This window comes from Ambystoma mexicanum, chromosome 10 (genome assembly GCF_040938575.1).
Source record: "Ambystoma mexicanum isolate Mex_15411 chromosome 10, UKY_AmexF1_1, whole genome shotgun sequence".
NCBI lineage: Eukaryota > Metazoa > Chordata > Amphibia > Caudata > Ambystomatidae > Ambystoma > Ambystoma mexicanum.
In genome coordinates this window covers 354,463,072-354,535,160 of record NC_090932.1, presented here as the reverse complement: position 1 = coordinate 354,535,160, position 72,089 = coordinate 354,463,072, and positions in this window count along the sequence as shown.

Below are 72,089 nucleotides of genomic sequence, written 5' to 3'. Positions count from 1 at the left end.
ATTCAAAAGAGAAGTAGGCCTGCGTAGGGATGACAGAGGCAGGAATCCACTCGGGGAAGATCAGGGTTACACCCCCTCTGGAGCGGTTGGACCTGGGTGAAGAGAGGATCTTGTAGCCGTCATGGAGGAGTGTGTCAAAGCTTGTGACAGAGCCGGCCGTGAACCATGTCTCGAAGAGACCGAGGACATCGAGGTCAAGTTCTTCCAGACGGCGGCAGATGTTGGAGGAGTGTTTGACAGCTGAGCGAGAGTTAAGAGTGGCTATGCCAGTGCAGCCAGTCTAGTAATTTCTTAGTTTGGCATGATTTCTTTTTTAACTGGGCATCTCTGATAAAACAGTCCTGCTGAGTGTAATTGCCTGGCTAGACTGACATTTGGAAGCTGCCAGTCTAGCTGTTTCTTACTGCAGTATTGCATATTTTTCTGGGCATCTGTGATAAAATAACAATGATATGTGTTATTTCTTTGACTGGCATTTTGGTGCAACCAGTCTTGGTATGTCTAAATGTTGCCCGGCATACTTTATTGTAATATGTGTTTACGTGTCTAGACTGGTCTACATTGTGCAGCCAGTTGCACATGTTTTCATTGTGGCATGGCATTCATTTTAATAGCAAAGCATTATATTATTAAAGCATTGATGCTCCTGTACACTGTTGGTGACTTGCATGTATTGGATTCTTGGATTGGTGTTACCCTACAAAACAATTGCAAATGCTCTGGTCTTTTAGCCAATTTTTCTCAGAAAGTGTGCTTCATAATGCATTCACATATTTATATCTTTCTCCAAGTGCAGTGTGCTGCGTACACCTGTAGCAGCACATTTGTGTGTATTGCGAAAGATTACTGATCAAGGCCGGCCCAGAGTTTGGTGCGACCTGTGATTTGTTGCTGAGTTGGAGGGGTCGGGGGGGGGGCTTAGCATGGCTCGCAGGGGGCCCCCCAAATTTTGTGTTACACCACTAAATCTGAAGCAATCCATTTGTACAAACTGATTTGATTTAATTTGCGATTTATAATGCGCATATCCTTCCGGAACCAAGCAGAGAACCTGCATCTAGGCACAGATGTACAATTTATATGACCACTTACAGCATTACCAAAAAAGGAGATTATTGGTACAAATGAGTTTTCAGATTTTTTTCAAAAAAGATTAATAGAAGATATTTCTGTAGTTCAGCTGGCACTGTATTCCAGAGACGAGCAGCACAGATAGAAAAGCATTGGTCAGTGCGAAAAACAAGGACTGATTTTAGCCATTTGAGGATGATCTTGCTCATCCCCATGTGGCAATGCTGATGTTGGTGAGGGTCTGGATGTCTTCTGTGCTGAATGCTCCTGAGGTCAAGGAGAACAAGGAGGCAAGGGTGTTCATTACAGAGGATTTTAGGAACATTTTCAATGACATTGATGGTAGCTAATTCTGTGCTGCAACTGGGTTTGAAGCCAGGTTGGTACGACTAAAGGAAGTTGTTGGCTCTGATGTGTTTGAGGGATTGCGTAGCTACTGCTTCCTCAAGGATTTTCCCTAGGATGAATGATCGTGCCGTAGTTGATGTTGTTATTGCGATACATTATTGGTTACTTGAGAAGCAGGAACATTTGTCTGGTCTTGAGGGTCAAGGGGAAGGTGCCCTGAGTTAGGGAGCTGTTGATCATTTTCAGTTGGGGAGGAGTTCTTCTGTCCAAAGGGTCTTGGCTACAGAGGCATGGGAGGAGGTTATCTGTGTACAATGTGGCCTTGAGGGATGTTAGGGAGGTAGTGTAGCCTTCCATGCTGTGTGTCTTGAAAGATGTATAATAATAATGTTAACTATAAAAACATAATAATAAATAATAACTGTATACAATAATACAATTTTAATATTTAAAACCTGAAATACTTATAGCTACTCATATAGAAGAATGCATGGATGTTCTTTTTCTCTATCCCATATTAATGATATGTCTCTTCTGTTGGATACCTTATCATGGCGGCTGTTATATGTACATCTGGCTGTGAGCTCGTTCAACCACTCTAGGCCAGATGCACTATTATGCGTCTCTAGCTCCCATTCCAAAGCTCCATTCACACAACATCGTCGGGTGGGAATCTCCTCCAAAATGGTGTTCGTCTCATCCTTTCTAGCAGGAGCAAATAGGCAGTTTATTCAATGCTTATTCCATGCCCAATGCGGAAATAAAACCCCAAATCATCCAGAACCAATGAAGCCAATCTCTGTCACTAACGCAAGGCATGCCTGCACACATGAAACCCATACTCGTGAAAGCTTGCTTGACATGACTTTCATCTCCAAACGGTATGTATTCCTGCTGTCTTCTGAATCATTCATTATACATGGCAAATCATCACTTCATTATACCGATCTCAAATGACTAGTTCACCGGCCAGAACTGTACAGACCTCCACGCACGCAACCCAGTAAAGCTGTTAATAGGACAACATGACAACACGTCATGATTGAAAGACAGACAACCGAAGAAAGTTAAGAGGGGGCGGTGGGAGTGACGGGGGGGGGTGGTAAAAACACAACATTTCTGTGATGAGCCAACAGAGGCGGTTCAGAGCAAATATACAAGTGGTTACTGATACCTAACAAAAAGTATTACTAGTGTGATGAAACATTTTGAGGATGCCTTTATATACTTACGTTTCCTTACCTTCAGGTGTGAGGTGAAAATACGTGTACACCGAATTCCAATTCTTTATACAGCAATTCGCAGGATTTACAGTTTTAAATGCATGCTTGTGGAATTATTCACCTTTGCACTGTGAACAGTTCACTCTTGTGCAATGTCTTGCACATTTTCTGGTTCCCTTGCTATGGGCATTTTGTAGAATGGAAATGATGTGATTGCAGAGCTGCAATTGGCTTTGCAACTCATTGCAGATTTGCAGCCACACCCAACTTCCCAGTGTGACTCTGCCTCCTGGACAATTGGTAAAATATACGTGTCAAATAGTCCTGTATTAAAGTTAGTACATCATATTCTCAGGACGTGTGTGCATTGGCATCTGGCTGTGCACACAACCAATGCCACCGTGGGACTAGGCTTCCCCTCTCAGCCCCTCCGCTTCTAAAATTCTGCACTGTGACCGCTTTTTGGGAAATGAAATATTGTTTGAATGTGAAATAGGATAGTCCATAAACCACAACAGAGGATAGATGTCATAGATAGTTTATCCTCACATCCACATTTTGGGGCTATCCAAATAAGTACATATAGTTCATGGTTAAGTAAGGTTTGAAGATCAGCTAGTCCAGTTTTACAATACAGAAAATCAAAGTGTGTATATCTGTTATTCGGCTTACTGTAGAAGTAGAATATGTTATCTAAGCTATGTCACACATGCCACAAAGCTAAATAGAAACCATCACTGGGTGGTCAGCTCCAGTTCAGAGTCACGTGAGCAGTATCCTTTGTGCATGCATATTAGCCTACATTCAAGCCTTGAGTGTTAACCCAAAACTGACATATCTGGGCAGCGCTGCCCGATACCAAGCAGGGCCTGATAACTACTGCCCCATGGCAGCATGGCATAGGAGAGGGGCGGCAGCCAACAACCAAGGGCCACCCTCCCCTCTCCTCCCAAACAGGAGGGCTGTCACGTTGTCGCATCACTGTAGGGCAAGAACGAAGGGTGAGGTGTGAACGAACACCTCGCCCTTCCCCTCCAACTAGGCATGAAGCACCCAGGAGGCCCCAGGTGCAGGCAGCAGCGAAACAACAAAGTGGCTGCACCACAGGCGCTAGACAGTCAGCGGCAAGCCGGCCTTGGGGGCTGGACTTCACAGCCCCCACACAGATACACCAAGAGAAGGGTTCAGGGCTACCCCTGGGCCCTATATAAGAGGCTGTTCACAGCCAGTACAACCACAGAAAGTTTCAGCGTCTTGTTTTTTCTTTTCCACGAACCTTCCCACAATAGAAAAAGGGAGAGAAAGAACGGAAGAGAAGACAAAACTCTGTATGGCGGCCACAAACAAGTCGTGTGACACGTAAGGCAGCACTGGCCAAAGGGGGTAACCTCAGGACCCGGTGCCAAAAAGTATAATACATCATGATATGCGATTATTGTTTATATGTATGATCATATCTCCAACAAAACAAATCACTGCCTTTTTATTCCCAAAATTGAGCAAACGTGTGTAGTGATGATTGGGGTGAGGGAAGATGGATTGCACCACAACCACCCACACCTTACACAGCAAAATATATTTCCTGCCTGCAAATGGGTCCAGCAGTTATCAAGTATACATGCACTTGTATGCTTGTTTCACTCTTATAAAGGCTCATCAGTGCAGTATAGTTTGACATACTTTCACTGGGCTACCTGAAAGATGACGCTAAGATTGTACCACACATACACTTTCCCTGTACCTAAGAGCGCTTCATCAGAGGTTGTTCACGGAATAAAAAGAACAACAAAATAACACAGTGCTAGACAGTCCATTCACAGAAAAAAAGACAAAATCGTAATTCTAAACTACATTAGCTGCACGGAGATTATGCGTGAAAGGTACTCCTCGGACATCCAATTTATCCACAGAACAATAGGTTAGGGATCCACTTGAATCCAATGTAACTGTACTTCCAATTGTGCTTAACAGATTTCAGTCAAATAAATAGCCACCTTTAGGAGCAAGGAGGCCTAATTAGAAACAAAAGGTGCTAAAATGAAAGAGTATACTAACAAGACATGGCATGCTATTTTACACTTACCAGAAGTCCCATCAACCCCCTTCTTACACTTTGCTTAACAGAGCTAACTGGTAGAGCCTCTGGCTGCATTTGCCAGGGGATTGAGAGCATCACCTGCCAGAGTCCTAGGTTGGGCCCTCCTTTTATTGTTCCTTACCACTTTTGCCAGTGCACAATTAAGTGACAGAACTTTTACACATTCGTACTTTTGAGTGCATTTCGGATTGAAATGTGTGTGCAGCTGGATCGTGCATCAATAGTGCATTATTAGGAAAAGCCAAAATGAGTATTTCCTTATTGTATTTAGTATGTTTTTAAATTTTATTTTTGATTTTCTTATAAACATCCCCTAAATATTTTACAATAGTAGCATTATGCAGAGCCCAACATGTTTAAGGCACTGGGTACAAATTATTTTATAGTACTGCATAATCTGATGCAACAATATAATTGAACACTACACAATCAAACAACAACTTTTAATAGTGGACAAACAAAAACACAATATTTTCTTAAAGTTTGAGTTCTAGTATTATTGGGCATAGTCAACAAAAATGTCTTGTTACAATGTCAAAATTGCTCTGGCACAATCCACATATGGTGGAATCCTCATCTGCTGGACTTTTCACTAACAGAGAAACGTAGCTCTAATGTCCAAGACTGGCATTGTAACAAGGCGCAGGCTCTATACACATTGTATATGGTAGCACTACAGAGGTGAAGCAATAGAGCCTCACAGTCTGAAGAAACTACTTTATTGAAGCACTGCTAGCTTCAAAGGGACTGGAGGAACCTCCCTGAAGAACCGCCTGGAAGGATTTCCCTCTGTACACCAAGATCCTGGGTACATTCTGTATACACAGAGCATGCACAGGATGCAAAGAACAATTTTCCTGGACACAAGGTCTGAAAGGAATCCTTCAAGCAGCTTGAAATACCTAGTCTGGAAAAGTAGAGTGTGAAGAAGTGTCTACATAAGAGTAAAGCGTGGAGCGAATGCCATACAGAAGCACAGCACGGCGACATTGTTTTGTGAAATTTGAAAAGAATAGTTCCTTAAAATAGGTCCGAAGAGACTGTGCTCTCGAAAAAATCTGTAGAGTCTCCTTCATACAGCTGGAAGATACTGATCGTTTTGAACATAATGAAAGTGACTTTTCTATGGAAGCACAGGCTAAAAAGACTGTTTTGTGCCACTCAGAGGGGCAGATCTATAGTAGCCCAGCCACTGAAAACGACTCACTACATTTATAGTCTTTAGAGATTGATATACACAAGCACACACTGAATAACTTTTGCTGGAGAAGGTGATCATGAAGCTTCAACTTACAACATCACCATCCAAAAAGACGGGCTTATGTAAATACATCATGTCGAAAATGGCCGTGCTGGCATGATTGGGAAAAGCCAACACCAGTGTGATATTACCGTGGCAGGACTGTAATTCTTCAGCAAAGCCATCATGATTGTGTCCTTAAAATGTAGTACAAACAGTATCGGGCTAAGCCAAAATGAGTGTGTTCTTACAGGGACAGTACTGCCATTAATGGGCAAAGCAACTCGGGTGTGCTTTTTTAATGGCAGTAATGTGACCATATATTGTATGTATCAGCATCATTGGCAACGCCATTATGACTGGATCCATACAGTGGCAATACGGGCATTATTTGGCAAAGCCTACATTACTGTTTTTTTCACAGTGACATAATTGGCCTTAATGGGCACCAACATCATGAGTTTTTTCTTACAAATTCAAAGTTAGCAATATTGGGCACAGCTAATACAAGTGTATTTACAATGAGAGAACTGTCATTCTTGGACAAATCTGACATCAGCATATTCTTACAGTGATAGCACAGGTAATCTTACAGTGATTACCGGTGATTATGAAAAGGATTGGGCCTTGGTAAATAAGGTTTACCTCATCATCCAGGCATGGATGGCCTCCCATGGACTATGCCTGAATGATGACAAGACAGAGATCATCATCCTGGGTACACAACTATCATTAAAGAAACTAAGCCCAAATGATTCTGCCTTTAGCGTTGACAACAACATTATTACAACTGCCAAGGAAGTAAAAACATTAGGATTTTACTTGGATTCTGCCTTAACGTTTAACAAACAGGTAAACTCGCTGTCCTCGGCCACAGCCTATACCTGTAAATTAATCAGAGCTGGCAGAACCTTCCTCTCCAATACCAGCTGTATCACCCTTGCTAGAGCTCTCATATTATCAAGACTCGATTACTGTAATGCCATGTACATTGGGGCGAGCAAACAAACTACTAAGAAAATCCAACTCCTGCAAAATAACGCCCTCAGAGCTGCGCTCGGAATTGCTAGGAGGGACCACATCTCTGACACTAGAAGAGCTCACAACTGGCTGTCTGCGATCGACAAAATAAAACCCAAAGTCGCCTCCCTCACTCATAAATGTGTAAACAAAGTAGCCCCTCGCTATCTCATGGACAGAATCACTACTAAACGCGAGACAAGACTAACCAGACATTCAAAGACTAATTGTCTCCCTACCCCCAGATTCAAACTGGCCAGAGCGGGAGGTAACAGCTTCCAGGTCAAGGCTACCCAACTATGGAACTCACTCCCTACCTCACTCAGACTAGAACCATCTTACACAAAATTTCGCCACATCCTTATAAAAATGTTCAAAGATTCTGATGGCTAAGCGCGACTCTGGGCTTGCCCTCTTCACCCAGATCTCACCCTCCTCTACCTCGGACCTCACCAGTATGCCATTTACAAAGACTTCGCGTTAATTCATTTTGTATATAATGTATATATATTCTCTACGCTATTATTATGAAAATTGTAAAAAAATTGTAAAAATGTCAACTATTATTATGCTCTTTGACTGCAAACAACAACTTTGTTACTGCAATATCTTTTTATGTACAACTAAGCTGTGAGTAATCTTATGCGATGCGCCCGACTACCTGTGGGTTTGGTGCGCAATACAAGTAATAAACTAAACTAAACTAAACTAAACTAACATTATTTGGCAAATCAATCATCAGTATCATATTGTAGTTTTTACTACAGCAATTCTGGAATTATTGTACACATAATATCTATCATGGGGCTATTACCTTACAGTGGCAATACTGGCACACATTGGCATAGTCGGCATGAGACAGAGGCAATAGTGGCATTATTGGGGAAAGCCAAAAGAAGTATGTTTTTACAGTAGCAATTCTGGCAGATATTTGCACAGACAACCAGAACATGCCTTCTTACTCTAGCGATACTAGCAATACGTGAGTTCTTATAGCTGCAATGGTGGTATGTATTGTTGCCACAGGCATCCTGCAAACGTATTTGAAAATGCTTCTGCATTGTAATTGTGAACAAATGTCTATTGGTGTTGTCATGTTTCAACACAGAACCAATTGTAAATTGCATGGCATTTAACATCCTTTTCAAAGAAAGTGTACTGTCAAATGCTCTGTTTTGAAAATAATCAGGGGGTGAATCCCCCAAACTGAACCCACGTTGCTAGGTTTGCGCTACCTTACTATGCACAGTCACTTAGCTTCATCATCTAAAATAATTCTTATTATGTTTAAGTTAAGTTTAAATGATTAATTCCTCTAACAGTATAAAATTAATTATAGAACCTTCAAAGGAATGTTTGTGGGCAAGTTGAAGGACCCCCAGTGCTTTTGGTACAGTGAAATACGAAAAGAGAATTCATACAGTGTGCTATATTATATCATTGTGCAATTTCATTTGTTTAGTCTGTGTGGTTTTGGTTACGATAGTGTTTGCCTCATAGCAGCATACACATGTTACTCAGAAGGCAGCCCAATTATTAATAATTTGTGATGCCTCAATCGAATATACTGTTGATATGTTGGTTCCATGTCATTTCCTCACAGGATGTTTTTTCGTGGGGTTATTTACTGCAGATTATTTTTTACGAAAAAACTGATCACATTTCCCCCCCCCAAGGCCCCATCCCCTTACTTTTTTTTATATTCTCTCTACAACCACACCCAATTTATATATTTTTCTAACACCCCCAAAAAGATGAGTTTTTTCAACAAAAATATTGCGGTAAAAAAACCCGGGAAAAAACATCCCGCAATGAAAGGACGTCATAGCGATATGTTGCATGTCAAAATGTCAAGAATGTGTTCAGATGAGAAACCTGCAGCAAATACGCGCTATACATCATATGGTGGCATATGGTGGCATTGAGTTATTTCAAGTTCCATAGTGAAAGTGCATTGAATGATGTGGAACAAAATCCTTCCAGGGTTGTTCTCACCCAACTGCACATTGGTAGAGATTACAGTACTTGAATTTATAATTCCACATGGGAGCTCAAGGGTTCCGGTGGGATTTTAAAACTTTGTGTTTTAAGCATTAGACATTAGGAAAAAGGGCAAAGGGTGATATATCCAAGATAATATGATTCTATTGCAATACAACTTGAATCAATTTACGAATTGACGGATAACCGACCTTTTATAACAAATTGTCCTATTTAGCGAAACTGTTCACACGGAAGAAACCTACAATTGATGCTATCTTACAGTTACGATCCAGGTTCTTAAAACAAACTAGGTGGTCCTGACTGTTTTAAATAACAACCTTCAATTTATTTCTGCAAGCATCCTGAACTGACAAGCGGCCCGGTAGGCTTCTGCCCGTTAAGGTATGTGCCCACCATTGCCTGTAATTTTACCTTACAATCTAGAGGTCTCAAACTACCACTGAAACTTCCCTGCTGCTGTGCATGTGCTTATCTGACATCTGCAGTGGTCAACCAGGGGTGCTCCAGGTATCACATATCCTTGACGATGCACAAACGTGCCCTATGGACGGACCTTGTAACCACCATCGCCAAAGTATCATTGCTATCATTACATTTTACAGACTCAAATTGCCAACGCCTGCACTGTCGATGTGGCCCCCTGTCAAACAGGGTGAGGCTTTCCCGCGTGCGATGGCGAGCTACTACATTACTGCTCCCCACTTTGCTTGATATGTTCCCGCACGGCCACCGTGCTTATCTTTGAACCCAACAAGCAGGGTACGTCTTTGAAGCCTCTTACCTCAGACTTATATTGAAGTCATGTTCATCACCGTAATTAAGTAAATAAGCTACATTTGTAACTGCATCTGAAGCATGTAATTTATAATATGTAACCGCTTAGTAACTGAAACTAGCGCTTAGATGCCTCAGGGCGTTTTGTGCTCCTATACATGAAAAAATAAAAAATAAATAAATAAAATACATTTTAAACTGGCAACTAAAGGACCTAAAGGGCATAGTAGACAGGTTGACATATTAGATGAATAATGTTGTAAATAAATAAATGACGGTATAGAATGATGTGTCACATTTCCTGTGACGCATGCACACTGAAGTGCCCCAAGGTATTTCCTGGTACGAGGCGTGGTGTAATTGATGGATCAAAAAGATGAGTTTTGAGATTTTCTTAAAGCAGCATGGGTGAGTTAGTTGTGATAGTTATGGGACACAGATATGGTGGTTGACATACTTGCACTGCACAGCATCGGCCTGCTTTGAGCTGCAGCAAGTGTGCAGGATCTGGAGAAGGTTTTCATTGGATATGCATTGGGCATGTCGAGACATGTAGCACTTTAGTTTCTTATTGAGATTTTTGGGAGCCATTATATGAATACTTTAAAAAAGAGCCTTGGAAGCATGGCTAATGTCATTTTGAGAGTTTAGAGTTCGTGCTATTGAATCCCAGCAGTTCTATTAGACAAGACAGGAGGTTTTGTTCGTGATCTCTTGGGAAAATTGGCATTGCTACAAAACATCGAACACAAACACTGCGAATCCCATAACATGGGATTTTTTTCAACAAATTGTAACACTTAATAATGAAAGTATAGGTGGGGGTTCGGTTAGAATATTAATGTTTTGTTATGTGTTCAAATTCGGAAAGGTTTTTTGATGTTTTGGGACTCAAAGTATTGTTGTCATTGTTTTCAAGTAGATCCACAAATTGATATCTGGCAGTCTGAGAGAGAATTTGTGCGGTCTAGATAAGAATTAATGGTTGTCCGCTCGATTACCTGGAGAGTTTTCAAGGGAGGAAAACAATGATAAATACATTGTAGAAGGTAGAAGTAACTGTAGGATGTGCTCACTGGGTGAACAATGGTTAATCACCCTCACTAACGTGAGAGGGGTTTAGATTCTATTAATGACAAGGAGGCGAGTATTACGCATTAATTCTTTACTTCTGACAACCACAGCAACAAAGTTTAAACCACATACTTAAAACAGAGTTTAAAGTCAGTGTATGGGGAGTTCCCTAATCCAACATGGAAGGCAAGTCATGCCCTGTAGATGACCAATGAGCTGAGACCCAAACCCATAAAAGTCCTTTACTCTAATGCCAACTCCTCTTTCTGCAGCTATCTTGCATCAGAATCACACTGCAAAAATCCAACGGTGTAGCGCTGGGAAAAGGATCCAAACGAACCTGGAGGGATCTCATCCTCACTGCAACCTGAAACTGCGATTAAATCCTTCTGAACAGACTGTTTCACCCCGAAGCTGTAAGAACAAGAAACAAAGGTTGGGTGGGTGGGATAATACTCGTCTCCTTCTCTTTAATAAAATCTAAACCCCCTCTCACGTTAGTGAGGGGGCTTAACCATTCTATCACAAGACAGGAGGCTTCATATTATGCAAGTTCAAAACCCTTGCATCACATTAATCGCAACATGATCAATACGCTTATGATAAAATGATTTGAATGTTGATTCTCTAGACCAATCAGCTGTTTTCAAGATTTGTTCCAGACTACCCACAAGAAAAGCGGTTTTAAATGCCACAGCACCCCTAACTGAATGAGGACCAAAGGAGGACGTGTCAACACCGACCCCCAGCATAACCCACTTAATCCATCTGGCCAAAGTGGAAGGGCACACCGGTTTATGGGGCTTCCAATAGGAAATAAGCAGCTGAGAGCTATTAAGAGGTCCAAGCCCATCTGTCTTCTACTCAAAACATTTTAAACATTGAATGACACATATCTTAGAATCTTCTGGAAATGCTGGATAAGAAATTGTGGAAATTAAACATTTAGTTCTTCTGGAAATGAAGAAAGTGACCCCCTGAGGGGTGAACATTTAATTGTTCAAATCTAGAGCTCTGATATCAGAAACCCTTTTCATAGAAACAAGGCATAACACCAAGGCTAATTTGGAAAACAGTTGCTGCAAAGACACATTTTCATTAAGAGGCCTAGCGCGAAAGAGATCCAACACCATGTTAACATCCCAAAGAACAGAATACCTCGCTTTAGGGGGGACCTTAATGTAAATGGATTTTAGGGCCCTACTCACCAGAAAATGCCTACCAACTGGTTCCCCCTTAACCAAAACATGAGCTGCTCAAATAGCGGAACTGAAGCCATTTATAGTCCTGTAAGCCTTGCCCTCTCTAAACAACTCCACCAGAAAGTTAACTACCTCTATTGGAGGAGCAGAAACGGGATCAAAGTGTTGAGCCACACACCAGCCAACCCAGTGGTTCCATGTTGAAGAGTACCCTGACTTGGTAGAGGCAGCCCAGGAGTCTTTCATGACAGAGATAGAGTCCTGCGAAAGTCCCTGGAAGCACCAGCAAGAGCTGAAATCTTCCAAGCCATGAGGGGGAGGTGACCCTGAAGGACCAGCTCGTGAGGGATACCCGCTGGATCGGTCAGCAAACGCGGGTGGAGAGGAAGAAGACGAGGAATATCCACCACCAATTCTAGCAGGGCTGGGAACTACACCTGGGAAGGCCAAAAGGGGGCAACCAACACCAGAGGTGCCTCCTGCCTGCGCACTTGAACTAGGACTCTGGGTATCATGGCAAAAGGGGAAAAGGCATATGAAAGGGGGCCCAACCAATTCTGAAGGAAAGCGTCATTAGCTAGTGCAAAGGGATCCGTTCTCCAACTGTAGAACTGGGGAACTTGGCAGTTGAGTCTCGAGGCAAAGAGATCCACTTGAATCGGACCCCAAAGAGACAATATCTTGGCAAAGAGCACCTTGTCTAACATCCAGTCGCTTCTGTCCTGAAAATGCCTGGAGTTCCAGTCCACAACCATGTTGCTGACCCCGGGAATATATACCGCTATGAACACAACATCCCGTTTCAGGCAGAAATGCCAACATTCCCTTGCTAGATCTGCTAGGGCCTAGGACCTGGTACCCCCAGGTGATTGATGTATCGTACTGCTGAAACATTGTCCATCCGCAGGAGGTAAAACAATTCCCCTGATATTTGAGAAGGCTCTTAACTACAAAAGTGCCAGCTAACAGCTCCAGACAGTTGATATGCAGCTGCTTCTCTGAATTGGACCACTTTCCCCATGTGGAGACCTGTCCTAACCTGGCTCCCCAGACTGCTCTGCTAGCATCTGACTCCAGGAATACATCCGGAGAGGGACCAAAAATTGCTCTGCCATTCCAGGCATCCATGTGCCTGAGCCACCAATGGAGCTCTAACCTGGCCTCGGGGCACAGCACCAGTAAATGCGAGTAAGACAGACTCTTGCACAGATGTTTGGCCTTGAGACGTTGTGACTCCCTGTAATGGAGGGGGGCTGGAACAATAGCTTGGATGGAAGCTGACAACATTCTTACCACCCTGGCCAGCTGCCTGAGGGAGACCTCCCCCTTCCTGAGGAGAAGACAGATTTCCTTCGTTATCTTGGAGAGTTTGCAGTCCGGAAGGAGAAGGATGCAGAGCTTGGAATCTATATTGAAGCCCAGAAATGGGATACATTGCGTAGGCTACAATATGGACTTCTTTACATTTATGACAAACCATAATGTTTGTAGAAGTGATAATGTTAAATGCAGACGCGTCCGAAGAGTCTGAGAGCTCTGAGCTAAAATAAGCATATCGTCTAGGTAAATTATTAATTAAATCCCTTTGGATATGAGGTGAGCCATCCTTGGTTTCATTAACTTGGTGAAACACCAGGGAGCTGACGACAGGCCATATGGAAGGAAGGCAAACTGCCAAGTGCAAGCACCCCACTGGAACTGATGAAATTCTTGGTGGGGAGGGAAGACGGGGACCACAAGGTATGCGTCCTTGCGGTCTAGCTTGACCATCCAGTCCACTCGGAGAAGGGTGTCCCTGAGCAGATGAATCCCCTCCATTTTGTAGTGATGATAGACTACACAAGAGTTTAGAGCTCTTAGGTTGATGACTGGGCGGAAACCTTCCTCAGGCTTTGGGACCAGAAAAATCATGCTCAGAAATTGAGAGGCTGTGAAGGATGCAGGGATGACCGCTCCTTTGAAAATGAGATCCCTGACCTCCACATCTATCAAATCCTGTTTGACCTTGTCGAACACTAGGGGAAGAGGCAAGGAGAGCTGGCAAGGGGAAGAGGGGGAATAAAACTCTATTTGAAACCCCTTCACTGTCTACAACACCCAAGGGTCCGAGGTGAGAGCCTCCCACTGGGAAAGAAACCTGGCCATCCTGCCCCCTAAATTGTTGTGGGAAGAAACCTTTAACACATGAGGCATTACCTGGCGCTGTTCTCGATCTACCAGCACGCCTGCTGGCACATCCTCTCCAACGGAAACTCCTCTGAGGGTAAAACTGGGCTTCAGCTCCCCGAGCAGAGGAGGAATTGTGCGCACCTCTTGATGCGTATTGGCAGGGGTGGGTAGAGCCCTGGGAGAAATGGCCAGAGGAACGGAGGTATATATCGTCTATAGGTACATCCGCTTAGACAGACTAATATGGGCTGTCAATGTTGTCTGTCACTGACATTGAAGACTCTGATGTTATTCCCTGTTTTGGCCTTAGATTTCTCTTTTGGGAGGGCTAGACCCAAACCAGAGGCTACTGGAATACAAGCCACTAGGCGAACCAAATGGGGTTTGCAGGTATGATTCCATTTTAAACTGTTTTCTGAAGCATGTCCTAGCATGTCCTAGTGCTGATGATTAGGAACATGGGAGTCATTTTACTCCTTTTGAACCCTGAAGCCCCTAACTAAATTAGTGCTTAGATGGGTATACGAAACTAGACCGATTTGGCTGGTTGTGGTCTTTTCTAAGTTGTCAACATTAGACTTGAGTTTTAAACATTTAAATATGTTTATAAGACCGTGGACAAAGGGATTTCCATGTGGACTTAGAGACAGATTTGTTCTGTCCGCTAATGTCTGGTTTATATTGTTAGAGAGGTAAACTGATAGAAGGTTGACAGCAGTATGTATTTTAAACAATGTTTTAATTGTTTGTTTGTTTGTTTTTAGAATGTTGTTAATGTTCATCCTATCCTGATGAAGACACACATAATTTGTCAAGTCGAAACTATTTTTACCAACTGGGAAGCCCTTTTTCGTAAAGAAGATCGATACTTTTGGGCACCAATAGTCGATATTTTGTCTGGAATGAACTGTTATCAACAATGATAGTTTTTTTAGATCCATTAATAGTATAATGGTAAAGAATTGTATTAATGAAATGAATTGTATTTCTTGTAATATCTGTGAGTGAGTGAGTGAATGGATCCCTATGGAGCACACCTTCTTTATGCTGGTGCATGCAGCCGGTAGGCTCATTAGGGATCCCCAGCATTTGCACTATGCTGGTGCATTTGTATGGCAGAGAGGCAGGGAAGCAGTGGAACCGTGGGTTGCATTCCACCCCTCCACTATGACATATTAATGGAGGAAAATGGAATGAATAAAAGCCTAACACACGGTTTTTACACCTGTTGCTAACGTTACACCCCTGACAGAAATGAGGTCCCTTGTGTCATTTGTGACAATGATGACCCACATTTGTTTCTCGTTCTGTTTGTTTAACAATATGCAGATTAGGATGCAGAGTGCACTTTTTGACTGGCATACATCTGTGCACTTTCACATTACAATATACAGTGGCAGAACAATGTGTGATTGAAATCTACTAAATCATTGTGTGTGCTTTTTGAAGCCTTTATAGCTTGTGAAAAATGGCTATACAATGCATGACAACCTCTGGGGTCCATGCTTGCCAGCCACAACATCCACACCCACCAATATGCAGATAAAACTCAACTGTACTTTAAAATATCTTCCATCAGACATCCACCAAGTCAAGACCTGCCTCACCCGGATACTTAGCTGAGTGTCCAGTGCAGACCTGAAACTGAATCTCACCAAAACAGAACATTCCCTCCTCCCAAACCACACAGTCCCACTCAGATCCAAACCTGGATCTCCACCATGAATATCGAGGGTTTCACCCCACAGTTGACACCATGTGCAGAGTCCCTGTCATATACACATGGACATTCATCCCGCCTTCACAACAAACATGACAAAGAACACATAGACAGCTTGATACCAACTATCTCACTAGTAATAAATCCAGGACAACACTCAAGAAAACAACTTCCACGCCACCATAGGGAGCATTAGCCTTTCTCATGTGGGCGATGGAAATGCCCTACTCAACAGCCTAACCCCCTTCACACTGGCACAATTGAGAAGTAACCACTCCACATCTGCTTCATTAAAGGCCTCCAAAAATGTGACCACATTACGTCCACACTCATAGAACTATATTGGTTGTACATATGCCCATACAACTGTCCATCGCTTACAGAACCAGCTGCATCATTTACAAAGCTGTAGCCCCACGAACCATCTCCAGTGATCAATGTTCCACAAGAAGCTAGGACCTGGTCAGTTTAAAGCTCCAAAAATGTGAAAAAGAAAAATCCAGGAAAACATCTGCTCAATCTCTGCCCCAAGGCTGTGGTACGTCATACAGTTCAAAGTTAGAGTCACCCCCCACCCTCATGCAAGTAAGAAAGTAACACAAGACCCTCCTCTTTAAGTATCACTGTCTTCATACTCCATAACCCTCTGATCCTACCCCAAACAGATCTACCTCAGTCTTAATTACTGCTCTTGTTGCTTAAATATAGCGTAACACAGTCCTTTCGTATCTTATCCAGCTTACGTGTACTGCTGTTAAACTCTAATGCACGACACTACCCTGCTTCCTGAACCTAGGACTGGCTTAATGAAATAATCTAAATCAACACATAAACCGCAATAGAATGTAAAAGGATTGCCGTATGGAAAACAAAGGGCACTGGTGTCATGTATTATTGTTCCATGTACATTACAATAGAAGATAACCAGTTCTAGTACATTTATTTTTTAAGCAGAGAAAATGTGTGTGAATGTAAAAAGTTAACCATAATATAAATGGCTACCTGTGAAAAAATGGTGTGGCGAGAAACATGGAGAACAAACATGCTTTGGAGAAATTGTATATTTTCGAATACAACATAAAAGGTAACACTGTGTGAGAATGCTCCATGAGTGCCAAATAAAAAATGGCTGAATGTGTGTTTTTTTCCACTTGTTTATAGGATCCAGGGAAATTCATAAACACGGACATACACATCTATGGTTACCTAGATAGATAGGTACCATGACAATATTCTCACATTGAAATTCATCCAGTGGAGAAGACAGGGACATGAACACATCTTTTCACAATCTTACCCCGCGTTATGAACCATATGACTTTGGTAATTTGCCATGCTAGATTATTTTCACTGTGTCATAAAATGACATGTTCCACCACTGGTGCCTCAAGGGTTTTGAATAAAATTGTATGTTCTCATATTTTTGGTTGTCATGACTATATGTAATCATTGGCATGCCCATCTGTCCGTGATTTGCAATTAGTGACATGTGTTGGTGCCCATTTGTAATGACCATTTTTTTTGTAATATAACAGCTGAGAAATTCCAACATGGATGTTATCCGGTTATGGAAGGTAAACCACAGCACTATCTAAGTGATGTATTTGCTGCTGAACCAATACTGATAGATGTACCAGAAGTTCCATTAACTTGTAATTCTTAGCAAATCTAGACAGAGAGGCACTCATGATAATACTATCACAACTGAAATTCAGCCAGAGGAGAATCCATGCACAAGAAAACAACTTGGCAAATTCTTTCTGTTTTATGATCCATATGGCTTTGGTGTTTTGCCTTGCAAGATCATTTTGATTTTGTCACAAAATTGACAAAATGTTCCACCACAGGTAACTCAAGGGTTTGTTGTAAAATTTTATATTCTCATATTTCTGGTCATCATGCCTATATGTAATCATTGACATGTCCCACTGTTATTGCAAATAAGATTCCCTGATGTGCAATTAGTGACATTTTTTGGTGACCATTTGTAATGTCCATTTTGATAAATTATTTTTTGTAAAGGAGCATGCTGAGCAGTTCTCACATGGACGGTATCCACTTATGGCAGATAAACTGCAGCAGCTTCTAAGTGATGTATTTTCTGCTGGACCAAGCCTGGCAGATGTACCAGGTGTTCCTTTAATTTTTTTTTTAGCAAATCTAGACAGAGAGGGGACAACATTTTCAAAATTCAAATTCAGCCAGAGGAGAAGACAGCGACAAGGACACACCTTGGCACCTTTCCACAGAATAGTACAATAAACGACTGACTTAAGGCCAACAGCACACACTCAAGCCACAGACCTCTTCTGGGGTGAGGAGCACGCAAGCAATTTGGAGAAGGATAAAAAACACATGACGTGAGCCCACGAAGTGTGACCATGCCATAAGAATTCACACCTGTTCTTTTTTACGGATATTATCTTGACATTCTTTCATTTTATGACCAGTGTGATAATGGAGATGAGAGTTCCACCAGATTTGGCCACGCCCCCACCCGTTTGCAAGCATGAACAAAAATACAGGCTGAGAAACTTTATGTAAAAAAACGAGTTAGGAAGACACTAAGTTTTCATGCAGCCGCCATGAAGAATAGAATAGGTTGTGCGACAAAAGTAAGGTGCAAAGTAGTTTGCATTTACAAAAGTAGGGACAAGTTGCAGAATACCCAGACAGGGTTAGACAAGTAATATCGAAATGGGCAGGCAGAAATAAGGTTGCAGCATACATGGGCAGGAGATAATGAATGGTGGCATGCAAAAGACACGAAGAACACTAACAAGGTGACGAAAAAGAACCAAAGTACCACCCTTATATAGACCAAATCCTGCAAGGCCTCGATTCTGCAATACTGCATCCTGATATAAGATTTCTTAACATAAAATTCCAGTCCTCACGATGGTCAAACTGCAGCCCAAACACCAATATCAGTGCACCAAGGAGAGCTCTGCATAGAAGTTGAAGCTATGCCAGATAATGTTTCCCAGGGCACACAGCATGCAGTTATCAAATTTAATTAGTTTTAATCGGTAACAGTAAGAAATAGGTATATCCTTGAATGCCAGGTGCAGGTAGCTACCATACCAATTGATCCCAAAGCGAATGGATATACAGCACTCAAAGTGCCCACTGAAGCACACACATGTTAAAATAGCAGAAAATCCAATGAATAGACAAAATTGAGCTCTGAACAGAGGTCCTCTACCACGTGATCGATACAATGGTCATTCATTCTAGGACCAATTATATAGTGCACCTCCCACTTCGTAGTACATCCAAACATAGAGACGAAATGCTGAGGCCATGAACCCTCTAGCAGATAAGGCCTCACTGCTGGGAAAGAGAAGGGAGTAACTGCTTTGAAATGGACCATAGTGGTTCGTCCACATCTCCTTACCCACCACATACCTTGTCACCTCATAAAAGTGCTTGATGTCAGATGAGCACACAACCGACACATGAAATTGTGTTATTTTTGTCAACTAGTGTAGTAGAGTGCCAACCAATACATGTTAGATTGAAATGTATCATTTATAGAAGGATGTATAGAGAAGGAGTTATTAGCTGTGCATGAACCAATACTAAAAGGTTCACCTATTGGTAACTATATGTTCTATAATCTACTAACCAATTAAGTGAGAGAGCAGAAGTTTATTATGATGATTACTAATTATGACAGCAGCTATGACGATCTGGTTAATAACCGTGTTGTTTCTAACACTGTTTTGAGCCTGTCTTTTATATGCTCTCCCAGTGGCTGTTTGTGTCCAAATAAAGTTGGGTTTTCTTGTGGACTTGAATTTACTCCATTATTGAGTTTTTTATTTATTGGTGTCCTTTGGCCTATCTTAACACCGATATGACCACATGTTCCACCATGTGTGCCTTAAGCGTTTTTCATCAAATAGTATGTTCTCATATTTCTGGTTGTCATGCCTATAAATCATCTTTGGCATATCCATCTGGTAGTGCACATTACATTCCCCGATTTGCTATTAGTGACATATTTCGGTGCCCATTTGTAATGTCCATTTTGAGATTCTTTTTTGTAACAAAACATACTGAGCAGTTCCCTCATGGATGGTATCTAGTTATGTAAGGTAAACAACAGCAGTTTCAAAGTGATGTTTTTGCTGCTGGGCCAAGCCTGATGAGTGCATCAGAAGTTCCTTTACATGTGTTTCTCTCGTAGATGTAAATAGAGGTTTTTCAATACGTGCCTCACATAATTGTAATAGTTAGCAATGTTCACGTATTGTTCGTCGTATCACTGTACTGTATTTATTAATAGTATTGACACATACAGTATTGCATTTATCATCTTTAATCTATTTACTCATGATGTTCTTTGATGCAACTATTTTCGGCCTTTTCCTTGCATTATTTATTATTTTCTTTCTGTATCCTCCTTCCTTTAATCTCTCAGTTTACTTCATTGTGAACCTTTCGTTTGTGTGGCTCAGACTCAAACATCTGTGAACATCTTCAAAGGTTATTTAGGTAGCTCTCCATAGAACAAAGGCATCATTTATGATTGTGTTCAAGATTGTAATATGTTTCAGATAATGGATTGTTAGCATATATGTTAGTAATGTTAAAACACTTCATGAAATGTATTGGCTGGATTAGGGGTACATGCTGCTTACATGGCTGTGCTTTTGGTCTGCAGACGAAATGCTCCTTTATGCACAATAAAGCTTTTGGAAAGTGCTATTTCCAATGCACATACAATAGCCTCTATTGCATGAAAGTCATTTAGGGGTTGCCAGGGGTCGCCCTTAATACCCCTGTGGTCTCCTGTGCTACCCATAAAAATGTAATTTTAAATTTGTTTTATTGAGTTTCATGGGCTGTGACCAGCAGCATGTGGCTCTTTGTTTCTGGAGTGGCCGGTTTTCTGATAGCTATAGCCGGTAAAATAGCTCAGTGGGTTCAGCTCTGGCTGCTGCAATGTGTGTGTGACCTCCAGATTGCAGGTTCGACTCCCAGCAAGGTCAACTCAGCCTTTCATCCTGCTGAGGTTGTTCTATATGAAGCGCTTAAGCCTAAGTACTATTTAATAACACACCATTATCATTTGCCTTGGACGTCTGCTTGTATTCACAATGATTTGGTAATATGCACCTATATGCACTGATATTAACAATACATATGGTGATCCATTCTTGAATGAAATGTATATCACTTTACAGTGATATCGTAACCATATTTTTCGTAGTGTACTTAAAAACAATGCTATTTGATGCGACTTCCTGTTTTGTTGAGGGGTGAAAGGTCGTGTTCTATCACGTCCCATGATGTCACTTCAGGGTTGGGTCAAATTACATCACTTCCTGTGATGTCATCAAAGGTTAAGGGGCATGTGATGTCACTTCCACTACCACTGGCATTTTGTGAAATGACGTTACTGTTCTGTGGGTATTCTGTAGGTTCTTGCTCTGGTGTTTAGTGCCATGTTTACAATTTTCATGGTTTCTCGCTGAGGAACATTAGTGCAAAGCTATTCCAGATCAAACGCAACTAAAATATTCATTCAGGTCTCAAATGGATAGTCTTCCACCAGTTTAATAGTATCAGTAGTGTCTTGAATAAATGCTTTAGTGTTATCTGGTAATGGCTTTAGCCTGGTGCAAACATGTTTCGAAAGAATAGGTTTTTCCTTAGTGCTAATAGCATGCAAAGTTAAACTTGCCCTGGTGCAAGGTTTCTGTAATCTGACCGCAGATACTTTCTGTTGGAATCTGTGTCAGTTTGGTAAAATGGTGAGTATTACTGACCTACAACAATGCTATCATAGGGGCGTCACTAAGTGATGTGTGCCTTTGCCTTTATTTCCTGATTTGATCACTTAGTTAACATAATTTTGTAGTGTTGTGAGTGCTCGCCATTTTGTTTCATAAAAATGACTTCTTTGTGGAAGTCTTTCCCTTATGATTCAATAAATAGACAGCCTCACTGCGCAGAAAAACCACAATGATCAATTAAACTAATGTTTAATCTGCAAAGCACAGCCGACACGTTTTTCGACCCCATGGCCTTTTTCTAGGCTGTTTCCCAGATGGGGTAGTAAATTAATAAAAACAACCATTCAATAGCATCATACATGAATATCCAATATGATAAAATCAAATTACATAAAAAAAATCCAGGTCACAAGCATCAGGCACAAAACATAGTGGGAAATACATTCCCTATCACATTAGATTCAAACACATTAAAAAGGATATGAGTTAAAAACGGTATCCATCAAATATCCGTTATCCATAAAAGAGGAAATAACAATAGTCAAACGAAAACATAGAACAGAGAGAAAACAGAAATGAAAAGAAACAAATACAAAATTCAGTCAATACGGATACCTTAAAGTAAAGCAGTTAGGTGACATTCTGAGCAATATTCTTAGAAACTATTTAAAAAAATATCTTTGGGGGCAATCACAATTGTTTTAATTCAAATTTTTGCAATCGTATTTTTACAGTTATAGTGACTTTGGAGTGAGAAATCACTGGCCATGGCCAGTGACTCCATTGCCATGCAGGTCTCCCATCTATGCAGTAACCAGGACAGACTCTGCTTAGTATCATAGTGAGGAAGGGGCCCCTCAAGTCACATTGCCAGATATATGAGCCAAGCTTACAAGACCACTTAGAGGAACAGGCCGGCCATTGTGTTTCTTTGAAGCTAAGCAGGGTCTGCCCGGCTTTGAAGCTGAGCAGGGTCAGTCCTTGTTACTGCATGGATGGGTGACCGAATGGACATCTGTCAGTCCTTGAATGCTTTGCACTCAGAGACAATTTTTTGCCTTTTGCTGAATTGCATTCTGCTATTTGTAGTTTCCCAGTCAATAATAATTAATAAATAGATATCTTTAAGCAACAGTGGGTTTACCACCACTGCAGTAACTGGGACAAACCCTGCTTAGCTTCATAGTGAGGACAGGGTTATTCCCCTAAGGGCACATTGCCTAAAACATGAGCCTACGTTCCAAGAACAATTAGAGAAACAAGGTCTAAGGGTGCTGGATCCTTCTTCACTTTGAAACTAAGCAGGGTCGGTCCCAGTTACTGCATAGATGGCAGACTGTCGACAGTCCTAAATGACATGTGTTTTCTTAGTTTTAAATATCTCATAACACACAGCATCCATATTATTTTTTTTAAACCGCGCTACTGTCAGCCCTTGAAAGTTTTGCACTAAGTGACCATTTATTTTTGCCTTTTGCTGAATTGAATTCTGGTATGTGTAGTGTCACAGTGAAGATGGGGGAGGTGGGGGGTAATGCCACAATTGCACACTTTTGCCTAACATAGTTCTCTAAGGATTTGTATTTTTGAGTGTTATGTGTACTTTTCAAGTTCACTTTATAAAGCAGAGTATTGTTAAAAGCCAGACATGGGGGTGAGGAGGGGAAATGATGAGAGGGCAAATAAGTCATGAGTATTTGCCCACAATGTGGCAAGAGAGTTTGCAATCCTGGACACTGGTGCAGTTATTTCCCCCTGATTGTGGTTGCTTTTCAGGGCACCAGTAAAGGACACATGTGGGTGCACAGCTTAACTTTTTTCAGAGGGCGGAGGCAACCCATTGTTTTTTTTTGAGGTTGGTAAGCTTGCTCAAGTATTTGGATACCAGTATTTTACTCAGGTTGTCATGTTCCCAGTGCAGACGCTTACCCACAAGACCACAAGCACTTGCTTCCTATTGGGATTTTGTTTTCCATGGAATATTAAACTACAGACTGCTGGGTTAATACTTTGCCAGCAAATTTATTGGAAGATTTCTTCTCTCAGTTTATTTTTCTGGTGTTTATTACTTTTTTAAAAGACCAATGCTATTTTGTCTTGCAAACTTTCTTCTAAGGAGAAGGTCAATTGAACTGCATTTGTATATTTGACTACTAACCGAACTAACTGAACACATAAAAACAACTAAAGGCCTAAAGTAGGATGCCCCTTGGCATCTGAGTTGTTGAAACTATTTATATCAGACATAGACCAAACAATAAAAGAACAATCATCATTCTCGCCAAAAATCAATGGGCATGGACTTGGAAGACTCCTCTATGCAGATGATTTAATCCTTTTAGATCAAACTGAAATTGGTTGACAAAGAAAATTACAACTTCTAAACACCTATCCGATACAAAATAGCCGCAAAATGAACACCGAAAAAAACACTGTACTTGTATTCGAATCCAAAAGGAAGAAGAGTAAAAAGGAAATTTCAATGGTACTTGGCTAATCAAACTCTGCTTCAATCTCCAACATCCAAATACCTAGATGTAATCATCAACTCAAGCAAAAACGACATCTACCAACATATGGCTTTATTCTTTACGTTTTGTGACCCATATGGCTTTGGTGTTTTGCCTTGCAAGATCATTTTGATTGTGTCAAAAAATGACAAAATGTTCCACCATAGGTAACTCAAGGGTTTTGCGTCTAATTTTATATTCTCATATTTCTGGTCATTAATCCTATATGTAATCATTGACATGTCCATCTGTAATTGCAAATAAAATTCCCTGATGTGCAATTTGTAACATTTTTTGGTGATCATTTGTAGTGTCCATTTTGAGAAATTATTTTTTGTAAAGGAGCATGCTGAACCGTGCTCATATGGACGGCATCCACTTATTGCAAGTAAACTACAGCAGCTTCTAAGTGATGTATTTTCTGCTGGACCAAGCCTGGCGGATGTACCAGATGTTCCTTTAAACGTTTCTTATAGCAAATCTAGACAGAGAGGGGCTCATGACAACATTGTCAAAATTCAAATTCAGCCAAAGGAGAAGACAATGACAAGAACACACCTTGGCACCTTACCACAGAATAGTACAATAAACGACTGACTTAAGGCCATCGGAAAACGTTACTGAATGTCAGGACCACGCAACATCTCATCCTAAAAAGCGACAGGTTAAACAAATCGACTTTGTTATTCAAGCGTAGTCCAAATGCTGTATTAGCTTGCTTTCAAACGCGAGCTTCTTGTTAATAACCCAGATGCAGCCAAAAAGAAATATTGGGAACACGATTGGATCAGAACAGAAGACGACAGAACCAAGTCAAAGTTTTTAAGAAAATACCAAGCTAGTTAAATACAATTCCGAGCCCGGAATACAGAACGACATTAATGAGATTCAGATTAAATCTGTTCAAAACAAAAGAACTATTAGCTCATCGGAAACAGATTAATGCATACAATCAATCATGTCGACTATGCCACAAAGAAAAGGAGACATTGAAACATCTAGTACTCATGTGCAATCAATTAGCGCCAACAAGAATAAAATATCTGGGTCCGATTGTGAATAATATTTGCATAAAAGACATTGACATATGGTGGCTCAAGCTATGTGAGACTGAAAACAATGTTTGCACTGGAGTAAATCCTACATGAGATTTTTTAGTAAAGAGAAATGGGACATCATGATTCCTGAATAGACCCGACCTCATGAAACATCACAAACGGCTGCCCAAATATTGATGGAAAGACGCAGTAGAATTTTTTTATTTGATTATTTAATTATATGTCACAAATGTAAGTCTGTTGTATTAAATGTTGGCAAATGTTTGAAATAAACCATGTGCCAGTAAAAATAAAAATAAAATAAAAAAAATATTTAACTTTAAAATATAAGGTCACTTATTGTGCGTTTATTTATGGGTGCCAGCTTTTGATTTCGCTATAGGGGCAAACGTACCTGGGCATATGCTTTTCTTGCAGCTCATCATTTGTTACCCTTTTCCATGCTGCTTAAGTGCGGTTAGGTGGGGTCCTGCAATGTATCACAACAGTCACTAAGAGAATGGCCTTAAAACAAGGGGCTTTTAGCACGCTGCTTAACCAAAGTGTGTGGCCCTCGGAAAATAATTTTATCACGCAGGTACATTAACTAAAAACATTGGGAGTTATTTTTACAGCTACAGTGACTTTGATGGTGAAAAGGGTCTCCGATCCATACTGTAACAAGGACCAACCCTGCTTAGCTTCAAAGTGAGGAAAATGCCAGTCCCCTAAGGCCATGGTGCCTTATAAATGAGGCAAAGTTACAAGACCACTTAGAGCAACATGGCCTGAGGGAGCTGGCCCCTTCCTCACTTTGAAGCTAAGCAGTTCTGTGCGTATATTCATGGGTGCCAGCTTTTGATTTTCGATATGGGTGTTGAATGTTATTCTTGCAGCCGGTCATTTTATTCCCATTTCTGTGCTGCTTAAATGTGGTTAGTTGGGGTCGTGCGATGTATCACAACAGTCACCAAGAGACCGGCCATAAAACAAAGGTCCTAGAGCATGTGACATCACGGTTCGGCACGGTCAGTTAGGTGCTTGCACTTATAGTATGATTGTTTTGCCGAAGGTCCCGTTTGGGCGTGTCCAGTTAGACACAGCCAGTTGGGTGCCGGGACCTCTCAGCACAAGGATGTTTTGGCGTGAGAGGTTGCAATTGGCGCAGCATGAACCTGCAGGCACTTTGCATTTTGTACCTATCGGCACAAGGATGTTTTGGCACGAGAGGTCGCAATTGGCATGAACCTGCAGGCACTTTGCATTTTGTAATATGGATTAAACGTGAAAAACATGTATTTACATTATAAAGAGGATTGAACATGTATTACACTGTCATTGCAGAATTGAACACATTTATTTACTGCAACATTATAAAAAACTGAAAAAATGAAATAAAAACACATTTATGCTGATCACTGCATTCAGGAATCCTGGCCTGCAGAGGTTCTAGATGCAGCACTTAACCATTATGCTACAATGATATTCTTGTTTGAGTTCTCACACATTTCCTTCTTAGCCTTTTTACAATTGGACACATTACATTGTAGGCTAAGTATGAAATGTATGCACATTGAAGCAGTAAACCATTGTGGCAAAGTGGTTGAATGCTGGTCCTTGAACTCTGGCAGACCAGGGATCGAGGTATTTTTTTAAAATGATTATGTAAAACAGTATATTATGATAAACACTCTGTATTCTAGACTATGGGCCTCATTACACGTTAGGCAGTAAGGGAATAATGGTACCAGTAACGGATTACCGGTATCGCTAAATTCCCTAGCCAATCACGACCCGGAGTGGCCGCTATTATCGGCACCGCTAAGGACGGTGCCACTAATAGCGGCCAGTCTGCGGGCGCGCGAACCCTCAGGTCGTAAATAGCGGCATGGCGCTAATATCACGCCATTACAAGGCATGCATACATGCAAATAGCGGAATGGTATTGGCCGAAGAAGCCCATACCGGCATGGAGGAAATACCGGCATCATGGACCACACGTTAATAGAGCTGAGTAGTGTCCCCACCTGCCAGAGATGGCCACAACAGCAAAGGTGGAGGCAATGGAGACTGGGGCAGCACAAAAGGAGTACACCACACCCCTTCCCACACCACTTCCCACACCGAGATGGTTCCAATACTTGCAGCATTACATGGGCTGGAGGACATGATTGCATTGCAGCACCAACAACAACAGGCAGCACAGAGGAGACGCAGGGGGAGGAGTATGGCGATACTGGCCCAGCAAGCCACACCAGTGCACCCAGTCATACCACCGAGGCAGCCAGCAATCCCCAGGATTCTAGCCATTCCACTCAATCTAACCCCTGAGCAGATACACACCCTGTGCCGCCTGGACCGGTATACCATCACCACCATGGTGGGCATGAATCACAACGATATAGTGAGCCACATAGACATCCGTACTGCCATCCCCCCTCTACTGAAGGTGGTACCTGTGCTCCAGTACCTGGCCACAGGCACCTACCAGCATACGGTAGGGCAGATACATGGCATTTCACAACCAGTATTCACATGCACGCTGACCCAGGTGCTCGATGCCCCCCTGAAGCACACAAGTGAACACATATCCCTGCCACGGACAGCCCAGGAGATCTCCAACAACAAAGTTGCCATCTATTCACTGGCATGTATCCCAAGTAGCATTGGGGCAATCGACTGTACCCATGTGGAAATGGTGCCCCCACATCACAATGAGGCTGTCTACTGAAACAGAAAGAATTATCACTCCATCAATGTCCAAATGGCATGTGACTCAAAAAAGAGAATAACACATCATGACCGATACCCCTGATCAACCCATGAATCAATGGTCCTGCGGAACTCAATGATACCACGCAACATGGAGCGCCATGGTGGACAAAGTTTGTGGCTACTTGGTGAGTAGCAGGGCAGGCACATGGCAGTGTGATGTGAGGTGTGTTTGGGGGGGGTAGATGCATACTCCAACTGGTTGTGGACTGTCGTCCGTACAATAAAGGGACATACAGATGTACGCCAATGTCCACCAATGCAGCACACAATGGAGAGGACAAGAAACCACATTCAAGTAGTAAACTGCACAACAAAGACATCAATCCATAACGCAAAACATGACACATCTATCCACATGCACATTGCACATCATACCATACCCTGCATGACACAAAGCTGTTACATGCAGCCAATATGCATAATGTAAATGTGCGTTGAACAACATCAAAACAGATATGCGCCCTTGAGGGCATGCAAATGGATCACCTGTAGCCATTGTACAGAACCACACCCGTACACCACTACTGATGTGCCGCTTCATAGCATGGGGACATTGGAATCATTATGGCAGTACACTAGCAGTGTCGTACATACGTTGTCTGGGCACAGGAACACCTAGGACCTATCCACACCCAGGACATGGGAAATACTGCCAGAGGCATGCATGGTGCACGTCCACTTGCAGGGACTAGCTTACCTTCTCACATTGCAGTTACACTGATCGTCTCCATGCATGCTGGGATTCGTGGATGCCAATCAGAATGCTAACAGAAATTAGTGTGAAATGTCCAGGTTGCAATTGAGGTGACCAGTAACAAGGCCCCATTGTTCCAGCCATGCAAGCGATGCTGGCTATCCCCTGAAGATTCGGCTCCTTACCCCTGTACTGAACCCACAGAACAGGCACGAAGAGGAATAGAACCTTGCACACAACCGTACCCACGTTATGATTGAGCAGGCATTTGGCCTTCTGAAGACACGGCTCTGGTGCCTAAGCTGGCTGGGTGAGGCTCCCCTGTACAGCCATGACAAAGTGCCGAAGATTACCATGGCATGTGTCATGCAGCCCAATATGTGTATCATACGGAATGTGCCTATGCCCCCTGACATTGACGTGCAGCCACTTGATGAAGATATGTTGATGGGGATGAGGATGGGTGAAATGGGCCGCCAGGACATGCAAGAGGCGATGGCCAGGAGGGACAGGATGTGCGTCAGCATCTGATATATCAAATATTCTGGAAGACAAGGGTCAACTATTTTGGATGGAGATGGGTATTGTTGCCCTGCTGTATGTGGTGAGGCGCACAATGGACCCTGTCCCCAATTAAGTACACATACACAATGATGAAGACCAAGCCTGGGTTTCAACTTGTCAACAGTATATTTTGTTTAATTCGTGAACAAAAAGTGTATGGCCCCAACTGTGCAAACACCTTTTCCCCTCTCCCCCCACAACACTCCCAAAAACACCCTTTCCCCCCTCCCCCCACAAAACTCCCAAAAACACCCTTTTCCCCCTCCCCCCACAACACTCCCAAAAACACCCTTTCCCACCTCCCCCCATAACACCCCCATGTGTGGCTTGTAGTGCGTAGGTGTCCTGCTGCACATTTGCCAGCTAGTTCTTGCTGGCCCTACTTCTCATGGTCTCCACCGCCATTGGGAGGTTGGGATGGCGTGCGCCTCATGGTGCACAAGGAGTGGCGGCGGGGGCTTGTCTGACGTGAACTCGCAGAGGAGGAGGTGCCCGGTTGATCCTGTGTTGGGGGGGATGTTGTCGCTCCATAGCGTCCGCTATGCGTGTGAGGACCTGCCTCAGTTGGGCCATCTCCTCGCACAGCCTGTTTGTGCAGGCCTCCATGCCCTCTCTTGTCTGGCTTGCATTCGACCTAACCTCCTCCCTCAGACGAGCTGTCTCTTCCACATGCTGGCCAACCAGCCCTGTAATTTCCACCTGCCTCTGGCTGATGCTTGCCAGGTCATGGCGACTGCATCCAGCTTTTGGGGTGGCTTCTGCGCCCTGGTCCATGCCTCGGCCATCAGGTGAGGACACCTGAGGGCTCCAGCGCCCTTCTAGGGTGTCACTGCCAGATTGTCCATGGCTACTTGATTGCGATGGTGGCCGTGGGTTTAGCTCAATGGATTGCGGGGGGCTGGGGGTCTGCCTTTGCATTTCAAGGTCAATGGTCTCCTCCACATCCGACATCGGCACAGTGGCTGCTGCCTCACCAGTGGAACTGGTGGCAGCAGAGAGTGGGCCCTTTGTTCTTGTTTCCAATGACGGGGGGAACAATGCCGTGGGTGCATCAACTGTAGCAGCCGTGGCTTCAGGCCGTGTTGAACTGGCGCTCTTGCTGCCTTTCCCCCTCTGCTGGTGCTCACCCCTCCCTGTGCCCCTTGAGGTGGTGGCAGTGTCCCCTGACTCCTGTGTCCTGGCCTTTTTCTTGGCTGGGGGAGCATGTGTCACAGTGCCCTGTTCATCACTGTCTGTCTGTGATCCTGTGGGGGACAGAAATAGGGAATATCATTGGTGATGGTTCTACGTGCCTTATGCAGAATGATTACATCATGCCGCTCTATGCATTGGGACGTCTTTAGTTGGGAATCCGGTAATGGGGATGTCGGGTGGGTCATGCATGAATGGGTCTGTGTTGCACGTGTATGTGGTGAGCGTGCATGTGAGTGTGTTGGGGTGTGACACTCACATTGGCAGGGTTGTGTGCATGTATATTTGTGGCTGGATCCATGGGCTGATTCTTGACTCAGATTTGGGGGGCCCCTCACCCTTCACAGTGCATTGTTTAATGTGTACACTCACCTCCATCTGATGAAGTGGGCGCACCATGCTCCATGTCTCCGACTCCCTCGATGGATTCCACGCCAATTGTGCTGGCGCAGGTCTCCTCCCACTCCCGGAGTTTTATTGGTGAATCAGCACCACCTCTTGTGGCCGTAGCCAGGTTGCGATTTGCGGCCAGTATGCTGCGGACCCGGAGCCGTAGATTGTCCCACCGCTTTCTGCAGTCCTTGACAGTGCGGGTGGTGGTGTCCACCGCACTGACTTTGTGGGCAACCTCTGCCCAGATGGCCTTTTTCTTCACAAGGGTCTCACGCCGCATGTCATTGGCGAATACTACATTTGCATTTGCTGCAAGGGTCTCGGTTAACATGATCAGCTCCTCGCTGGTGAATTTTTCTTTGCGCTGCCGATCCGCGCCTCTCTTGATGGCCTTTGGCATTTTCAGGGTATCCGGGATGATTTGGTGTTGGAGTCGTGTGGAAACAGGTCCTGGGTGCTGAGGTTGGCAATGGATTGTGTTTTTAAAGATGGCGGCCGTGCTCTTTCCCGTTCCTGTGCGATGACGCTATTTGCGCTTCCGCTATTTTGCAGTCACCGCTAATAGCGGTCACCGCTATTAGAGGTGACCGCTATTTGCATGTAGCGGGAGGTCGGAAGTGCTATTAGCGCTTTCGTCGAAGCCGGTAAGGGACTTTTTGGGGTCTTTTGCGGCATGGCGGTAGGGTCATTACCGGCATGGCGCTGTGCTCGTGTCCGCGTACTCGTAATGCCATGCTATTAGCGGCATCATGCCAAGCCGGAAAAGTTAATAGCGCCATGCCAGTAATGGCCCGATTTTACCGCATAACGTGTAATGAGGCCCTATGTAGTATAACAGCCATGACTTTTATCCATGTGACCTCCTTCATGGAAACGTTCACCCAATCAAAGCCTGATTTTAAGAAGGTCTTTTGAGCTGCGCTACCAATGTGTTAATAATAGTTGCGTGTCTACCATAGCATGTGAGCCAGCTCAAACAAGATTTACTTTGCAGCTCAAGGCAGGGGCTTGCCACACATTCCTATTATTTCCTTAATACATAGTGTTATTTCTAGACTTTGAAAACAACATGGGCAAGTAGACATCACTCCTCTCCAGACCCTTATTCTCACTTTCCCTAAGTGAAAAAAAACATATTTTACTTTTTCCCCCTCCTCTGATTCTATACAATGTACTTCGTCCTTCAATAACTTAAAGATCCCCTAGTGACATTCAACTCAAACAAATAGAGGTGCAGAAGAAATAATGAAAATAGCCAAGTTACATGTCTTGTATATATTGTTATATGCCACAAGTCCTTTGTTATGTGCAAGATGATCATTTAATTTCCTTTTAACTTTGCATTTTGGGACTTAAAGTACAGGACACTTGATGGACAAAACAAAACTACAAGTTACAAAATGCAAAAAAAAAAAGAAATGGGTGGCATCTTCCGAATTACATGGAGACGTGCACACACAGACACACACACACCCACACACTGAAAACACTGAAAACTCACACTGAATGTGTCACAATGCTCACATACATACCTAGGTGCACATGTGTGTGCACACACTAACACTCGTCTTCACGGATCAAATGAATACTGCACGCACAATCCCTCACAAACAACTTCACACCATGTACACACACACGTTCACATCAAACACACACAAATTGCATGCACACGCTCTCAGGTGACAGGCACACCCTGACACCAAACATTCCCCCTTATACTGGACATACATTCAAAAAGAGGATTACACCATCTCTGGGCAACATTATGAAACAGAAAAAAAAATCACATTCATGCTGAAATCAGAGAACCCTAGCCTGAAGGAGTTTGAGACGCAGCACTCAACCATTATGCTACAATGATGTTGTTGCTTGGATTCTCACAAGTTTCATACCTAGCCTTGTATCATTGAACATATGAAATGATAGGCTAATAATGAAATGCATGCCCCTGAAGGACCAAGTCATTGTGACCCAATGGTTAAATGATATGCCTTAAACTCCAGAAGACCAAGGTTCAAGGCTGAACTTTTTTAAAAAAATCTAAATAATTTGATTTAATTAAAAGAAGAGCAGCGCAACTGGGAAGTGGCGAGGTTTGTTGCAATGCAGTCCTGTGATATTATTTGACATGAGGGGGTTTAGACGTTGCTGCAATGTCAGCCACGTCCAAACATCCCTTGTGCCAAAATAACAGTACCAGAATGGCTTACTCCCCCAAAATGGGCGCACTGAAATGGGCGTGGGGCGGAATGGCTGTGCCAAATTGGCCCTTGCCAACATGATGGTGCCGAAAAAAGGGGTGTGCCACTTGGTGCATGCTGCTTAACCAAAGCATGTTCTCCATGGCAAATAACTTAATCTCACTGCGCATTCCCTAAAAACATTTTAAGTCTCAAAGCCTGCAATTCGAAGGTTATGGCTAGTGGTCTGGTAGCATTTTAAAATGGACATTGCGCACGATAAAAGGCCTGCCCACTGTTCATGGGTGAAGACCATGCTAGCAGTCTGGAAGCATTCTAATAATCTATGTAATAAGAAAACCTTTGACATTCAAGGAAAAAACTTTAGTTGGAGGGATATTAAAGTTAGCAAAACATTTTAACAAAACCTTTGAAATTCAAGGAAAAAACTTTAGTTGGAAGGATGTTTAAGTGAGCAAAACATTATAATAAAGTCTTGGAAATTCAAAAGAAAACTTTAGTTGCAGGGACGTTAAGGTGATAACTTAACGCAACAAAACCCCTAAAGTTGAGCTAAAGCCACCTTAACTTCGCACCCCATGTTGAACAGCCTATGACCACAATGATGACATCACAGATCACAACACTGATGACATAACTAATTACATGTTCTATGAGAAAACTGATGACATTATAAATCACATCACTGATGCCATCACTGCTGACAACACAAATTACATTGAATATAACTGATCACATCAATAATGGAATTAGACATAACATCATTTATAAGTTAGCTGATGAAAAGTTATTATCTTCGATTGATGCGATTGATTCCCGCCCTATGGGGGCTCAAATGGGAATGGGGGCGTACCGGTCTGGGTCCCACAAAAGGAAATTACCGGGCCCGCTAATTTCGGCATGGCCCGGTAATTCCCTATTTTTGGGACCGGGACCCGGTAATCGGTCTGGGGGATAGCCATGCCGGTAAGAACGGCATGGCTACCTCCAAACTCCTAATGAGGCCCCATGTGAAGTTGGAGATTTTGGAGTGGGTTGGGGCGTCAGTTATGGGTAGAACATTTTCGGTTTGTTTGGGGAAGCCCTGTGAATATCACAAGATTACAGCGGCAACCGCACAAGATGCGCTCAGAAGATATGTGCATCACACAAAGTTGTAAGTGGTGAGGGAAATGGAGAGGATTAGGGAGGGAAAAAGCAATTGAGTGGAGTGAGGTGACCCTGAAAAATAAAAGGGGACACATGTTGAGTCCCTGTGAGGACATAAAAGACTATTTTATTCTGAGCACTTTTCCCCTGTATTGCAGGAATCTGAAACCTGCCACTCTTAGGCAGGAATTTCTGTTATTGGAAAGGATTTCTGTGAAATTATCATGGGAATAAGGAGTTAGCAAAAAAAGGATTAAAATTGGTAGTGTCTACATCTACTGGGCAGTGGAAATGTGTGTTTTGTAACAAAATAATGGTGTGGCATGGCCAGTGGGTTCAAAATAAAGATATTGATGCTACACGTACAGAGGCCATGCTGAAAACCATATCTAGTGAGACCTCAAGAAACTATGCAACTATGCAACATCTTCGGCTGTGGTATTAGGTATCGCAAAACTCTTGAAATTCAGAGAAAAAACATTTGTTAAGAGAGATTTAAGGTAATCAGATGTAACACAACAAAACCCCTGAAATTCAATACTCGCATTTCAATCAAGCACAACTCAGAGAAGAAAATGTGTCACACAAACCAAACAGTGAAAAATGGTTCTGGCGATGAGAGATGAAGGGAGTGGGGGGACCATGGAAAAGGGAGGCGGGCACTTGGTTAGTGCCTGTGAGAACAGGGAGGTGTTTTTAAATGTCATTGGGGGAATACCAGGGGAATCGCATGGGCATGGGTAGTTCAATGGCGCTCAATGTGTAGTATGTTGCCATTATCGGGGGAAGAGCAGGGGAATGAGAGTGAAAATAAAGTTTACACCTGTGGTGATTATATCTCCTAGGTAGAGTGTAAATGGTCTCTGTACCGAAGGTCAAGGCTAGTGGGCCCCAAAGAGACCTTTCTATATGATTTTCATGTATTAGTAAACAATTACCATATTTCATTGGAGGGAACATACCTGACTCTGGTAAATCTATTTCAGGTATTTCAAACATAATATGATAAGTATATGTAGTAAAACATGAATAGATAGAAGTAGAGACATGCTTAATAGTGTTATGAATATAGTAAATGTACACATTTAAATTTACAATTCTCCTTATAGCATTACATGAGTGCATTATTTTCTAAATCACACGTTTTATACAATATAATCACATACAAAAGAAAGTATGTGCCCATGTGCATTGTGATAGTATATAATCTAAGAATTCTTTGGTTAATATGCAAAATTAAAGTTACTTATGCTAGATAATTGCATACCATGTGTAGCATTTGAAAAAAAAAAAGCAAGAGCAAAATACATTGTATTGTGTAAGTATAAAATATGTACATATATGTAATGTTAAAAAACAGAATTGCCATATTTCAAAATGTAATTAATAAAACCAGTGATGCCAGTGATGTCATGCTTGATGTAATCAGTGATGTCATCAGTAAGGTCATTTATGATTTAATTAGTGACGTCACCAGTGATGTTATCTGTGATATCATCTGTGATGTCATTATTGTGGTCATATGCTGCGCAACAGGGGGCGCATAGTTAAGGTGGATAGCCCAAAATACAATTGCTGAATTTCAGAGGTTTTGTTGCTTTAAATCTGATCACCATAACTCTCTCTTAACTACTGTTTTGTTGCATTAAATTGGCATCTTAATATCAAGTACCAAAAGTTTTTTCACCGAATTTCAAGGATTTTGGTATGCTGTACCTCCCACCATCTGTAATTCAGTATTTCTTCTGATAAACCTGAAACCGTATTATTTGTTATCAATATCTTTTTTTGAGCTACACAATATTGGGTTTATCAAGTATTTATTTTTTTATTCGTCTCTACTAGATAAGAAGGGATTACGGGATAAGTAATGGCGTACTTTGACAAAGAAAGAAAGAGGTGTGGTTATTGGGAAACTGTAATGAGAAAGACTAAAGTTGTGTAGTTGGGGACTGCGATGAAGAAGAGTGAGGTGGGTAATTGGGAGTGTGCCGAGGAATAGCGAGGTGTGGTTATTGGACGACTGTGACGAGGATGACTTTTTTATTTTAGAATCTATTTCACGATGGGCAAATGTTGGATAAAGTAGCATTGATATTGAACAGGACATGGAGTACATATGACAGGTGGCTTTAACTATTTTTGGGAGAGAAAGGGTATTTATTTGTAACAGCCAAAGCTCTACACGTAATCAATGCTGCATAGCGAAGTGAAACACAGTGCAAAGTATTATTAAAAAACATTTTAAAGATCAGGCCACCCGGGGGCGAGCTCATGATCATAGCCTGAGCTTGCGTCTCCTGACAAAAAAGGCCAAACATTGGATTGAGCCCCCACTTTTGCCAACCCCAGGTGGACGAAACTGAAACTGGGTGGTCTCTTATGACCTTGGCCACACGCCAACGATAAACAGAGCGGATTGAGTCCCGGAGATCCGAGTTGTCTGAGGGAGGAAAGCCAGCAGGAAAGTCAAAGAATTCCTGCTGCTCAGAGTTCCAAGACGATAGCCTGGAAAGCTGCTGCTGGGCCGCGACGGGGCCTCGTGTGGTAGGGGCCATGGAGTGACTGCCCGAGCTTCCCGGTTGATCTGCCTGCGCCCCCTGCTTCCGCCGTAAGCACAGAGACATCGAGGGACATTGTGGCAATCCCGCCCAGCACTACTGCATGAGGTCCCCCCGTCCCCCACGGCCCCAAAGAAACCCAGGGAGCAAACAAAGGACCCAGCGGGAGCGGAATCAGGGCCATTGGAGCCTCTGGGCACATAACTACCCCAAGTGAGGTCTGTGAGAGCTTGGAGGTCAGTGACTGAGGTGTGGGCCCCCTGATCAGGAAAAGGGGCGTCTGCCTGCCTCACTGCGCCCCTGCTACTTGGGACTTCTGTGATTGTGGGAACAGCGCCCAAGGAGTCCAGTGACAAGGTGTGGGCCCCCATACTCAGACCTGGGGCATGTACCTGCCTTGGTGGAAGTGATTGGAATACATTGCCCGTGCCGAGCTACGCCGCAGCGAGCTGCAGACGAGACACAGGAACAGCCTGCAGCCTTCATAAGGAGAGCAGGGGGACGCTGGTGTGTGGAGGCCATGGTCTGAGGTTCACCATCAGTGATGTGTCGGCCCCCTGACCCAGCACAGAGGTATGTGCCCGCCTCACTGGGAGACACAGTGAAGTGTGGTCAGAGGAGGAGGTGACCCTGGTTGTCTCTAAGGGTTTGTGGTCAGTACTGTGTGCTCAGATCTGCAGAGTGAGGAACCTAGGACACACTTGGAGTAGGAGAGAACTGGCAATTGAATCCAGTACTGGACTTAGCCCCAGTGAGGGTTGCCTGAGATCTGGTGGCACACGGCAGGCGATTGGGCAACTGAAGCTCTGGATAGAAGGAGGCCTGTGTGGAGAGGGAGAGACTAGTGACTTACACTATCGGATGCTGTGGGTGCCCCATGGTGGGATACGGTCCCGGAGGAACACCAAGAAGTTTGTGGAGAAGATTGGAGGGGGTACCTACCAGGAGTGAGGCATGGGGGCTCTGCTGTGGGGGGGTTACCCTTGCCCGGCTTGGCACTCCTGTGCTCCACATGTACTGGAAATTGAAATTGGAGCATTTATAATACCCAAAGATTTCTAGGTCGAGCAGTAATATCCCAGGCCGGAACATGCTGGAGGGCGAAGATGACCCCGTGCCCACAAAGAGAGACGTTGCCTCATGACTGGAGGAGATCTGGGGAATAAGGACTGAAATTGGGGGAAAGGTGGATAAGATTAACTTCAGAATTGACAAAATGGATGAGAGGTTGCAGGCTGTGGTTCACAAGCAGTCATCCCTGGATACACTTGAAACACAGATGGACATGTGGATGGCACAGCTGGAGAAGAGAGAGGGGGAGATTACCCTTAAGATGCACAATTTCGAGAATCAAGAAAGAAGGAACAATCTATAATTCTTTAGTGTCCCAGAGAAACAAGGTTAGACCGAAAGAGACCTACAAAGAGTTGTGCATGAGGTTGCTAAAGTTTTATTCGGAGATGACACCATTGACGAGCCCAAGATTGACAGGGTGCATAGAGAGGGTGATGCTGGCAGAGGCCCGAGGTCAGTCTTGGTCCACTTTCATAATTACACAGACAAGCAGAGGATATTGGACAAAGCAAAGGGGGCTGGCACAGTGATGCTGTGCAACGCGAAAATTACAATATTTCATGACCTATCCTCACTCGCATTAGCGAAGAGGCATTTGTGCATGCCACTTACGAAAGGGCTGAATGGATAGGGGGTTTGATGCATGGGGGGCTTCACCGTTTCCGTTTCTTTTTAACTGGAGGGACACAGCTGCAAGCTTGTTATGGAAGTTGACATACAGAGGGTCATAGGAGAGCTTATGGGAGGCGAGGAGTCCACAACAGAGGAGGGATTGAAGGGCCTAGAAGTCAGACCAAGCAGGCAGAGAATACCGGGCTCGAGGAAATACAGGACATTGAACACTCACTGGGCCTACTTTACTCTCGGGGCTTCGGGCCTCACTGGGGGCCAGCAGTTCCATGTTACATGCACCTGGAGTTTGAGGTCTTTTCTTGTCAGGTCTAGTTTGAAATTTTCCTTTTGGTGAGGGGTACCAAGATAATTTAGTTGTATCTGGAGGAGAATGTACAAAGTAGTTCATTGGTTGTTCCCAGGGGTCACACACGAGGATGGAGATTGTTTGTGAGATGGGGTGCTTCGGGTGGTTTGGGGGGAGTTTTTGGGGGGTACAAGGGAATCTTAAGGTGTGGGCTCATGTTTTGGAGGAGCATGTGGGGATGGCCTGGGTCCTTTTTGTGGTTCGGTGCTCATCCAGGGATTTTAACTGGAGAGAACCAGGCGCCACAGAGGCAGAGAGGAGGTGAGGGGGAGGGTAAGGGGAGTTGGGGAAGGGGTATAGTTGGGGGGAGGGAATGTTTATTTCAAGTTCTTATGACCTGGGGGAAAACACTTGGTTTATAAGGTGGTCTGTCTCGGAGGAGATGTTTGAGATGAGACTAAGTTGAATCTGAACAAGGGGAAAAGGATTGATTGTCTTCGCGTTTGTACAATAAATATGAAAAGGCTAAATTCACTGACCAAGAGGTACCTAGTTGCCAGAGAATTCTGTAGAATGGAGATGGATGTTCTTTTCCTTCAGGAAACTAGGTTCTCAAGGTGGGAGGAAAGGAAGATTTCATGTGGCCTCTTGGGCCAAGTATATTCGGGGTCAGGTGGGGCAAGAAGAGGGGGTGTCGGATCCTGATCCATAAAAGACTGAAAATGGAAGTAGAGAAAGTCTGGAGGTGTGAGGAGGGGAGGGCCATATTACTTTCAGGCCTCATGAGGGGGGTCTGATTCACCTTTGTAGCGCTTTACACTCCCAACCAGGACCAGTTGCACTTTATCAAACCCATCTTGGCGAAAGTTCTCAATGAAGCGGCAGGACACCTGCTGGTGGGCAGAGATTTAATATGTGGGCAAAACCACAGCTCGATCGAAGGTCCATGGGATCCGTGGACCCGTTGGGACGGGGGCCCCTCGTCAGCTGGGGAAGAGTTGAAGGTGTGCTTGGATTCACATGGCCTTCACGTTTTACTCCACGCCCCATGGGACCTATGCTTGTATAGACTATCTTTGCATCTCAAGTGAACTTTTGGAGGGTACCCTTGATGCAGAGATCCATCCGATTACATGATCTAACAACAATATGGTATCCTTAGACTTGTCTTGGTCTGATTTAGCACCGCATCGCTTGATATGGAGATGCAATGAGTCCCTGTGGAGGGACCCTGTCTTTCGCATCGAGCTGGAGGAGGCAATGAGGGAGTATTTTGCTTTGAATGATACTGGGGGATTGACCAGAGAACAGTTTGGTATGTGGGGCAGGCGACATGGAGATGCCTGCTTATCATGGAGGGAGCGTGCAGGGAGAGAGGGAGGACCCTGCTGGAGAACAACTTGCAAGGGAATATAGGGGCATTGGAGAGGTGGATACAGGAAACTGAGGAGGGGCTAGGGGAACTGATAGAGGAAATCAGGGGCAAGATGGAGGAACTCAGGCTCTTGGAGGAAGGCAAGATCGTTCAAAAGCTCCAGTTCCTGAGGCTGCAATATTATGAAAAAGGTGACAAGGCTGATGCCCTGTTGGCAGCGCGGCTGCGCAGTCAGCATGCTGACAGATGGGTATCGGGGGTGGAGGGTCCTGTGGGTGCACTTGAGACATCAACTAGGGGTGTTGTCATATATTCTGCAGACTTCTATGAAGAGTTATATAATGCTGAGGACCAAGCAGAGGGGGAAGGGACAGGGACCTACCTGGGAATGGTGTTCTTGCTGACGCTGTCGCCTGAGGAAGCAGAAGAAATTAATGCACCTATTATAGATGAAGAGATCCTTTCGGCAATCCGCCATATGCATAAGGGAAAGGTGCCGGGGGAGGACGGATACACAGTTGCATTTTATAAGACATTTGCGACCGTCTTGTCCCCTCACTTGGTTAAATTATGTAATGCTATTCTGGAAACCGCTAATACTCCAAAGACATTTGTGTGGGCCTTTATTTCGGTGATATAGAAAGAAGGCAGGGACCCAAAGGCATGGGGCTCGTACCATCCTATTTCAATTCTAAATATTGATGCAAACATATTTGCCAGGGTCTTGGCCTCGAGACTTGACCCACATATTCCTCAATTGGTGCATTCAGACCAAGTGGGTTTTATATTGGGTAGACAGGGGCAGACACAATGCGCAAGTCTCTGCATTTGATTGAGGGGGCCACGCAAGGGTTGGGTAATCCCATGCTTTTATCTGTCGATGCAGAAAAGGTTTTTAACAGGAATTGATCGGACCTTTTTGAGGTCAACTCTTGTTGACTTCTGAATGGGCCCCAAGTTTCTGCAGGGTTTCCTGGCACTATAATCAGACCCGGTGGCCTGTGTGTCTGCTAGCGGGAATGTTTCACAATGGTTCGGGTTGGGTCGTGGCACAAGACAGGGTTGTCCCCATTCACCGATCCTGTTTGCTCTCTCCTTGGAACCTCTGGCTCAGACGATACATGATGACCCCCATGTGGAGGGTGTTTTTTTGGGAGGGTTGATACAAATTGGGTATGTCAGGGGCGTAATTTAGGGGTCGCCATAGGTCGCAAGAGCAACCTCTGCTGGTTGGCTTGCGATTCTGCCAATCTCTTGCGACCTCTGCATATCCTCCAATCAGAATGCAGGGGGTGTGGCCACAACAAGTTGGTAATGGTTCCTCCATTTTGTCTCTACATCAGCATGTGTGTTTGAGTGTACAGCGTGCCACAGTGCTCCAGTGCTCCAGGGCTAGCTGCTGTGCCTGTGAGTACTGTCAAGCGGTGTTGACAGTAAGTGTTTAGTGTTAGCCTGGCCCGGTGTACCAGCTCGACGCTGGACCGTGGCCCGCCCTGGCAGGAGGTCTGCCCGCAATTGCATTATCTTAGCTAGAGCCCTTATTTTATCTAGGCTCGATTATTGCAATGCTTTATAAATTGGTGCTAATAAATCTATTCCACATAGAATCCAAATTTTACAAAACAATGCCTTGACAGCAGCTCTCGGTACATCTAAAAGATCACATATATCAAAGATAATGCCTAATAACAACTGGTTGTCAACCCAAGACAAAATCCTCTTAAAAGTTACATCCCTCAAGCATAAAGCTTTGAATAATGTTCCACCTCGCTATTTTACAGATATATTTGTAGAGAGAAGCTCCTCTAGACCTTCAAGATTCTCTAATGTCAATAGCCTTATCATTCCAAGATTCAAATTGACTTAGGCCTGGGGTGCCAGCTTCCCCGTCAGAGCGCCTCAAGTATGGAACTCATTGCCCCATCCTTTACACATTGAGCAATCCTACCTCAAATTTAGAGCCAGCTATATCAACCAGCTGAAGTGTTCTAACAACTAGCCAGTGCTTCCCAGCTCCTCTGACCACCTGCTTGTATATACTCCCTACCCTTTTTCTGTAAATTTCCACCCCTCTTTATATGTTCTACTGCTACTGCCTGTATATTATTATCTGTATATTATTATCTGTATTGCTGCTACTGCCTGCATATTATTATCTGTAACCATGTCACCTTAGCTTTGCATATTCTGTACTGCTGCGCCCTTGGGTCTGGTGCGCATTATAAATGAATAAAACAAACAAACAAACAAACCGAGTCTGACTCACTGCTGGGTCTGGCTGCTACACACCCATTGTGGGTGTCTTTAGGGAGCAGAGCCAGAGAGCGGCTCTATCGGGTAGTATAGGCCACGCACGCTGCAACGAGATAGTTTTTCCATGAGAGGGGTTCCATAAAAAGAATGGAAACTTAATTCACTAGATCATTCCAAGAGTCCAACATATAATTATAAAGCCTACAGTTAATATATATGTATAGGCTGTGCATAAACAATTGTAATAATCAACAATGGAATGCACTAAACTCGGAATCTAGCCTACATGATATTTATGCCCGTGTTACCTCTTAAACCCCACGGATGCTAAATCCACCGTTTTATAAAGACTTAACTGTACATTTTTTGTAAGAACAATATGGACATGAACTGAAAATTAAATGTTATCGTCCGTACTGGCTGTGAAATGACAATGCAGCAGTTTGTCGCAGTTTAAAGGGAAGAGTTGAGTCATGATTACACATATCCACTTCTTGAATATCTACTTCTAAGGGGTGACTGACTGCGGAAAAGGGTTGACTAATGATATGTTTTTCGTTATTCGAAACAGGGCAAACATAAAGAAGCAAAAGATTAACATGCATATATCTTTGGACAGGTTCTCCACTGGAGAAGGTGCGATACAATGGGTGAGATGCATCCGAGATTCTGCTTCTGCTAACTGCATTGAAGAACAAGGACCAGAGTTTGCAATCAGTGCAGAGGCCAAGGGGTTCCTGCCTCCTAGAGGTGGCCCAGTGATGTAAGTCAAATAACTCTTAAAATGAAACTTTCTGCAAGGCCAAGGCTGGCAGGCAGGAGCGCTGCCGACGCCCGATAATTATTTTCTATTTCATTCTGCTGTTGAACACACAGAGTCACTAGGATGCTAACTAGGATGCTAACACCAACTTAAATCCTGGTTCACAATTGTTATCACGCTTGTGCTAGCCCTGCTCAAACTCACGCCAATCAATTACGCGCTGAAAAATTTGGAAGTAATTATGAAGAAGTATTTGTAGAAAATTGCACAATCGCTGATACGTGTTGCTTACTTAATTCATGCCATGTTAAGGCTGTCCAAAGTGTGTTTATTTTCATTACAATGCACTCCGTTTTTTTGGCCCGTCGAGAGTGAGCTGCTAGAACTCTTGACATACATGCTGACTGGCATCTAGCTACTGATAGATACCCATCAGCTGCTCCATGATGCTGGGTAAGTGCATCTGTTGAAAGCTCTGTTATACCAGCAGCCATTTTGGAAGAAGCAGTGGCACTATATATGTTTGGGAAAGTGTTGTTGAGTGATGTTTTCCAGTGCATGTATGTATCGCTTCTGCTTAGTTTGTTGATGGACTTTTAAGTTTGGGCTATTCGATGGTGTTTACACCACCTATAATCCAAAACTATTGCATTAGAGTACAGATTGAAATGGCATGTGAAGAGGGACACGCAACTTGTAGGTGCTGTTTGGTTATTTGCCCACACATTGACTGTACATGGCATGCTAATCCCTATGGCCATTCCCACCCAGTTCCTGCCCCTCCCCACCCAAAAACACCACCTCATGGGAACTCTTCAGCTTGCTTTAATCAAGTCTTACTATCAAAACTTGCCCTCAAAGTGCCTGCTAATGTTTCTTCAAAGAACTCTTCTGTTTCTATGTATTTGAGAGCGCAATACTAGAAATATATCGAAACAAGAACTTGAAATGTTTTTTCCTCTTGAGTTATGCAAGCACTTTGAAGCGATACAGGAAGATGATCAGGTAGCAGTATTTGCCAATGCACTTTTTAAACTTAGCTCTAGGTTCTGAAGGAGATGAAAATCAGAGACATCTGGCTGTTTTAAGCAGGAGTAGTGAATTCCATGAAACAACTGGAAACAGTACAACACAACACTGAAGGTAACTTGTCGAATCAGAAGAAAATGGTGTCAAAATCATTGATGACTGTAGATGCCATTGACTAGAAGAATACATGTTCTCTGGTGAAATATTCTCCCTCTCTCTGTTTATCCTGGCTTTCCCCTATCCCTATACTCACCTATCCTCCCCTGTCCCCCCAGAATGTGATGATCCATTCTTGTAAGAAATGTCACAATACAGTGATATCGTAACCAGATTTTCCTTAGTGTACTGAGGGATAATGCTTTATGATGCCACTTCCTGTGATGACATGTGGGGGTGGGGTAAAATGGCATCACTTCCTGTGATGTCACATGAGGGGTTTCAAATGACATCACTTCCTGTGATGTCACTTGTGGGGTGTTGGTATTGTGATGCCACTTCCCTTCCACTACCCCATGCATTTTGGTGAAATGACGACCCTGGCATATGTATGCTGACGATATTCTGCTACATGTTAGGAATCCAATGTCTTCTGTCCTGGCAGTGGTTGAGATAGTCCAACGGTATGGGGCCCTCTCAGGTTTTAAGATTAACACAGGGAAATTCCTTGTGTTTCCGTTGGATGAGATGGCATGGAAGACAGACAGAATCTGGTCAGTCTAGGAATGAGGGTTTAAGAGGAACAGCTGTGATACCTGGGCATAAAGGTTACAAGTCACATAGCTGGCTTGTATGAAGCAAACTTTCCGCCCCTTTGGGGGAAGTTATTTGACGATCTGGAAAAATTGTGTAAATGGACAACATCATGGTTGGGGCGATTGAACTCCTTTAAAATGAACTTCCTCCCCAGGATCCTCTATCTATTTCAGATGCTTCCAATTCATATCCCAGACTCCATGTTTTCATGAGGTTAAGAACTGCCTTCTTAGGTTCTTGTCGCAGGGAAAGAAAGTTAGGGTGTTGTACGAGGTCTTAGTGCTCCCGAAGGAAAGGGGTGGAGTGGGTTTTATGGATGTCTACCTGTACTATAAAGCCACACAACTCAGGGTTCTGGTCCCACACCCAAGGGAGAAAAGTGACTGTCAATGGGTGGGCCTGGATAATGCTTTTTTAAGACCAGCGACAATGGGGGAATGGATATGGGTACCGAAGGACCAACTTTCGAAGAGGATTAGGGAGCACCGCATTTTGGGAGTTATTTGGAATATATGGTGAAAGGGCCCAGTGATAAGGGGTGTTAGGACCTGCCCATCTCCACTCAGTCATTTGTGGGCTCTGGGGTGAGGGACCGGATCCCGATAAGTTTCAGACCTGGTTCGAGGTGGGCCTGCCGAAGGGTTGGTCACTTATGTCGGGAAGGCCCGTTCATCTCATTGGTTGACTTGGAGAAGGACCTGGGAATAGGGAAATTGTCTGTGTTTTCATACTTGCAGTTGAAAGGGTTACTTACAGCAGAGTCCTGAAGGGAAATGGTGCAAAGAAAGCTAACTCCCTTTGAGAAGGTCTTGGACTTGAGCATGGGATGAACGACCAGATCTCCTCCCTATATGGGGCCTTGGTGGAAGCAGGAAGGGGAAGTATGGAAAAGCTCTGGAGCAAGTGGCAGAGGGATTTGGATCTGGAATTGGCTGATGCACTATGGCATAGAATGTGTTGTAGTGCCTATCGGGTCTCAATTGCATGACAATACAAGCTTCACGCGATGAAATTGCTTCACAGATGACAGTATGATCTAGTGCGCCTTTCCAGGATGTTCCCGGAGGTGAGCCCCCTCTGCTGGCATGAATACGGTGAGAAAGCTCATTACTAGCACATGTGGCGGGGCTGTGAGAGGGTTCCAGTCTACTGGTATGAGGTGCTTGGGTAAATTAAAGAACTGGGCGAGGTCTCCAGAGCATAGTCACCCTTACTGGTACTGTTTGGTCTTGAAAGTATTGAGGGGAATTACATCAGTCTGTCGCACTTGCCTCATTCTGAGTTGTTAGCAGGAAGAGCATGTTTAGCGATGCACTGGAAAAGAATGAAGCTCCTGTGCAATAATTAATGGGTAAATATGGGTAGCAACATATACGTGATGGAAAGGATCACAGTGGTAATACATGAGAAACGAGCAAACCTTGAGTTGGAGTGGCCTGAATTTCGAGCCAGGTACATACCCAAAGGGGTGTGAAGTTGGGGGATGGGGGATGTGGACCTGAATGGGAACTGGGGAGGAGGCGGAGGGGAACGGGAATGTGGGGCTGTACTTTATGGTGTGTCTGGGGGGGTGATCTGCGGTATGGAGGGGTGAAAGAAAAGCAGCACCTAATGTGGTGTCGACGAGATGGACCTTAATATTTTTGGTTTGACCCGGGTCAGATGGTGGTGTGGAAGGAGTTATGGCAGGCCATTCCCAAGTGATTATTTTAAGGTCTTTCTTATGTTTGCTATTTGGCCGTATTGTATTCTATAATGCTCGAAAATATGAATAAAGCTGAATTTGAAAGAAAACATAACATTTTAATGCGTACTAACATCACTACATCCAGTGCAGTATATACATATCTCTCAGCCAAACTGTCCACAATTTGGGAACAGTCAAGGAGGATGTTTTGCACCCAGAAGAGAGGTGTTGGTTGTTTTCAGTCACCAAATTGTATTGGTGGAAAGGACATCTGTCAGCAAAGTTTTATTTATGGTGGCCCGTTTTTATTTTAGTTGAGGGTACAAAGGTGTGCTTGGTACCAGGAGAGAAAATGCAGGTGTGCAAGAGGAACATCACCTCAAATGTAACCAAGATCTCCTAGTTGACCCACATTATTTGAAACAACACATGCGTCTTTATATGGTGAATATGAATGGCCACCATACCGTACAATGCAAACTGAATCACATCTACGAACTCCCATTTTTGGCAGATGAGCACAGTGATATCAAATCAGTTGTCTAAGATCACACACCTTGCTTAAGTGGTGAAGCCAGGATTTGAGCCTTGGCTGAAAAGTAGGCTCTTGACCAAATAGCTCCGAATTGGTACACAGCCCACAAATACCACCATACAAAGTAATGTGAACCTACAAAAAATTCTACAGACACAAGCACCCTCATTTTAATTGAATGGGGAGGGGAGATAGATTAGGGCACAAAAGCAAAGTGGACTGTTTTTCATTACCCCATTTCTATGCAGCAACCTCAAAATCAAAAAGCGGTGGCTGGAAGGATTTGAATCTATCATAACCACGAGCACAGATCTGGAAAACCCCTCAGACCATCGTTTTTCAGGAATGTGACCAAGCAGTCTAAGCTGGACTGCCCCTGTTGGGGTGGGACCAAGCCTGATTTGCATATGTTCTTTCCTCTTTCTATAATGGCTTGGCAGATGAAGAATGATGGTCTGGAGGGCAGCCCAGTGCAATGCCAGAGGTTAGGATTCATTCTAAGCCTTCCAGCCATCACCACTTTTGATTTGACATTTTCATGCAGGCAAACAACAAATGAATTCCTATGGAATCTGCCTCGGTATTTTGCACCTGGTCAAAACCTGGTAGATTGCCTAGGAACCTGTTTGCAAATGCTGCCTGCAAATCATTTTGCAGAAGGCATTTACTTTTCCATGAGACGGAGTGGAAAATAAGGATGAAAGCAGTTTTTCTCACTTTAACTCTTGCCTTATATACTCTGCCTCATGGGCATTTAAAATTGCATTCAGGGTGCCCCACAGCACATAAGTGTTATGCTGGCGATCCCATGTATGCAATACCGGTCTCATGCAAAATGAGTCTGAAAGTGAAATAAATTGGATGACAAGGTCATTGTTTCAAACAGCCTGCAGATTGTTATGCACCATGGTCATTTCTAATCATACATGATTTTGATATTGAAATATTCGGAATTCTCTGCAAACACAAAACTATAACAACCACCACCGGCAAAGCCAATAGGTCTGGCTTTACAAATGAAAAAAAGTAAGACCTTCTTGTCCAATTGGGTCGTTATAAAGAAAAAGTATGTTCTTCATTTACGAAGATAGACTTATTGCCTTTGCTAATACTTGTTTTTCACTGTATTGACTGTGAGCCAGGTACATGCCAGGGTGATAAAAATACCTATGCCATTTAACTCACATTGTTTGTTATTGATCCCTTTGTATGTATATGGTTGCATTTGCTGCTGATGGGTCAGGTGCCAATTATAAAACTAATACAAAACATTGTATTTGTCCTCAGGAAAGCATAAATTCACACCCCACACCCAATGTTACACAGTGTTGTCAAGTGTGGGAAATTACTCCAAGGAAAGCATTTTACATTTTATTTATTGCAGGTAAATGTCATGAGAAAACTGTGCTGTGATTTTTAACTAAACACTAGTGTAGCGCTATAAATTATCACAAAATAAATGCCAAATTCACTTTTACTGCGCAGTAACAAAAATGCTGAATTCAATTATACCAAACAAGGGTAGCAAGGGTTACAAGGGTGTCCCCTGGCCCCTTTGAACGGGATAATGGGTTTGAGGGTTGTGGAGGTGTCCCCGCTTGCATTATATGGACTGTGTTGGACAATAAAGTTTAAAAAAACAAAAAAAGGACGCAGCGGCAGAAGTTCCTACCCACTTTGGGATTTGGGAACTGATGTCGCAGTGAGGAGGAAAGGCAAGGTATGGGAAAGAAGGTAAGTGAACCACACAGAGGTAAGTATAGGTAAAGGGGGTAGCTGGTATGGGGGATGCAGGAAAGAGTGATTTATGTGATCACTGCGCAATCCGATTTTCGTATTCGGCATTTTCGAATCCGAGATTTTGGGGATCACAGTGATCACATAGATCCAACAATATCAGTAGCTTCCCCAGAAATTCTGTTCGACACATGATAATAGCTAACAGAAAGGATGCTATGATAAGGCAAGACTCATGCCCTTTCTCCTTATTGAATCCCCACTCACTTCTGCCCTTCCCGCCAGCCAAACTAGGAGTACAACTTATTTTCTTTTGTTTTTACACTTCTAATCCAACCTGTAGCAGATGATCACTGCGCTGCCTATCGCTGTGAGTTTACTAGGCAGGGCCAAGCAGTAGGGGAAGAGTAGTCAAGGTGGGCGATTCAGGACCAGAAATAATGGGGGGAGGTTGTGGGTGCTGTATTGCAATGAATACACATTCATTCCCCATTTATTTAGAGGCGTTTTTCCAGTCATGTTTTTATTTGCATTTAAGATTTCTAGTCTTTGACTTCCCGTTGTAAACTCTGGACAACAAGTCCCACAATGCATAGAAACATGTATGACTGGATAATCGTCATCCAAATGGAATGGAACATGTTGGCATGCGTGAAAATGCAACTCTGAAACAGAGCTCTCAAGTTCCCAATTCAATGCTTAACAAAGCCATGCAGTCCTGTCTTTGCTTGCAGTTTCCAGACTTGTAGTTTTCTTTTTCCTATTTTAAATGTATGACTAATTCCAGAATTCCAAACAAAAAACATGACTTGATGGCTTTGTTGCACATGGAATGGGGAATATTGAGAGTTTTGCTGAAAATGACATGTACGTCGCCTTTTGCCCTGTACTTTTGCACTCTGCCTCGCAAATCAAGGACACTTGGCAGCTCAGAGCCATTTTACGTTGCAGTGCTAACGTGATGGCTCCCAGATGTCAAATTACACATCAATATAAAATGAACTCCTATGGAGATCATGTTCAATGAGCACATAACATAAATCAATGACGTAAAAGCCTTGTGTAAGGATTTTACACCATTCATTCATGTTACGGCTCATTTCCAAAGGCGCTGCCTCCCTTTGTCTCAGCCATTGAAATGATCCAGCATTGCATGGTATGGATTTTCATGATGGTGCAAATGCTAAAGATTGCTATGGCAACAGCATAAAGCAGGCGGACCACCAATCTCTAGCATTTGCACCATCATTAAAATCCATACATGCGCAAATGCTCGAACATTTATTATGGCTGAGTGGAAGGCGAGCATGTCGGGCAGTATTTAATTGTAATTGTGAGTGCTGCTTGACATGCATATGTATATGCCAACTTTTGCTCTGCACTTTTTGCACTCCACCGTGCAAATGATGAAAATTTGGCAGCGGGGAGAGGCTTACGTTGCCATGATAACGTAACGGCCCCTCCTGACGTCAAATAATGAGTTCATGAAAATGAGCTCCTGTGAAAGTGAAACATGCATTTTGCACTTTTTCTGCAACTTACTCTATAGGAAATGCTTGGGATTACACAGATCCTCATCCACCAGCATGACATCCAGGGCTGCCTTTGTTTGTGCTGTCATTAGGAATAAAATGTTAGTCCTCTAGTTCTTTACTAGAATTTGTTGACCCAATTAGAATGTGTCCAAGTCAGGCTGTAATATCCGAACTATGCATACCTGCAAGCCATGCTTCTCTTTTTTTCGTCTCACTGTTTCCAGGTCACTAGCAAACCAGCAAGTTGGAATGAAGGCACACACCACATGTAAAAGCTGCCTTACCAGTTTCCCTCTGTCATGTTGTTTAAACCCTGGGCCATGGGAAAGGGGTCTAGAATAAGCTCTGTCAGAGCATGCCCCGGTGAGGGTACCCTTCTCCAGTACAAGCTCCAATATCATTTGAGCCCTTACCATCAGACTCTACCGTCAGCTAGGTGGTCTTAACCTGCTTTATACATTCCCACCTTTCATGCACAACCACTAACCTTGATGGCAGTCACCTACCTCATAATAGAAACCTCATATGAGGGCTCTAGCACTGAATACGACCCACTATAGAGCCTCCATGCTGCCATTAAACCACCAGTCAGTACAACATATCACTATGCAATCCACTGGCTTCGAATCCATTATTCTCCCACCTTGCACAGTCAAACAGACAGGTCGAGCCACTTGATCAAACCACTTTGAGGTCATTACCACTTTAAGAAAGTCCATCAAGTAGGCGTGCACACTTTCAGACAACCTGGTCACACTGTGCACCACTGAGCCACCAGTTGAACCCATTGAAACTCCCATCTTGAAGTTGCTACCATTGCGGCCAAGTGCCCATGAGTCCATTGAGCCACCAGCATACAGACAGCCCACTGATGACCGAATTATACCAAAGCCACCCATGCAAGCTCAAAAAGAATATCTCAATGCCATCCAACCACAGAAGACTAGCATAATGAGCACCACACACCGTGGGTAATAATACGCAGCGCTCGGATACCTGAGGGTTCGTAGCGCTATATAAATGCTAAATTATTATTATAATGAATTAGTCGTCATGGGGATAATCGCAGGCTCACTAATAAGGTCCTGATTCACAGAACGTTTTTCAATGGGATTGCACCATTATGAAATGCTTCTGTGAATCAGGCCCTAAGTATCCTTACAGACATGGCTTCCCTTCAGACATGAGACTAGCAAAATCACCAATCACTACCTTGACCCAAAAAAAGATTCTTTCAGACATGTTTTTCTTTTGCTAAATAATAGCTTGTTTTTGACATCATGCTGCATTGCAATTCACTGTCTACCTTAATGTGTCTTTTCCTTTCAGTGATGGCGTGTTAACATTTATAGTGATTGTTGTGTCCTCAGTAAAATGTCTACTAATTTGCACATTCCTTACATTTTACTGTAGTAGTTACTGGACTGAGTGGTCTTGTGCCTTCCCTCCAGACCTAACTCTCCGGAGAGTGCAGTCTGTTCTCCGCCAATGCTAGCTGAAGCGCCGAGGGGTATACTATCTAATTGTATCGATATAACCTTTATGACTGAAACATCTTTGAACCAGATTTTGGTGCTAGAAATGGGCATAGCGCTTGGAAGCCTTCGCCCCATCTCCCCTGTTCTTCTTGAGGGAACGGTGTTTGATACATTCACCTTCGAGTTCTTATTTCCGAGTTGAAGGAGAAGCAGAATGTTAATATCCACCATAAAACATGTTAAAATGCGTCACCACTATTAATGGGCCGGCTGCACCTGTGTCATTGAAGCTATTCAGGTTAGAAAGGGAAATGGTTTAGAATTCGATCAGATAATTGGCTGAAGAATGGGATGTTTCTACAGCAATGAAAAATGGTGTTTTCGAGACTAAAGGTTACTATCAAGGTTGTGAAATCTCATAGGAGGGTTATACAATGGGTTGATCCCCCATGATACCAGGCTATTGCACATTCGACATAGAAGCGTTTTGCTATCATGCATTCTCCATCGAAACAAACATCAAAGGAGTTACAGAATACATTTTAATTTGTGGAGTTTCCTTAGCGTACTCCTATGGTTACCCATGTATGGCAAAACATTGCACCGATTTAATTATATAACTTCCCTTTATTTTCTCATTACTAAAACTCATCAAATGCAGAGACGGTGCTCTCCAAGCTCATTATTTGACGGTGCTTGCTGCCAAGATATTATTATTCCTATGGCAGGTACTTAATGCTGCCTTTTCTCATAAAGGCTTTCCTGATTCGTTAAAGGAGGGCTTAATGACTCCTGCTCCTGAAAGAAAAGAACGGATCCAAACTGTGTTTAGTGATTTAAGACCATTCACCAGTCTGCCTTCGCTGTAAAATTTTAGAAAAGACTGTCTCCATGGAGCTACAAGCACGCATTGATCGACTGGACAGCTAATCTCCAGCTGGTAGTTTATATCTTCCAGCCAACTGACCCTGAGGAGGCTTTGGGGGTCATTACGTGTTTGGAGATAACCATGGCGCTATTAGCACCATGGCTGCCTCCAAACCCATACTGGGCCTCATTACGACCCTGGCGGTAAGGGGTTAGCGCCAGCGTTAGCTGCGCCGACCCCTTACCGCCAATTACGAGTTCCCTTTCCGCCATGGCGGTTTTTACACCTGCTTTTAGCGGGTGTAAAAAACCATGGCGGTAAGGGAACTTGGTGTTAATTACGCCACCGTAATTTACGGTGGCGTAATTAACGCCTTCCCCACTCCCATTATGCCCTATGGGGCAAAAATGGGAATGGGGAAGGGTAAATGGGGATTGGGGATTTACCGCCCCGCCAAGGTCGGAATGGGGCGGTAAATCCCCTTACCGCCATGGCGTTAACGTAGTTAGCACCATGGCGGTAAAGTCACGGCCCTGGCGGTAACTTACCGCCAGGGTCGTAATGAGGCCCACTGACTCCGCCCTGGTGAATGGAGGTATTACCACCTCATTCCAAGGCTGCCGGGGGCGGTAATTCCCCATTCACCAGGGCCCTTCCCCATTCCCATTTGATCCCCCATAGGGCTCAATGGGAATGGGGAAGGCAGTAATAACGGTACCGCAAATTGCGGTACCGTTATTACCTCCAAAGTCCCTTTGCGAGTCCCGTCCTTAACGCCTGTTAAAACCAGTCATTAAGGGAGGACCCGCAAAGGGACCTCGTAATAGGGCGGTAAGGGATTACTGGTACCGGTGCCCTTTAAGGTACCAGTAATCCCTTACCGCCCGGGTCGTAATTACCACCTTTGTCTGCTTTCTTGTGCTGCTTTTTCTCTCTGCTACATGTGGTATAGACACTCTTGAGACTTTCATAGGGGCATTGGAATAGCAGGGCACCCTGCAGTTCCGCCAACCCCTTAACAAGGGGCATCTTAATGATGAAGCAGTGTTCCTTCTTTCCCATAAACAAGTTCTCATATGTGTGAGTAAGGTATAATCTGAGAATGGAATTCAATAAGGTAAAAGACAAATCACCCGATCCCAAAAGTCAAAACTGAGAGCACGAAATGTCCAAATGCATATACAATACCCGTTGTTTGCAGAGGTTGTAGGTCAAATGGTCGAATCTAAATGGTCGACAGGACAAATGGTCGACACCAAAAGGTCGACAGGTCAAATGATCGAATTATTTGTTTTTGTTTTTTCATTTGTCCTGTCGACCAAATTGTGTCGACCATTTGTCTGTCGACCATTTGACTAGACACCGTTTGCAGACATTTTATTGATAGGGGGAGTTGTAAGAAATTAAATTAGCTGAATTTAGACCCGTGCATTAAGCTCTCAAAAAGATTTTTCTGCCTAGAGGAGAAGTTCTCGCAGGAATGTTATTGGCCCAACAGATAGGGTATGTATTTTCTGCAATTTTGTTTTGTTTATGTTAAATCATAACACATACCCCTCCAGCTGACATCAGCAGATGCTAATTTAAAGCTTAAGCCATATGTCACTACGTCAGTGCATTCAAACCCCTCTGTGCATAATCCATTGACATGTCTCTATGGAAATTCCAAGACACTTCTTTACTCTATAAATGTCAACAAACCCTTTCTAATCAGACAACATTGGAGTTTCACCTGCCTTCATGTGCTTCTTTTTCATTTCGAGCCTCCCCCACTCAGCTACCGAACAACTATGAGGAATACAACAGAAAAAGATTCTTGCACTCGCTTTTGTAACTTTTATCCACAAGCACTTTTACTTTCAATAATTATTACATCATTTCAAAATGTCTTTGCTAACCCAGATATAAATTGTATTCTTAGACCACTTGGTTTTTTCATGTGCCAATGGTAACTTTCCAACTTTGTGCCTATTTGTGTTGTGGGCATGTGCTTTTTATAAAAGCATGTGTCTTCTCCTCTTACTTTTCTTTAAAAAAATCAATGCATTATTTTATTTAAATACCTATTATTTTTCTTCCACATTCGATTTTCCCCGCTGTCCATCCAGAAGAGGAAATGCGTGAGTGAGAAATCCGATGACAAAATGGTGAATCAAGTGAAAGTAGTAACGATCGCTCGTAGGATTCCACTCCATGCACTTGCCATCAATGTGGAGTAATTCTAACTTTTTTAAAAACAAAACTTGCTGCCAAGAAAACCTTAGCTCCTTTGCCTTGAAGAACCGCTACCACCTCTATGTGTGACCTACAGTAAGACTTCAGGGCAGTCTTCCTTACAAGATCAGTGTTGGGAATGCTACTAGTGCAGATGACAAACATATTGTAACAGTGCATCCTTGTTTTCCTCGTAATAAGTAAGTATTGTGTGTATCCATTTTAACTGCGCCAACTTTGCACAGTAGACTTTTCTGTTGTTTTCCAGGCCTTATGTGATGGCATCGGCTCACTCATATATATTTTGATATATAGAAAATGTATTGTTCTTTGTAGATGCAAAACAAATCCATCTTCTATTTTGAGAGTCAACAAAATGATTTTTTCTAATTACAAGCCAGACCAAATAATCTTGCTAGCTTACTTTTTTCCAAAGCATGTGTACATTTTTATAATATCATATTTTCAGAAATACGGTACTGTTAACTCCTTTACTCACAAAGTATGTTTTTGAATTTCTCTGTTTGCAGTATTTTCTAAGGTATCCCACACAAGATAAATTCAATTATTTGTTCATTCAACAAAACAATGTTTCTATCTTTTTCACAGATGGTACAGGATTGTGGCCTATCAAGCATTTACTTGGTGGCTTCTTTGAAGACTGGGATTCCGTGTTCAATGTGTCATACCTGCCTGTCTCGTGCAAGCCATCTGTGTACAATTTCCCAGTACCTCTGGACAATCCACTGACATTTTACATTCCGTACCACTACCAGATAAATATAGTCCGTAGTTGGTATACAGCGTCAAACATTTTTATTAAAATAGGTTAATTTAAAAAACAAAGTATATGTCTCTTGTTTACTTTCTAATTATTTGAAGTTAGTCTATTTCAATTCAAGTATTTCGTTTTACAAACGACTTTCACATTTTTCTCATATGTCCCTAAAAAAACACACAATTAAATAAAATGTACAAGGCCCATAGAGCATTGCTCTCATTAGTTGGTGGACATACCGTGAATAACAACATTAGTAAATAGATATAAACATAAACATGTTATGAAGAATTTTATGAAACATTGTATTCAAATCCAAACATACAACAGGAGGATTAACTTTCTTATTCTTCTTATTTCTTAACATGTTCTTTCTTTGTTTCAAGTAGTCTAAATGTCATTCGATTGGGTTTAGGAGTATACAAGTATTTCATTAAATGTTAACAAACCTTACACTTTCACAGTCGTAACAAACAAAAGCAATGAAGTAATATGATGACAAGTGAATGCAGTGAATGAAAAGGTTTGTCCGAGTCACCAACACCGCCAAGTCTACGAATTAAAATGGTATGCTATACCAGCAAATATACCAGCAAGATCATCAAATGAAATTGGGCTTGCTCGGAATATGTTACCAACATTATTCACATTCAATCATAATCTATAGAAACCCTTCTCCCTCATCAATGCACTGTTATCAGTTTGTCCATTTCGTTTGGGTTGTGTTTTGGGGCAGCTGATCGACCAGAGACTAAGTGAAAGTGCAATGCAACGTGCTCTTACGTCTACTGACACTTGTCTACCCCAGACCCGGGGCCTCATTACGACCCAGGCGGTAAGTTACCGCCTGGGCCGTCACTTTACCACCATGGCGTAAACTACGTTTACGCCATGGTGGTTGGCGGACTTACCGCCCCATTCCGACCTTGGCGGGGCGGTAAGTCCCCAATCCCCATTTACCCTTCCCCATTCCCATTTTTGCCCCATAGGGCATAATGGGAGTGGGGAAGGCGTTAATTACGCCACCGTAAATTACGGTGGCGTAATTAACTCCATGGTCCCTTAGCGCCATGGATTTTAACACCCGCTAAAAGCGGGTGTTAAAAGCTCCATGGCGCTAAGGGACCTCGTAATTGGCGGTAAGGGGTCGGCGCAGCTAACGCTGGCGTAAACCCCTTACCGCCAGGGTCGTAATGAGGCCCCCAGTGTCTCCCTTTGAAGACCCTGGGCCTCATTACGACTCAGGCGGTAAGGGGTTTACGGCGGCGTAAAAAGCGCCGACCCTTACCGCCTGATTCCGAGGTCCCTTAGCGCCATGGAGCTTTTAACACCTGCTTTTAGCAGGTGTTAAAATCCATGGCGCTAAGGGACCTTGATGTAAATTACGCCAACGTAATTTACGGTGGCGTAATTAACGCCTTCCCCACTCCCATTATGCCCTATGGGGCAAAAATGGGAATGGGGAAGGGTAAATGGGGATTGGGGACTTACCGCCCCGCCAACCTCAGAATGGGGCGGTAAGTCCGCCAACCACCATGGCGTAAACATAGTTTACGCCATGGTGGTAAAGGTACGACCCAGGCGGTAACTTACCGCCTGGGTCGTAATGAGGCCCCCTGTCTCTGCAATCAATATATCTGTGTGTCCTTTGAAAAGGTGTCAAGTCTATTGTGCTCGCTATGCCTCCCTCCCTTATGAAAGGCTGTTTTCACTTGGCCATGCACTCGCAATGGGAATGGGTGTGTGGGGACGCACAAGGTGTCGAATATCATGTACAACCCAAAGGCGTCTTTCGCATGTGGACCGTTGGCCACATGGCCACCCCAGATATGGTTACTCCATACCCCCATAACTTGTGTTGGAATGTGTGTACAGCTCCCATGCCCTCCTGAATGATTCAGGATTAGACAAATCTATTAGCATACGAGAAATCGAAGGTGCACGGCTGCAGGGGGATGGAGAGTGCACATGGGAATAACAAATGTACTTATTTTACTGTAGCTATGGCAGGATAGGAAGACCTGGGTATGGGGCATGAATGATATTACATAGAAGTAGTGAACTGCTATGTCTAACAGTGATGATGTAGACACTGGGTGTGGGTGTGGGAAATTCGTAAGCATTATCATATTGTAAGTGTGGCCTAGCATTGTTTATTCTCTGATGTAATGGACATGGAAGGATTATCATGGGCAATACAATTGGTTCCATTTACAAACAAATTACCCATTAAGATAGGTAACATAGAGTTATGAGCCCCATTGTTGTTTTCAGCCATCTCCCCTGTAAATCTTGTAATTGCTTAGGAATGTGCTAATTAAATTAAACATGACAATATTTCTCACGTTGGTAGGTGTAGTGTGTTCGAGCCCAGGTATAAGTTGCATAAGGGCAATGGTCATTATGCACGCATTGGGAAGTGAGGGGGCAACCCGAGGAATCAGTGCAAACAAGACTTGTTTATCTATGGGGTTACAGTTTTGCTGAAGGAAGTGGCAAGTGTGGCCACAAGGCCATGGAGGGTACCCTTCAAATTCTTGTTTCCACCAGCAATGTCCCAAGACCATGAAGCAGGGACGAGCCTCACACTAGATCTGGAAGGGTTGGTGGTTGCAAGAGACAAAAATAGTGTTGATAGGGACCGATGCAGAAAGAGGAGAGTGGTGCATGGTCCTGTGCATTGACCCAGCCCAGCCATTGAGGGGGGTCTCAGATGGCCAACTCTTTGAGGATGTCGAAAATGATGGGGGAATAATTTTGGAAGTGTGTGTCCCATGATAAATAATGATTCAATATTGCAATACCCATGTCCTTCATGATAGCTGGGAATATTCCATCATTTGCCCAGGACATTTTAGCACAGGTACCCAGCTGTTTAACCCCCATGATGTAGGGCTTTTAAAGAGCATGGCCACAGTGCACATTAGCCTCAAGCCAGGAGCAATATTACCCAGAGTAAAGCAGTGCCCACTGTCCAAGAAGGCAAATGAGGGAATATTGGATTCCATTACATCGCTATTCCACCAAGGCATTATAGTGCCCTCAGAGTGTCCATGTAACACAGCCATATATCCGATCAAGAAATTGAAGGGGTCCTGTTGAAGGATGATTCATGACTTATGCACCTTAAACAGTATAGTACAAGACGAATTCCCCATGGCAACAAACCCAGCAACAATACTTTGTAAAATACCAACCACAGTGAACCACTTCAGCATCATTGATTTAAAGAATTCCTTCTTCTCCATCCCACTGCATTCCGATTCCCAATGCCTCACAGTGTTTACCTATCGCGGGATGAAATTCCAACATACAAAGCACAGGGGTACTCTGAGTCCCCCAAAATCTTTAATAGGGTACTCCATGCTGATTTATGGGCAGTATTATAATTTAGTATGTTGGCGGTGTGTTGGTGTGCAGTGAGAACGAACATCAATGCAGGCAGGACTCAACAACATTGTTGAACCTCGTAGCAGACAAAGGGTACAAAGTCGACATGGACAAAATTCAGTACTGTCCACAGGATGTGCTATATTTAGGACAACTGGTTTCTGTTGACGACAAAAGAGTTACTCCCGAGTGCACAGCTGCGGTGCACAACACCCCACAGCCAGTGACAGTAAAAGATATGCAGATGTTTCTGGCGTTTTGCAATTATTATCGGGAATGGATATTCAACTACATCGCATACACAAGACCATTAATACAAGGACTGATAGAGGCACAGAAAGCAAAGAGCACCATTACATGGACAGAAGAGATGGGTCACATGCTTCCAAGATGTCATTATAAATGCCCTTGTATTAGCAATCCACAACAAAACACAGGAATTGTATTTATTTTCCCATTCAGGTGGACAGATGATAACAGCAGTATTGGCATGGAAAGGTATCATGGGTTACAAGCCCTTAGCATACTATAGTGGAATTTTGGATTCAGTGATACAGGGACAGTTCCCATGTGAACAGGTTCTGGCGGCTACCTTTGCCATTGAGAAATCTGCCACGGTTACAATGGGGTGGTCAGTAATTTTATATGTGGAACATGCAGTTTTCACAATTTCTAAGAGGTCCAAATCTACACTGACCACACAAAGGGCATCAGCATACAAAGTGATTTTATCAAGCCCTTCCATCCATATTGTGAGGTGCAAGACCATTAATCCGGCCGCATTTCTGACTAAACCAATTACTGAGGGAGACAAAGTGCATGACTGCATTGCCTATGAGGGTCCCAAGGATGACATACACAAGGCAAGGGACTGTGCTCTTTATGAGGGGAAGTGTTTTTTTTTTCATTGACGGTTCAGTGATCATTGACCAGGAGACGGGCAAGAGGCATACACGGGTGGCAGTGGTCCACCTGGTGGATGGGGAATATGGTGTGCAGTCATAATGTTGAAAAAATAATGTCGAATTACAAAAATCTCTAAAACATAATGTCAAAAAAATAAAAATTCAAATTTTTAATTTTTTTATTTATATGTTTTTTTTGGATTCCGGGATAAAAAAAGGGGTAACACAAAAAACAATTACAAAAAATGGGTTTGGGGGCGAACCCCCCCATTTCGAACAAAAAACAACCAAAAAAAGAAATTCAACATTTTTTTTTTCGACTTTATTTTTTAGACATTCTGACTTTCGACATTATGACATTCGACTTTATGACTATAAACCGGGGAATATGTTGTATTGGCTCAGAAAAGATTACCCATCCATTACTCTGCTCATGCTGCAGAGCTCATTGCCCTAATTAAAGCACTGGAGGCACCACAGTGGTGCTGAGCAACTATATATTCATATTCGGCCTATGTTACCAGAACTGTACACTCCGGACTGTCCCGTTGGAAGAAGAGGTTGTTTTGAGGGGGGGGGCAATGAGTCTCCAGTACAACATGTGGCCCTTTCAGAGAGATTGATTTATTCTCTCATGTGGCCTACACTTGTCGTAGTAGTCAAATATGCCGCCCACACCAACAACACTGAAACAATTCCCCATGGTAACGAGGCAGAAGATGAAGCAACCAAAATAGCAGCATACTCTCAGTCCCAGAAGTAGCAAGTTTGCAAGTCCAATTAGATGTTCCAAACACAGCAGTACCAATCACCCCAATTATGGAATTGCAGGGACAGGCACTCCAGGGAGTGAAAGAGTTGTGGCAAAATAGGGGGTTTATGCAATCACCTACCAATCCTATCTGGAGACAGGTCATCACAGGTAAAGTGGTTATGCCCCAGAGCTGGTAATGTTTGCCTTTGAAGAGCTGCATCATCCCTTGCATATGTCTATGCAGCATATTGCCACATACATACAAGAGGACCGGTTTGTACCAAAATGTCCAGAATTGTTGAATGTTTTTTTTGCCAACTGTAAAACCTGTCACATGTATAATACAGGGCAAACATTGAGGACACTCTGTGGCATATTACCCCACCCCATTTCCATTCCACGGGCTTCATAGTGACTTTGCTCACTTGGGAGAGAGGTGCAATACCTAGCGATTTCTTGTTGTTATTGTATGTGTCATGACCACTGTTAGGGGTCACAAGCTGTGCCACAAGCATGCTCCCACCAGAACCCTAAGGGCCTTAAAACTTCTGCAAAAAGGCTCCTGGAGCCAGTCCTGGTGCCCTTGGCACCAGGCTCATATGCGGTAAGGAGAGACTTATCAGGCTTGCGTTCATTTATGTACATGCATCTTTAAATCCAACATGGAATCACCCGCATAGCTCAGTTCTTATGAACCAAGCCATGCGGTCTAGTGTGTTGGGTGTGGCTGTGTCTGGAACTACTTTACCTGGTACTACTTTACATGGGCTATATAAACCACACCCAGACTGCAGAACACGCTTCGCATTATTCTGCAACTAGCAGCATGACGCTCATCATGTCCAGCTCCTGGCCTTCAGCATCTTCCTGTAATCCTGCAAGAACAAGAACAAGATAAACAAGATTACTTGTCTTACCTTAAAATACATCGGGCCTCATTACGACCCAGGCGGTAAGTTACCGCCTGGGCCGTCACTTTACCACCATGGCGTAAACTACGTTTACGCCATGGTGGTTGGCGGACTTACCGCCCCATTCCGACCTTGGCGGGGCGGTAAGTCCCCAATCCCCATTTACCCTTCCCCATTCCCATTTTTGCCCCATAGGGCATAATGGGAGTGGGGAAGGCGTTAATTACGCCACCGTAAATTACGGTGGCGTAATTAACTCCATGGTCCCTTAGCGCCATGGATTTTAACACCCGCTAAAAGCGGGTGTTAAAAGCTCCATGGCGCTAAGGGACCTCGTAATTGGCGGTAAGGGGTCGGCGCAGCTAACGCTGGCGTAAACCCCTTACCGCCAGGGTCGTAATGAGGCCCATCATCCTAAGCTCAGCATTTCAACCTGGCCACAACCTGTGGAAACTGAGAGAAGAAACATCACCTGTGAGTACTAGCTTGAGGAATTCCAGCATCCCGCGGCCACAGCTCCCATTCAAACATCACAACCTGCAAAGCAAGAGAGGTAAAAACAATATTAGAATGTGCGCGCTTCCAAAACATCGAATTCCATCATTCTTACCTGAATTCCATCACGCTACGCAGCGCTTCCATCTGGAACTCCACGGCAACACCCTGCAAGAGAAAAGAAGAAATATTCAGGTTCGCTTTCAATATTTAATGCTCACATAGCGCTTAACTTACCTTAACGGAACCCTGGGGTCAGTTTTCATCGTGCTCTCATCCACTCGTAGCACCGCAGCAGCCTGTGAGGAGAAGAAGATGAGAACACAGGTTAGCTTCAAAAAAACAATAAAGCATACCGTGCTTTGCGGTTTCCCTTACCTTAGAACGTGCCTGTTCATCCAGCATGACAGCATCAAACCTTCGCACCTGAAAAGAAGACAATAAAGACATTAAGGGGCTTTCCACCGTAAAACACAACTAAGACTTACAATTAACAAACCTACCTGTCTTCCAGCAGAGTCGGGATCACAGCAGGCCTTGACCCGAAGAAAGGTGCACTGCACCAGTGAAGCAACTCGGGCAGATCGCCAACAAATGCCAAGCGCCCCTGCACCAGACACAGGACGGATAGCTCACCCTGCAAACAATTAAGGTGAGAAAGACTCAGTGGGAGAGGGATCGGTCACAGGGAGGTGGGAGATTCACCCATTAGAGACAGTTATCACAAATCCTCCCTTCTGTAATTGCAGATTCATTATTCTGCGCTGGGCAACTACGTATCCAGGGTTCCAGATCCCAGAGCCTTCCAGACACCCCCAGGGATATCAGGTGAGCGTTATAGTATGACCACTCTGCCAGGGGGGATTGATGCTGAGCCATGTGCGCACCCAGACACTAAATCAGTGGCCACATTTCTAGTTCAAGAAGTGTTCCCCCACTGGGGAGTGTGCAAAGTACTTACATCTGACAACCGAACTCACTTCTTCAATGAGCTGTTCAAAGAAATAGCTGAAATAATAGGCATTCAGCATAAGATGTGCACAATTTGCCATCCTCCAGCCAAACAGCATTGTTGAAAGAATAAATGCACTTTTGAAGGAGAAGCTATCAAAATTGTGTGTGACCCTCAAATGGAACTGGGTCCACTGTTTGCCCTTGGTGCTGTTAAGTTTGAGAACACGACCCTGAAAGGATCATCACTTCTCACCTCCTGAAATTACAATGGGGAGAAGAATGCACACGTCTCTTTCACCCATACATAGTGCATCTGACGCTCACAGGTTAGCTTCAAAAAGACAATAAAGCATACCGTGCTTCGCGGTTTCCCTTACCTTAGAACGTGCCTATTCATCCAGCACGACAGCATCAAACCTTCGCACCTGAAAAGAAGACGATAAAGACATTAAGGGGGTTTCCACCGTAAAACACAACTAAGACTTACAATTAACAAACCTACCTGCCTACCAGCAGAGTCTGGATCACAGCTGGCCTCGACCCGAAGAAAGGCGCACTGCATCAGTGAAGCAACTCGGGCAGATCGCCAACAAATGCCAAGCGCCCCTGCACCAGACACAGGACGGATAGCTCACCCTGCAAACAATTAAGGTGAGAAAGACTCAGTGGGAGAGGGATCGGTCACAGGGAGGTGGGAGATTCACCCATTAGAGACAGTTATCACAAATCCTCCCTTCTGTGATTGCAGATTCATTATTCTGCGCTGGGCAACTACGTATCCAGGGTTCCAGATCCCAGAGCCTTCCAGATGCCCTCGGGGATATCAGGTGAGCGTTATAGTATGCCCACTCTGCCAGGGGGATTGATGCTGAGCCATGTGCGCACCCATACACTAAATCAGTGGCCACATTTTTAGTTCAAGAAGTGTTCCCCCACTGGGGAGTGTGCAAAGTACTTACATCTGACAACCAAACTCACTTCTTCAATGAGCTGTTCAAAGAAATAGCTGAATTGATAGGCATTCAGCATAAGATGTGCTCAATTTGCCATCCTCCAGCCAAACAGCATTGTTGAAAGAATAAATGCACTTTTGAAGGAGAAGCTATCAAAATTGTGTGTGACCCTCAAATGGAACTGGGTCCACTGTTTGCCCTTGGTGCTGTTAAGTTTGAGAACACAACCCTTAAAGGATCATCACTTCTCACCTCCTGGGATTACAATGGGGAGAAGAATGCACACGCCTCTTTCACCCATACATAGTGCATCTGATGCTCACAGCGCTGCAAGTATTTTGGGGAAGGGGTCTACAGGATATTAGCATCAGTTAACAATATGCATAAAAGTTCTCTTTCATCATATTCCACCAAAAAGAGAAGAAGTGGAAGATGGTACAGCATCCCACAATGTTAGCTTGACACTCCCGCAAATACTGACCTGAGGCACCATTTACGTCAGCAATTTTGTACGTTGCTTCAGACAACCGAGGTTTAAAGGCCCCTTTACAGTACTTTATGAAACCCCTTTCACTGTCAAGGTAAAGGAGTTATGGTTTTGGTGTTCACCTGTCTGACATTCGGAAGGCACCTCATACAGCTCCCCTTTTGCTAGACTCACAGCAACTTTCAGAATAAAGATACACCTGATTAGGTACAGTTCTCCGCATTTAAGGCTTTATAGACAATGTTTTTTTATACAGGATGTGTTTTCCTTTTAGGACTGTCCTCATTCAGTGGAATGTTTGTTTTAATGCTGAAAAGTAAGAAAAAGACTGTGATCACTGCATGGTTATCTCGTTCTTCTCACCCCATGTGGGTGTCGTATCACAAGCATAGTGTAATAATGTCTATATTGTATATATGTTTAGGTGTTGTGGTACGATTTTGCATGTACTATTTGGGTCAGGTTATGTGGCTGGTGTATATCGAGGGTTGTATATGGTATGTAGAAAATTATATTTTTTTCAAGATAATTTTACTCAAAATGTGGTGGCTAACATGAAAAGAACTCGAATAACAGATAATACTACTTGATTTAAAAGAAAATGCATTAGAAGGGGATTGAAGAAGAAAGGGAATACAATCAATACAAATGGGTGGTGTTTGATACAATGACCAATGTGCACCATCCAGAGGTCATTAATCTATAGTATAGCCACATGCACTCAGTGGGGAAGGAGAGGTCAAATGAGAGCTGTCATGTATGCTCTCTCATCCCTCATGCGTCGTGGTGTAACGCTCACCTGGTATCCATGGGGATGTCACTCAGCCTGTTCTGACCTCTTACGACCTCGAACCCTTCCCTGGAGTCTACTCGACTGGAGACTGGGCCTTGTTTTCTTGGAAAGTGTGCTCTCGGTCCTGCTTTCAGCGCAGGGGCACATTGATGGATGCGGGCTCGTTGCTGCCTAGCTACTTCACTGGCAAGAGTCTGACAGGTAAGTATAATGAGTCTTTTGAACAGTTCTCTAACTTCGTTCCTTTCCTTCCTTAGATGATGGCCGGCGTCCGGGGATGGCGACGTGCTGCTGAGATGAGTAGATCTGAAGGTGAGTGAGAGCGCGATGCGCGATGCAACCCTTTCGTATTTGTATTGAACTGAGTTATTTTTCTGTGTCTTTTAGGTGCCGCGACGTTTTCAGCGTGGATGCCGGTTATGAAGAAGAATTGCGGTGAGTAAGCGCGGTATGCAGCGCCTCTAGATGTTTCCACGCTAACCTGGAGTGTCTTTTCCCTCTTGCAGATGGATGAGAAGTTCCGGAGATAGAGTCCCCCCTAAGCGGCTGGTATTCAGGTAAGCGTTTGAAGCTCGTACAGTCTTTAGAAATAAGCAAAGATTTGCTGAATGCTTACTAATGCCTTTTTTCTGTTCTTTTCCCTTTTCCTTAGGAAGCGGTGTGCCGGGATGGGAATGACACCGCCGAAGATGCCCGCAGAACAGAAGGAGCGATGAATGATGGGCAGAAGTGCCACAATGTAAGGCTGTTCCTAACAGAGTTCTTGTTCTTGCAGGAGCTGAGCGCAGAAGAAAGATGCAGGCCTACTGGAGACCGATCCGAACACGGTGAGTGTCACGCTGCAGGTGCAGAAAACACAAAGCATGTTTCTCAGCCTGGGTGTGGCTTAAATAGTCTCTGGGTATCCCAGGTGTCTCTGGGCTGAACCACACCCAAAAGACTAGACTGCACATGCAGTTCTGGGAACCGAAATATGTGGGTGCATCCATCTTGTCCCCATCAATGCACTACAAGTCCAATCCCCAATGTTATCCTATGGGAGTGAGTGAGTCTGGAGCCACAAGCGCAAAGTCGGACTCCAAGTGGGTCTTTGGAGGGATGGAGAGACCCTTGAGGGCCATGTAGGTGATTGTGGCCTGGCTCCAGCCTGACATCTTGGTGGGCAGGGGATATGAGGGCCAGGAATCATGACACGTGGGTGCCCAAGAGGATAGTACCCCAAGAAATGTCTCCTCGGGAAGCCCAGTGTTTAGCCCATTTGGCACTCTGTCAGGTATGGAGCATGTTCCAAGGGCATGCAGTACAGGTTGTATTTATGGACAGAGATGATGAAGAATGTACAAAGAAAGAAAAGGGCCCATGGTGCAAGACACATCATTGCACAATATGAAAGGAGTGTTGTTTGTGGCCAACAGATGGGAGGTGGCAGTAGTACACTTTGCAGCAGGGGGTTGGCAGGGTTCCTTGAATAAGTGACATGGAAGGTATGCAAGAACTGTCTTGCCATAACGGGCACATAAGTGTTGAAGCTAACATGGATAAAAGCAAAATAGACTCCAGTGAAGGTAAAAAAAGCAGCGGAATATGAGATTTGCTTTCTAGGAAATGGCACCATTCCTGTAGGATCCGCAAGTGCAACAAGACATTGTTCATCATGACCTTAATAAAGGAACAGCTTCTCTTATGGATATTTTCTGGGTGTGCGGCCAGCAAGCATACATGCGTCTGCCACGATGATGGAGAGGCACCTGATCACTAACTACGCTGCATTCAGCAGTGTTAGTCGTTCTTGATACACACATGTCCCTAGGAAATACAACAAGATCATAGCCACCCAATCCCCCACAAGTAAAAAGAAGGAAATTCTCAATTAGATGAAGACACCAGAAGCAATCAAACTATCTGTCCGAAGAATCCTCCAAACTGTTGAAAGTGACTGCAGACAAATATCACCTGTATAAGAAGGCCAAATTATTTTTTGCATCCCTTCTAGTGCCAGACATCCATGTTGTAGTGACTTCAGATAATGTAATGAGAAATGATCCAGGTGGGGAACAATACAGAACAGGGTCTTCCTTCATTAAAAAGTGAACTGCAAACTATATGGCTCATACAGAATAGGTAAGTCTTGGACTTATTGGCAGCCATGGAAAGGGGCGTGTGCATGAAGATCGGTTTGCCATGTTGTACAAACCTCCCCCAAACAATGCAGACAATGGGTCCTTGTCCCATATAATAGGGTCCCTAGACAAGTTGAAAACTGGCATGAAGACAGAAGGAGGAGTGGAAGCTGATGACTGGTTCCATGTCATGTTCTCTTTAGCCTCAAACTGGCAAGGAATAGCGGGGAAGATATTGGTCGCTATCAGAGTGTTCCTGTTGCTGATATTCTACACATGCCAGATGGTTCTCTGATGTTGCACCAAGACTCTCCGAAGCAGTGCTATGATGATGGTTTCAATAAGGGCAGGTCGAGCTCCTCCTATTAGAAAACACCACTATGCACAATCAGACAGTGCAAATAGCACATGTATGGTGAGAATAGATTATCCTATAGATCCCCGGGAAATATTAACATCGCCCCCACCTTATCCAGTAAACTATGTCGAACACTGGGTTGATTTAGCTGGCAATGAGGACTTCCACTACCTCACCTGTACTCCAGACAAGCATACCAAATTTGGGGGTAGCTTAGGCCATGTGTTTAGGGTTTAGGTGCCCAAAGCTGATAATAATACAAGGGAAGCAGCTGGGGCAGTTAACAGAGGATTAACTCAAGGGGGGAATGTGTGGAACCATGTACAGCTCCCATGCCCTACAAAACAATTCCGGCGTAGAAAAATCATTTGGAAAGTGAAGGTGCATAGCTGCAGGGTGTTGGAGAGTGCACATGGGAATAACAATGTATTTGTTTTACAGTAGCTATAGCAGTGTAGATAGGCCCAATTGTGGGGCCTGAGTGATATTACAAAGCAGTAGTGAACTGCAATGTGTAACGGTGATGATGTTGACACAGGGTCTTGGTGTGGGAAATACTGAAGCATCACCATATTGGAAGTGAGGACTGGCATTTTGTATTCACTTTTGGAGGTGTAGCAGCAAATCACAATAAAGAGTTTGAATCATTTCCTCTTTCCCAAGCCCCAGTAGTGAAGATTCTACGTCAAACAGATAATGGTTTAATTGTATTAAGCCTGCAAAACCAGAATGGATGGGAGAACAAGGGTAAGGCTGTGCCTGTCCCGATGGACAAACCCATGCGAGCCAGGTTAGAGGTCTCCAGCTTCCGAAATGCTTGGTCTAGATTTAGGGCACTAGCACCCCTGCAGAATAAAGGTCATCCCATTTGAACTGCCAGAAGGCTGGAAAATAGAGAACCTACATCCATCAGAATAAGGCCAATTTATGTGGTAAATTAGAGAACAAGGAGGTGTACTACGGGTGGGCTGCTGATAAGGGGGGAGCGAGAAGCAGAGCAGTCCATGATTTTTGATACGAGGAGCAAGAGATGATGCCAGCAAATGTAGTCATGAGCTGGGGAGACAGGGTTGGGGTGCCTGCATGTCTGGTATCAAGAGAAGCACATTATTACTTCAAAGAGCCAATTTGACTTAGGAGTTGTCCACTGAGCTCATACATGATTAGGCCAACTGGTCGAATAATGTTTTATTTAACTCGCCAATCCAGGAGCCGGTTACCAAGGTGACGGATTAGGGGAACCACACGTTAGAGGGCCGGGGTAGGATATGGCCAATCGGTCAAGGGACTATAGGGGACAGGTAGTATGTATATAGAAAGTAGCCAATGAGGGTGCAGACTAACACTGTATATTGTTTAAGTCATGCATGCCGTTGTTGTTCCTTAAAACCTTGTACTTGCTTTGAACTAACAGAGAGGTCTGTGTCAGTTTGATTTTACGGGACCTTCTGTTACCTTTTTGGTGTATTGGGCCATGCACATCGTCTGCTAGGATCCCAGTAACCAGGAATCCCATCCATTAGAGGATTTTATATATTTTCCTGCTGATCTGAGCAATTAACATCAACATATTTTGAAATGACAAGTCTCCAAAGCAGACAAACTACTCACCACCCCAGTCATCATTGACTTTCAGCTATTTCAGAAGAATTTGTGAATGCACATGGGGACATTCAACTAGCGAACATAGCAGAAGAAAGATGTAGTGTTGAAACATGTGCTGGCAGTTTTTTTTCTTGAGAGTGATCAATGAACATTGGATATAATCTGTTTACAATAATTTGTTGGGGCGATCGCGCCTCTTATGAGGTCTGGAGTAGGACCATACTTTACTAGCCACGCTTCATGCCACACACAACAATTTCAGGACCAAAGCACACCGAGAGTCGCCCCTACTCATCTCATTATAAAAGAACAATTATAATGTGCTGATTGTCACAGGTTTTGTTGTGTTAAGTTTACGGACATTAAATGCACTTCAACTAACAACTAAAGTTTTTCCTTGAATATCAAGGGTTTGTATATCATCATTGTTTTTCATGCCCACTATATATTTTTTGGCAGCACTGACCATGCCTTTGGCCTGGGTCAGTGGACACATGCTTTGGTCATGCTCACTGTATAATTTGCAGCGCCACTGTCCATGGCATTCAGCCATGCCCACTGTATATTATTGGGCACCAGTGGTCAAGGCCTTAAGCCGTGCCTACTGTATATTTTTAACAGGCCTTTGGCCATGGCCTGTTGCTAACACCTTTGGCCTTGCCCACTGTATTAGTTTCAGCATCACTGTACATGTCCTTCTGCCGTGCCCAATGTATATTTTTGGGCAATACTGGACATGCCCTTTAGCCATGACTTTTAAAACACTAACTGACCACTAACCATGGTCTTCCCCCATGCCCACTTTATTTGTTACATCACTCCCTGCTCATTAGCCATAGCCTTCGGCCATGCCCACTCCCAATTTTCTTGAACACTAGGGTCTTCGGCCCTGCCTACTCCTTATTTTGTTTAACACAGATAGGGCACTGACCATGACCTTTGGCCATGTCCACTTTATATTTTACAAAACTACTAGGCCTTCAGCCTTTTAAAATGCTACCAAGCCAAAGCCATGGCCATTATCCATGGCTAGTGATTTATCAGGCACAATGTCAATGTTGCTGTAAACATATATATATATATATATATATATAATTATATATGTTTACAGTTGCCCAGTTGGCCTAAACATATATAATTATATATATACAGCAACATTGATATATATATATATATATATATATATATATATATATATATATATATATATATATATATATATATATATATTATATATATATATATATATATATATATATATACACATATATATATATATATATATATATATATATATATATATATATATATATATATATCAGTGACAAAAAAATTGTTAAAGGGACGTTATGGTTCCAAGTAAAACCAAAAAACCCTTGAAATTCGCCAGTTATGGTAAGCTAAGCAACCATAACTCGCACCACCACCATGCACTGCTAAGACTAACACCCAGGACATCAAAGATGACATCACAAATGTTATTGATGACATCACTTCAACAATTGACAAACAACAAACTGTCAGCTGTTGTCACTGCCCCCACAGGTTTAGCTGCCTACAACATAGGTGGTGTTACATTACACCGATTACTACTATTACCAGTAGAACACCACATCAAATTAGACTATTACAAACTTTCTGCAGAAGCTGCAATGGAATTACGCAGAGTATTGAAACAAATGAAAATGCTACTAATAGATGAAGTGAGCATGGTCTCCAACCTGATGTTAGCTTTGATTCACCTCAGATTACAAGAAGTACTCAAAACAGACTATGAAGAGCTCTTTGCAGGAAAACACATTATTGTTTTTGGAGATCTGCTTCAATTAACACCAGTAAAAGGTGAACTTATTTTTAAAACCTTAGGGCCTAAACTCTGCCGTAAACTGTTGGCAGCATTGGAAATGTCAACCTTTGGCAACATTTCCAATACAGAGAATTAACAGAAAACATGCGCCAATCTGCAGGTCTAACTTATGCCAACATTTTAAAAAGTTTGAGAGTTGGTATACTTTCTAAAGAAGCAGAAGCAACATTGATAATCCGGCACATTAATGCACTTTATGGCGATAATGCATGTGCTACAGATGTTATGGAACAATTAGCCCACAAAAATGTCAATTGTATGGCCTTAATGCCAACTCTTGCAAGCTGTCTCAAATTCAATGAAATAATGTTAAGTAAAGAAATGCAACCAATAATGGAAATTAGCGCCACAGACAAACTAGATGTACATGGTATGACACTACCCATGTGTGACCAAGCCACTACAAGACTAAATAATTTAGAAAAATCAATCTCAAACAGAGCAGGCTTAGAAAATATGTTAAAATTATCCTTAAATTGCAGAGTAATGCTTGAACGTAACCTTGACGTGGACCAAGGACTAGTTAATGGAGCACTGGGTACAGTTGTTGGCTTTCAAACATACCCACGTGACAACAAAATTCAGTTTGTCAATATACTCTTTGACAAACTTTCAGAAGTAAAACGGATAGGACGCTCAACAGCTAGATTCCTTCTCTTCAAAGATATGTTTGTACGCAGAGAACAATTTTCTCTAACTCTTGCATACGCAGTCACGATTCATAAATCACAAGGTCT